Source organism: Microcebus murinus, chromosome 14 (assembly GCF_040939455.1).
Source record: "Microcebus murinus isolate Inina chromosome 14, M.murinus_Inina_mat1.0, whole genome shotgun sequence".
In the NCBI taxonomy this organism is placed as follows: domain Eukaryota; kingdom Metazoa; phylum Chordata; class Mammalia; order Primates; family Cheirogaleidae; genus Microcebus; species Microcebus murinus.
Genome location: NC_134117.1, coordinates 30425184 through 30486131, shown reverse-complemented (window position 1 = coordinate 30486131; position 60948 = coordinate 30425184). Strand labels below are relative to the sequence as shown.

The 60948-nt window shown below is 39.0% G+C and overlaps 1 protein-coding gene across 2 annotated transcripts; it reads left to right on the top strand.

Moving 5' to 3' along the window:
- The first annotated feature begins 296 nt into the window (after positions 1–296).
- On the top strand, positions 297–41224 carry CYP2C9 (cytochrome P450 family 2 subfamily C member 9). Of its 2 annotated transcripts, XM_012766410.3 has the most exons (9): positions 298–673; positions 2237–2399; positions 2574–2723; positions 10909–11069; positions 12559–12735; positions 34103–34244; positions 35988–36175; positions 38696–38837; positions 40681–41224. In XM_012766410.3, exons 1-9 carry the CDS (start codon positions 518–520, stop codon positions 40860–40862), a joined length of 1461 nt encoding a protein of 486 aa, XP_012621864.2. In that variant the 5' UTR covers positions 298–517; the 3' UTR covers positions 40863–41224. The 2 variants fall into 2 exon arrangements, with proteins under 2 accessions (XP_020136185.1, XP_012621864.2); XM_020280596.2 differs by lacking the exon at positions 38696–38837 and having other exon boundaries at positions 297–673; positions 40681–40851.
- Positions 41225–60948: the final 19724 nt, after the last annotated feature.

Genomic DNA, 60948 nt, shown 5'->3' with positions numbered 1-60948 from the left:
TGTCTTTAGACTGTTCTATGGCTAGCAGAGCATATTGACTATTTGAAACGATTTCATTATCAAGGACAAAGTCTGCTAATCTTTGATACAGCATTACAACATTTTTTATATACAAGGCATAAAATACATTGATTCCTCTCAGGGTCATAGCTTTTCATTAATCCAACACTTTAGAATTTTGAGTAACTTTTTAGAGCAAATCATTTACTTTAGTATTTCTCAATCATGGCTGCACCTTGGAGCCACTTGTTTTATTTGTTTTAACTACCAATACCTGGACTCCAACATAGTAGAATTAAGCCAGAATCTACAGGGAGGGTACTGCAGTGAAGGAGAATAAGCCTAAAGAACATTTTATTTTTATCTCTATCAATAGGCCAAATTCCACTCAAAAGACAGCATGAAGTGCAACTAACTGATTGGCCACACACTGATTTAGCAGGTAGTGTTATAAAAGCCTTGGAGTCCAAGCTCACAGTTGTCTTGGCAAGAAGAGAAGGCTGCGACGGACCCAACTATGGTTCTGGTGTTCTGTCTCTCCTGTTTGCTTTTCCTTTTCCTCTGGAGACAGACCGTTGGGAGAAAGAAGCTCCCTCCTGGCCCCACTCCTCTCCCATTTATTGGAAATATCCTGCAGGTGGATGCTAAGGACATTGGCAAATCCTTTACCAATGTAAGTATTACACTCCTCCAGTGGCTTGCAATGGGCAAGTAAACTGACCCTTATTTTTAGACAAAATATATTCCTAGTGGCACACTATCATAGTGGATCATTGTGCAGCAAAATACTTCGACGTTTCTGTTGCCTTTTCCAGTCTGTCATTGCCAGAAATAGTGAAATGGAATAATGCATTTTGTGAATAGAGAAACATTTAGGACTTTGTGGATTGAATCAAAATGATAAAGTGGCAAAAGTTTGGAGTTCTGTGTCCCTTCTTTGTTTTGTAGCCAATTGCTATGATTTTTGTATCGAGGTAAATGGTAAGGGAAGTGTGTGATTAGAGATTTCATTCAATCAGTTATCTATTCTATTGGCCATGTGTTTTGTTTTATTTATTTATTTTTTTGTTTGAGACAGAGTCTCACTCTGTTTCCTGGGCTACAGTGCTGTGGTGTAAGCCTACCTCACAGCAACCTCAAACTCCTGGGCTCAAGGGATCCTTCTGTGTCAGCCTCCCAAGTATCTGGGAATACAAGTATTCAACACAATGCCTGGTTAATTTTATCTATATATCTTTAGTTTTACAGATAATTTCTTCCTACTTTTAGTAGAGATGGGGCCTCACTCTTGCTCAGGCTGGTCTGGAACTCCTGAGCTCAAACGATCTGCTTGTCTCAGCCTCCCAGAGTGCTAGATTTACAGGCATGAACCACCATGCCTTGCCACCATGTGTTTTATTTAGAATAGTCATGAAAGTTTAACTTCTCTGAAGAATCATTTTATGCCTGCTGTCAAGGAAATATGTGTTCAGGATTAGCATAAATAAATTAAAGAAAGAAGAAACCAATGAATGCCCAATTGGTGGTGTCAGAATTCTTTTCAATTCTGCACATAGCTTCTGTTCGTGGCCAAGAATGCTGTTGGATGGAAGAAATCGTTCTTGCAGGAGATGTCACACATCCTGGGGTTGCCTCTGTGGTTTGCACCCTCTCTGTGTTAGCAATACCAGCAGGTCCCAAACTTGTGTGGGCATTAGAATCACCTGGAGTGGCTTTTTAAAGTACAGCTTTCTAATGTTCATCACATGGCTGTGTGGTCAGGATCCCCACGAGAAGACCTTCAGAGGTGATCCTGAAATAGGCAGGAGGGTATTGGTCTCAGAGTGGGCATGAGGGTGCTAAATTTGCTCAAGCATCAGGGTTTGAATAAGCAAAATTTCAAATTTTATTCTTTTTTATATTAGCTATGGAACACTGGAAATGAATTTGGAATTCTCTGAACTCAGTTTCTTTGTTTAAAACAGACCAAATAAACTTGCTGAATGTGTTGATGTGAGGATTAATTATAATCTGTGTACAAATTGGCTGGGCCAAAGCCTTGCATAGCATAGTCCATTTGTAAGTGGAAGCTGTAACAATCACCACGATATTTATTCATAAAATTCAGAAATATTTGAAGCTGTGTGTGTCATAATGAAAACAATAACAATATAATGATAACATCAGCCCAATTAGGCATAATATATATGGAACAAATAGTGACTTCTTCTGCTATTTTCCATATTTTCTTTCTTAGTTCTCAAAAGTGTACGGCCCGGTGTTCACTGTGTATCTTGGCACGAAGCCCGCTGTGGTGCTGCATGGATATGAGGCGGTGAAGGAAGCCCTGATTGATCATGGAGAGGCGTTTTCTGGAAGAGGCCATTTCCCAGTGGCTGAAAGAATTAATAAAGGGCTTGGTAGGTGGGCCTGTGCCTGAGTCAGCAGTGGTAAAGGGGGTGGGGAGGATGGCCAACAGAGTCTTAAAGAGCTCCTAGGGCAGAGCTTGGCCTCCCACATGGCTGTGGAGTGTCAGCTCCCTCCTTGCCTGGGATTTCCCTCCTAGTTTCTGTTTCTGTTTCCCATTCTGGTAGGAATCGCTTTCAGCAACGGAAATACATGGAAGGAGATCAGGCGCTTCACCCTTATGACCCTGCGGAATTTCGGGATGGGGAAGAGGAGCATTGAGGAACGTGTCCAAGAGGAGGCCCGCTGCCTTGTGGAGGAGTTGAGAAAAACTGAGGGTGGGTGACTCTACTCTGTATCATTTACCTTAGCAGACTACTATCTTCTCTAATGATGTCCTTGGACACATTTAGGGGTAGCCACATCTTTCATTATGGGTCCTTATTGTCAGCCCTGCAGTGGAAGATGTTTGAAGCGGAGAGCACAGGGAACTTGTGTGCATCTGTACTGTGTGTACAGGCATGATTACGCATACAGTATGGCCATAAAAGATCACTTAATCATGTCAGGTGTGATTTTTGAGACTTGCGCTGGTCTGTTCCCATGAGTGGAGACGACCCTGAGTTTAAAGACAGAGTATAGAAAGGATAGTACACTCCTAAGTTCAATAGAAAGAGGACTGACCCAATAAGGAACAGTGTCATCCCAGGCTTAGCATCTGTCCTTTATGTTAATCCCTAATAATATATTAAGCTTGGGGTGGCATATTCATGTCTCTTTGGGAAGTGGGTGGGAATTCTCAGAATCATGTACCCTCCCATTTTCTGTCCTTGTATGTCTGGCTCTCAAACTGTCATGGCACTAGGTGGTGTGAGTTTTACTATGTCAGTCAGGAAAAGGTCACATTTGGTCATAAGCTCCTAGCTTCTACAAATGGCCAGTCAGGAAAAGTCCCCAACCTCAAGTTCTTTTTGTTGTGCTGTCTTTTCTTTGTTTTTATTGGTCCTCATCCTTGGCCCTTGACCACATTCCCCCTATTGCCTGCCCTGCCACCCGAGTGTGTAACTACTTGCCCTGCCACCTGCATACCCTCATCCCTACCCAACAACTCCTGTTATCTCCCAAACATTGTTTTTGTTTTCAAATCACAAATCCTGAATATAAGTTTTGAGTTCATTTTCAGAATGAATTAAAGAGCAATGTTTTCTCCATATTATAAACGTGAGTTATCTATTCCAGAACATTTCACCAGAAAATACTTGGCAAATGGTGCTTATAGAAATGACCCCAGTACACCCTTATCCATTGCAAACCATATGACCTGTGCTTTTCCTGGACTGGACTATGTTTGTACAGTCAGCCTCACTGCCATGTCTGTGGGTTTCTTTCTAGGCCATGCTACAGTTCTGGCTAGCAATGGGCATATGTATAGTTTTAATTGCTTAGGTGTAACTTAGTGCAATTTTCATCAATTGTTATTTCTGTATTACCACTATACTATGTAGAAATAACAGCATCAATTATTTCTTTTTTAAATTTCAGCATATTATGGGGGTACAAATGTTTAGGTTATATAGGTTTCCTTGGCCGCTCCAATCCTCGAGAGGCAAAGTTTCAAGTGTGTCCATCAATCAGTGGTGTCCATCACACTCATTAAACATGTATATACCCATCTTCACCCCCCTCCCATCTGCCTGATGCCCAGTAAATGTTATTCCTATATGTGCACTTAGGTGTTGCATAGTGAAACCAGTTTGCTGGTGAGTACATGTGGTGCTTCTTTTTCCATTCTTGGGATACTTCATTTAGTAGAATGGATTCCGGCTCTATCCTGGAAAATAGAAGATGTGCTATATCGCCATTGTTTCTTATACCTGAATAGTATTCCATGGTATACATATACCACATTTTATTAATCCACTCAGGTACTGATGGACACTTGGGTTGTTTCCACATCTTTACAGTTGTGAATTGTGCTGCTATAAACATTCGAGTGAAGATGTCTTTTTTAGGGAATGTCTTTTGTTCTTTTGGATAGATAGCCAGTAATCGGATTGCTGGATCAAATGGTAGATCTACTTGTTTCACTTTACGATATCTCCATGTTGCTTTCCACAGAGGTTGCATTAGTGTGCAGTCATACCAGCAGTGAATGAGTGTTCCTATCTCTCCACATCTACGCCAACATTTATTGTTTTGAGACTTTTTATAAAGACCATTATCATTGGAGAAAAGGGCCATCTAATTGTGTTTTTGATTTGCATTTCCCTGATGATTTGAGATGTTGAGCAGTTTTTGATATGTTTGTTGGCCATTATTCTGTCTTCTTTTGAAAAGTTTCTGTTCATGTCCTTTGCCCAGTTTTTGATAGGTTTGTTTGATGTTTTATTGCTGATTTTCCTGAGTTCTAGATAGATTCTAGTTATCAGCCCTTTATTGGATGTGTAGCTTGTGAAAATTTTCTCCCATTCTATAGGTTGTCGGTTTGTTCTCATGACAGTTTCTTTGGCTGTGCAGAAGCTTTTTAATTTGATCAGGTCCCATTTATTTATTTATTTTTGTTGCTGTGATTGTGTTTAGGGTCTTCTTCATAAATTATTTGCCTACACCAGTGTCTAGAAGAGTATTTACAATGTTTTCCTTTAAAATTCTAATAGGGTCACATCTTAAGTCTGTTACCCAGTGTGAGTTGATTTTTTTGAGAGGTGAAAGGTGTGGATCCTGTTTCAGTCTTCTACATGTGGCTATGCAGTTTTCCCAGCACAATTTATTGAATAAAGATTATTTTCCCCAGTGTATGTTTTTGTCTGCTTTGTCAAAGACTAGACGGCTATATGAGGATGATTTTATATCCATCTGTTCTATTCCACTGTTCTTGTGCGTCTACTAAACTGTTTTGATTACTATAGTTTTGTAGTATAGTTTGAAGTCTGGTAAATTGATACCTCCCATTTTGTTTTTATTGCTTAGGATTGCTTTTGTATGCAGAATCTTCTCTGGTTCCATATGAGGAATAAATTATTTTTTCTATATTTGTGAAAAATGATGTTGGTATTTTAATAGGGATTACATTGACTCTGTAGATCACTTTGGGTAGTATAGACATTTTAACAATGTTTTTTTAGAATTTAATTTAATTTTTTTTTATTTCGGCATATTATGGGGGTACAGATTTTAAGGTTTCAATAAATGCCCATTTCCCCCCTTCCCCCAAAAGTCTGAGTCTCCATCATGACCATCCCCCAGATGGTGCACATCTCACTCATTATGTATGTATATATCCGCCACCCTCCACCCACCTACCTGCCCAATACCCTATTACTGTAGTACCTATGTGTCCACTTAGGTGCTACTCAGTTAATACCAGTTTGCTGGAGAATATATCTGGTGCTTGTTTTTCCATTCTTGGGATACTTCACTTAGTAGTATGGGTTCCAGCTCTAACCAGGAAAATATAAGATGTGCTATATCACCATTGTTTCTTAGAGCTGAATAGTACTCCATGGTATACATATACCACATTTTATTAATCCATTCTTGGATTGATGGGCACTTGGGCTGTTTCCACAGCCTTGCAATTATGAATTGTGCTGCTATAAACATTCGAGTGCAGGTGTCTTTTTTGTAGAGTGTCATTGGATCATTTGGGTAGATGCCCAGCAATGGGATTGCTGGATCAAATGGTAGATTCACTTGTATCGCTTTAAGGTATCTCCATATTGCTTTCCACAGAGGTTGAACTAGTTTGCAGTCCCACCAGCAGTGTAGGAGTAGAGAATTTTTTTTTTATTCATTTATATTTTTATTTTTTTAATATTTATTTATTTATTTATTTCGGCATATTATGGGGGTACAGATTTTAAGGTTTCATTAAATGCCCATTTCCCCCCTCCCCCAAAAGTCTGAGTCTCCATCATGACCATCCCCCAGATGGTGCACATCTCACTCATTATGTATGTATATACCCGCCCCCCTCCCCCCTCCCCCCTACCCAATACCCTATTACTGTAATACCTATGTGTCCACTTAGGTGATACTCAGTTAATACCAGTTTGCTGGAGAATATATCTGGTGCTTGTTATTCCATTCTTGGGATACTTCACTTAGTAGTATGGGTTCCAGCTCTAACCAGGAAAATATAAGATGTGCTATATCACCATTGTTTCTTAGAGCTGAATAGTACTCCATGGTATACATATACCACATTTTATTAATCCATTCTTGGATTGATGGGCACTTGGGCTGTTTCCACAGCCTTGCAATTATGAATTGTGCTGCTATAAACATTCGAGTGCAGGTGTCTTTTTTGTAGAGTGTCATTGGATCATTTGGGTAGATGCCCAGCAATGGGATTGCTGGATCAAATGGTAGATTCACTTGTAACGCTTTAAGGTATCTCCATATTGCTTTCCACAGAGGTTGAACTAGTTTGCAGTCCCACCAGCAGTGTAGGATTATAGAATTTTTTTATTTCCATTTTGATTTCTTCATTTATGAAGTAATCATTTAGTAGGAGGTTGTTTAATTTCCACGTTTTAGTGTAGAAATGTGAGTTTCTGTTAGGGTTGATTTCTACTTTTATTCCACTGTGATCTGATAAGGTACATGGTATGATTTCTATTTTTTTTAATTTCTTGAGGTTTACTTTGTGTCCTAGGATATGGTCAATCTTAGAGAATGTCCCATGAGCTGATGAGAAGAACGTATACTCAGTGGATTTTGGGTAGAATGTCCTGTAGATGTCAGTCAGACCCATTTGTTCTAAGGTTTGGTTTAAGTCCATTATTTCTTTATTAATTTTCTGTTTGGAGGATATGTCTTGTGGCGTCAGTGGGGTGTTGAAATCTCCAGTGATTATGGAGTTGCTATTAATCCATTTGCTTAGATCCAGTAAGGTTTGCTTTATGAAACTGGGTGCACCTAAGTTGGGTGCAAATACATTTAAAATTGTTATCTCTTCTTGTTGAAGTGTCCCCTTCACCATTATACAATGATCCTCTTTGTCTTTCACTACTTTTGTTGGTTTAAAAACTAAATCTTCTGAAATTAGAACTGCCACTCCAGCCTTCTTTTGGCTTCCACTTGCCTAGAATACTGATCTCTATCCTTTCACTTTTAGTCTATATGCATCCTTGCAGGTTAGATGTGTTTCCTGAAGACAGCATATACTTGGCCTGTATTTTCTTATCCATTCAGCCAGCCTATGTCTCTGGAGTGGAGAGTTTAAGCCATTTACGTTTATTGAGAGAACTGATAGGTAAGGTAAATTACTGTTCATTCTGTTGGGTTGGATGTTGTTGCTTTGATTTCTGTCTTGAGCCATTGTATTATCTGGCCATTAATCTTTGGGTTTTATTTGTTTTTATATTCGTGAGTTTTTATTATGGTGTTCCGTGTGTAACACTGTTTTGAGTACTTCTTGTAGGGCCGGTCTTGTCTTGGAGAATTCTCTGAGACTTTGCTTGTCTGAGAATGTCTTTATTTCTCCTTCATATATGAAGCTTAGTTTTGCAGGGAATAAGATTATAGGCTGGGCATTGTATTGTTTCAGAAGAGTGAGAATGGGGCCCAAGTCTCTCCTTGCTTGTAAAGTCTCATTAGAGAAGTCTGGTGTCATTCGAATTGGCTTTCCCTTGTATGTCACTTGCTTCTTTTGTCTTACAGCTCTTAGAAGGGCCTGATATTTTGGTCAGTCTCATGAGTGCATGTCATGACGTCTTCCTGTTTGCATTGAATCTCCCAGGGGTCATCTGAGCTTCTTGAACTTGTATATTGAGATTTTGAGCAAGACCTGGGAAATTTTCCTCTATTATATCTTCAAATAGCTTGTCCAACCCTTGGATGTTGTCCTCTTCCACTTCTGGTAACCCTATGACCCTCACATTAGGTTTCTTCACATAATCCCACAGCTCTTGTAGGCTTTGCTCTTTTCTCTTGTTTCTCTGCTCTATCTCTGTGATGGTTTTATTTAGTTCGAGGGTGTTATCTTCAATCTCTGAGATTCTTTCTTCTGTTTGATCTACCCTGTTCTTGAGACTTTCCACTGTATTTTGTAGTTCCCTGAATTGTTTATTCATTTCCAGGAGTTTGGTTAAACTTTTCTTCATTGTGTTTGTTTCGTTAGTGAACTTTTGTTCTAGGTCCTGGAGGCTTTTTGTGGTTTCTTTGTGTTGGTTATTGAGTTGTTGTTGCAGGTCGGTGAGTGTTCTCATGATCCACATACGAAAGTCCTCTTCTGTCATTTTGGTTGCCTGATTTGGGTTGGTGTCCATTTCTAGGGTGCTGGTGCTCCTCTTTAGGGGTGTGTTTTCAGTTTGGTTCTTCATATTTCCTGAGTTCCTTCGCTGATTTCTTCCCATGTCGATCAGTTGTTGTTTCTTTCCTTTAGGTTTTTGTTTGAGTATTCACATGCCTTGTTTAGTTTCTGAGTCATTAGGCGGTGTCTGTGGGTGAGATTCGACCACTCCCTGTATAATGAGTCAATGGGTGCCGTGATAAGGTTGTGCAGGATGCCATCCCTGTCAGTAGGTGGCGCTTGCTTGGAGCAACAGGCTATGCTGTTGTTTTTGTGTCCTGTTATCAGCTCTTGTTCTGGGTGGAGCTGGGTTGGGTAAGCCTGCCCTCAGGCACCACCAATGCTGTTAGCAGGGGTCAAAGTTCTGTTCTCTGCTTCCAGGAAAAGCTGTCAGGGTGGGGCTGGAATGGTCCCGCTCAGCCAGAAAGTCTGCGTGTGGGCATGCAGCTGTCTGAGATCCGCAGTCTGGAGCGGGCCTCGCTTCTTTACACCCTCCCCAACTCCACAGCTACTCCTGGGCCTCTGCCTGCAGGCCAGACCACACGTCAGCAGGCCTCCCCGGATTGTGATGCTGGCAGGGAGGTTCCCTGCACAGAAACGCTGCCTGGGCTTGGAGCATGGCCTCCCTTTGGTGGAAGGGTTGCCCTGTAGGACACTGATCTGCCCCTGGAGGCACACACACCTCAGTGGGCTGTTCACAAATATCCCTTCTGTGCCCCGGGCAATGCTAGACCTCGGTGCACGGGATCTAGTCTGCAGATCCGGCCTCTGGGTGGGGATACAGTTCAAACTATAGCCCCACCAGGGAGAGGATTTCTGGTCCCAATTCACCCACATGGAGCCCAAGCTGTGTCTGTATCTCTTAGCCTCTGAGTTGGCACCGTTCTCCTGGGAACACCATGCCAGCAGCACCTGGGAGGGCTGGCGGGTAGGGAGCTCACAGTCTGAGTTCCCCTGAGTCAGCTGTAGGGTCCCAAAAGGGAAGGTCCCGTTCCCTGGAGGTCCCTCCGGCTGGTGGCTGTATTGTCTCTCTGGGCATCGAGGGTAGGGTCGGCGGAGGGGAGGAGGAGGCAATATGGCACCTGCCGCGTGGCTCAGGTCTGAGCACATGGAGGTGCGTGAGGGATTTGGGAGTCTGGTGCCATGTCCACTACAGGCTCACCACTAGCTGGCGGCGGCCGTCTCTGGGCTGGTGTCCACAGGTCTCTCCACCCGCTGGGGAGCCCACCAGCAGTCCCAAATGCAGGGGAGGGGAAAGGTGATTTATCCACCTACCCTTCCTGCTGGTCTCCGGGCTGCTCCGGCAGTCTCAGCTTCCGTTCTCCTCCACAGCCTCCTCCTATGGAGTCTCCCGGGGTCTCAGGTACCCCTCTTTTCGGCCCTTGTCTGCTGTATGCTCGCCTTCTTGCTTCTTTTTTCTAATTTCTTCTAGAATCTGTCTTTTCTGCAGAGACACTCTTTCTGGTGGTGTTTCTCGTCCGCCATCTTGATTCTCCCCCGAAAATTTGTTCTTTTAAAAAAATTGGTATAAGAAAAAGATCTGCATTTAGAAATTTATCATTTTTGCTTTCCTTACCCAGGATTTAAATTTCAAATAAAAAATTCTCATTTGTTTTTTCGTGGCAAAAAAATCCATCTTATACTTATTGATTTTTTTATTAGTTTTTCTTCTCCTGTACATACCATTGATACATTCTACTTTTTACACTGTTTCTCAAAATACATGAATTCGTTATCAATTTATCTCTATTTGGTATCTCTTTATTAGTTCAATACATGATTCTTTGAGCTAGTATTATATATAAAAAGTTTCCATTTCCACACCTATTCTCTCCCTTTCTATCTCAGTGCTTTATTGTCAACAAGTTTTGCAGACAGATGTTGATTCTGCTCTGAAAACTTGAATTATTAGGTTTTCAAATAATGTCTTTTCCTTCTTTCGAAAATGACAGACACCTTGATTTTAAAGGTTATAAACAAAGGCAGTAGATAGATGACAGTTGAGTATTTGCAAAACCATTATTTAACCATCTAGGTTATATTGGCCAACTTAGGTTAAAGTCAAGGTGATGTGTTGATTGTATGCATGCTGAATTCTTTTTCACTGTTAAGGGAATTTGTATTTCAGATATTCCTTAAATATTTTAAATTACCTTTACCTATTAACAAAGACCAATTGTTTTTTATTTATATTTTAATGTATTTTAAAATTGTTTTCAATTCTTTAGCCTCATCCTGTGATCCCACTTTTATCCTGAGCTGTGCTCCTTGCAATGTGATTTGCTCCATTATTTTCCACAGTCGTTCTGATTATAAAGATGAGCATTTTCTTAAGTTGATGGAAAAAGTACATCTTAATGTCAATGCATTCAGCTCCCCATGGATGCAGGTGAGACCATGATCCTTTTCTCCTGAAAAAACCAGTTATTCTCTTTCTCTGAGGACCAAGCTGGGAAGGGCATGTTTCAATACCACTATTCTGCCAAGAAAGTGATGGACCAAAGATCTGGGAAAGATGGCTGAGCTCTTTATATTACACACAAGAGATTAATGCCTAATAATAGGGTAGGATTTCAAGCCCATTAACTTCCTATAAAGTGAGTTTTCCATTAAACCCAAGGTCCTGTTTTTATAAAGTACTTTGTTAACTGTTCAAAGTATGCCTACTCAATGAACATCCAAGCCCTTTCTGAATGCTTCTGTTACCCAAAAGGCTTGTCTGTCAGTCAATACTTCTAGACTTCTTTGTAATATTACCTGTCAGAAATGCCTAATTAGGGAGACAAAATCTTCTCAAGGAAAGAGAATCTGTAGGACCATAGAAATACTCTGCCAAAAATGTCCAGGAAACAATACTGCTTAGGGCAGTGGCGTTTGATGCCTTAGGTGGCATGCTAGCCAACAGGTAAATGGGTTAGAAATGACAATGGTTAGTTTTATGGTGTATGAACCAGAAATAACCTTGACAATTTTACCATGTGCTGAATTGGCATATCCCACACTCTGTCTAGACAATAATTGTGTGATCTTAGAGAAGTCATGTAATTGCTCTGGTGGACAGTTGACTTCAAGGTATATTTGAGCCCCCACTGCTTCTAAAAATAAAGATTCCCTTCTGAGGCTATTTGATAGAAACAAATAAAGCAGGGACTAGTTTTTGTGCTCTCAACCAAGTTGCCCAAACTCACTTAAAATGTGTTGTCTTCTACAACATGTGAATTATAGTAATTCATTCCATCTTATGTTTCAAGGTTGTGGGGAATAATTGGTATAAAAATGAAACAACAAAAAGATGCTGTTACATTATAAAAATTATGTATAAGTCTAGGAAATAATTATCATATTTGATTCCCTGGTGAATATTTTCTCCCTCGAATCTTTCCATAAGCATTGAGAATTACTATACATGCACAATAAAAATTTCTCCCTGAAGATGGACACCATATGTTCATTTTATAACTATAATTTCTAACCAGGGCTTCAATTATGGCATATGTGTTCAATTAGTATTTTTTTTTGAGACAGAGTCTCGATTTGATACCCAGACTAGAGTGAGTGTCGTGGCATCAGCCAAGCTTACAGCAACCTCAAACTCTTGGGCTCAAGCAATCCTGCTGCCTCAGCCTCCCGAGTAGATGGGACTACAGGCATGTGCCACCAAGCCCGGCTAATTTTTTTATATATATATTAGTTGGCCAATTAATTTCTTTCTATTTATAATAGAGACTGGGTCTCGCTCTTGCTCAGGCTGGTTTCGAACTCATGACCTCGAGCAATCCGCCCGCCTCAGCCTCCCAGAGAGCTGGGATTACAGGCGTGATCCACCACGCCCAGCCAATTAGTATTTTTTATTCAATAAATTATTGATTGTCTTTTAGATCTACAATAATTTCCCTGCTCTCATCGATTATTTCCCAGCGACCCTTAAAGAAGTATTTGACAATGCTGCTTTTATAAAAAGTTATGTTTTGGAGAAAGTGAAAGAACACCAAGAATCATTGGATGTTAACAACCCTCGAGACTTTATTGATTGTTTCCTGATCAAAATGGAGCAGGTAAGATGTTAACATATGGACTCCACTCTGCAGACACGTTTCCTCAAGGTTGGTGAAGAGAAATTTGCATCATAAGCCATGATCTCTCAGGTGGAGGAGAGCATGTGTTCCACTTTCCTCTGTCTCCAAAAGCTATGTGGCTCAAGGTACTTCCCCATTCTCTAGGGGCAGCCCACCCTAGGAGTCAGAATTCTGGGAATTCTGTAGCTCTCCTGTACTTCCCATGACCTTTATGGTTGTCCATGTGCATGCTGGGGAATATTTGCCTGGGATCCAGTGAAAAGGAGATACCCTGGACAGGATAGAGGCACACAATGGATGCACCAGCAGTATGGAGCCTGCCATCTGGGCTCGAGACTATGGTGGGGGAAGCAGCCCCATGTGGGCTGGCAGCTGGATAGTCTGTACTTAAGGAATTCTCAATTTGCCAATGGCAGCATTTCCTGGGCTCATCAGGGTAGGGGGGCTTGCTGACAGTTGGGAAGCCAACAGCCTGCTACAAATATGAGCAGAGGAAAGTTATAAACTCCCACCTACTCTTTATGTGGGACTACAGATTCCTTGGGGCCAAAATCTTGCTCCTTTTTGTTCTGCTCTGCAACTTCTTCCTATTGAATATTCAGTACATTCTGGCTCTCTTTCCTCATTCTACCTGGGCTATGCTTTTTCACCTGAAAGTTTTTCTTTGTTGTGAGATAATCTGAGGATTGACGTCTTTAGTCAGCCAATTTCTCTCACTCCTCCAATATATTTCTCATCTGAAGAAAAAAATTCAAACTTTAACTCAAGTTTTTGAAATAACCCAGACAGAAAAAAATAAAGGCAGATGACCAAAAAAGAATGAATGAAAATTATGTTACATATAGGATATCGTAAAGCAATTGCATATTTGAGTATTGGGTGTTCTAGAAGAGAGCCCAAACCTATTTAATGAAATAATAGATGAAAACTTTCCAAGTCTACCAATTAATGTACACATCCAGTTACAGGAAGCTCAGAGATCTCCAAATACATACAACCCCAAACATGAGGTTGTTTTGGGGTTGATAGCCATGGCGCATGATAGCCAAACTGTCAAAAGTTAAAAACAATAAGAAAATTCACCCCTGTAGGGTACCACTTTGACTTAAGCGTGGGGTGTATGAGTGCTCTTGGTAGTCAAGGCACCATTTCCTGGATGCAGGTTGTTTTTTCAATTTAGGCATCAGGGCAGTGTGACTTTTCTGAGAAGGAAAGGTATTGTTTTCCTGGAAGGCAGGGTACTGCCTTAGTTCAGGCACAGAGGGGTGTGACTGCTCTGAGTAGCCAATTTCCCTAGGTGCCTGGCATTCCCTCTGCTCTAGCACAGGGTGATGGGATGCAGCAGCAGCTTGGAAGGTTATATGGAATGGTACCACCATAGCACTGTTCCCTTGACTGCCAGGGTACCTCAAACTTTTTAAACAGGGGGCCAGTTCACTGTCCCTCAGACCATTGGAGAGTGTGCATTGTGGGCCTGGGACAAGTCAGCTGCTAAGCAGGACAGGCAGTGGCGGCAAAAACACCCGGAGGGTGTGATAAATTTCCTCAGTGGGTGACATGTGGCTTGCAGGCTGTAGTTTGAGGATGCCTGATATACCTTCAGTTAAAGTCCTGTAGGGCAGGGCACAGCATCAACTGGTAGGAGTTTTTGGAGCAGTTTCACAAAGGTTCCAAAGTGTTTACCTGGTGGGAGTACACAGTTTCTTCTCCTGTCTGGAGGTTGGAGAGAGATAGGTGGAGATACTCACCTCTGCTTGGCCCTCAAGAAAGGGGGTAACAGCTGTTTGCAGCTTCCCATGGAGATGTCAGGCCACCATATGAGGGTGGTTTGACAGTGGCTTAGCCTTAGGGATGAAGGGGATCCATGGCTGCGTATCCCTGGAGCAAGATCCCCTACAGCTTTTGTTCCAGTTCCAAGATAGTGTAACACAATAGACATGCAGAGCACAGAGAGTAGGGCAATTTCAGCTCCTTCTCTGTGGTTAGCACAGCTATGTGGACTCCAGGCAACTCCCTCAGTTGAGTTTCATGCCTGTGAAGACTGTAAGGGTCCCCAGTATTGAGGCCTGTAAGTGTTCAAAGTGTTGATGGGGGATTGCTGGGATACTCTTGCTTACCTTTTTATTGTAGGGATGTAAGTTCCTCCTGGTTTCCAGCTGATCCCACTTGAGGAATGTGGTTGTGGAGGCCTAGTGTTTCTTTCTATCCTCTATATGTTTATACTGAGTTTCAGTGTTTCTGTTATTCCTTTGATGTGCTCTTGCTGTCTCTTTTAGTTATTTTCATCAAAATGTAGTTGTATCCTCATTGTTTTGGCTATCTTTGAGAACAGGATGAATGCTAGGGGTATCTAATTAGCCATTTGGGTGACATACTGTCTGTCTTTATTCATTTATTTATTTATTCATTTTTTCCAGCATATCGTGGGGGTACAAATGTTAAGGTTACATATATTGCCCTTGTCTCCTCCATCCACCCCAAGTCAGAGCTTCAAGCATGTCCATCCCTCAGATGGTGCGCATCACACCCATTAGGTGTGTATATACCCAAACCCTCCTCCCCTCTCCCACCTGCCCTACACCTGATGAATGTTATTACTATATTTTCACTTAAGTGCTGATCAATTAAAAACAATTTGATTGTGAGTACATGTGGTGTTTGTTTTTCCGTTCTTAGGATACTTCACTTAGTAGAATGGGTTCCAGCTCTATCCAGGATAATATAAGAGGTACTATATCACCATTTTTTTTTTTTTTGTGGCTGAATAAAACTCCATGGTATTCGTATACCACATTTTATGAGTCCACTCATGTATTGATGAACAGTTGGGTTGTTTCCACATCTTTGCAATTGTGAATTGTGCTTCTATAAATATTCAAGTGCAGATGTCTTTCTTAAGAATATCTTTTATTCTTTTCGGTAGATGCTCAGTAATGGAATTGCTGGGTCCAATGGTGGTTCTACTAGTATGTCTTTGAGCTATCTCCATATTGTTTTTACCAGTAGTTGTACTAGTATGCAGTGCCACCAACAATGTATGAGTGTTCCTCTCTCTCCACAACCATGTCTACATTTATTGTGCTAGGACCCTTTGAGGAGGCCATTCTCACTAGAGATAAGTGATATCTCATTCTGGTTTTAATTTGCATTTCTCTGATGATTAGAGATGTTGAGCATTTTTTTCATGTTTGTTAGCCATTATTCTATCTTCTCTTGAAAAGTTTCTGTTCATGACCTTAAGCAACTTTTGGATATGGTTGTTTGATTTTTTTCTTGCTGATTTTCATGAGTTCTATATATATAGATTCTAGTTTTCAGCCTGTTATTGGATTCTAACATGTAAATATTTTCTCCCATTCTGAAGGTTGTCTGTTTGCTCTTGTGACAGCTTCTTTGGCTGTGCAGAGGCTTTTTAATTTGATCAGGTCCCATTTATTTATTTTTGTTGTTGCTATGATTGCTTTTGGGGTCTTCTTTACAAATTCTTTGCCTATGCTGATGTCTATAAGAGTTTTTCCAACATATTCTTCTAGAACCCTTGTATTTTCACACCTGAGGTTTAACTCTGTTATCCACCATGAGTTGATTTTTGTGAGAGTGAACAGTGTGGATCCTGTTTCAGTCTTAACATGTGGCTATCCAGTTTTCCTAGCACCATTCATTGAATAAGGATTCTTTTCTTCAGTGTATGTTTTTGTCCGCTTTGTCAAAGAGTAGATGGCTATATGAGGATGGTTTTATATCTGGGTTCTCAGTTCTATTATATTGGTCTATGTCTTTGTTCTTGTGCCATAACCATGCTGTTTTAGTTACTATAGACTTGTAGTATAGTTAAAAGTCTGGTAAATTGATGCCTCCCAATTTGTTCTTTTTGCTTAAGGTTGCTTTTGCTCTACGGGGTCTTCTCTTGTTCTACACAAAGTGTAGAATTTTTTCCTCTGTATCTGTAAAAAATGATATTGATATTTTAATAGGAATTGCATTGAATCTGTAGATGACTTTGGGTAGTATAGCCATTTTATAATGTTGATTCTGCTGACCAGTCAGCATGATATAGTGTTCCACCATTTTACACCCTCTGCTATTTCCTTCTGTCTTGTTTCATAGTTCTCCCTATAGAGGTCTTTTACCTTCTTAGTTAAACATATCCCTAGATACTTTATTTACTTTGTTACTATTATGAAAGATATTGAGTCTTTGATTTGTTTCTCAGTTTGACTGTTGGTTGCATATAGGAATGCTACTGATTTCTGTAATTGATTTTGTAACCTGAGACTTTGCTGAATTTGTTTATTAATTCCAGTAGTTCCATGGCAGAATCTTTGGGGTTTTCTCAATATAAGATCATATTGCCAGCAAAGAGCAATAATTTGTACTCTTTGGCCCCCATTTGGATGCCCTTGATTGGCTTCTCTTGTCTGATTGCTTTGGTTAGGACCTCCAGCACTATGTTGAATAGAAGTGGTGGTAGAGGAAAACCTTGTCTGATTCTGGTTCTAAGTGGGCATACTTTCAATTTTTCCCCATTCAGTATGATGTTGGCTCTGGGTTTGTTGTATATGGCTTGTATAATTTTTAGGTAAGTCCTGTGTATGCCTATTTTGTTTAGCATTCTTACCTTAAAATGGTGTTGAATTTGGTCGAATGCTTTCTGTGTGTCTATTGAGAGGATCATATGGTCTTTGTTTTTGTTTCTATTTATATGGTTATTTACATTTATAGACTTGCATATGTTGAACTATCCCTGCATCTCTGGGATGAGCCCACTTGGTAGAGATAGATTATTTTTTTGATAAGTACCTGAATTTCATTTGCTAGGATTTTTTTGAGAATTTTTGCATCTATATTCATAAGGGATATTGGGCTGTAGTTTCCTTTTTTTGTTGTGTCTTTTCTTGGTTTTGGTATCAGGGTGATGTTAGTTTCATAATATGTGTTGGGGAAGATTCCTTCCTTCTCAATGCTGTGGAATAATTTGTACAGGATATGCACCAATTCTTTTTGGTAGATTCTTATTTGTAGGTGTGGTAAAATTTGAAGAAACAAGTAATGCAACCCACTAATACCAAAAAAAAAGAATCTGACAGAAAATATTCCTGAAAAAGCACAGCATTTGGACTTACAGGATAAGGCCTTTAAATTAAATGTTTTAAACATCCTGAGAGAGTTGGAGGAAAACAGTACGAAGAACTAACAAAAAATAAGAGAAAAATGCACAAAAATATATGGAATATCAATGATGAGAAAGAAATTACTGAAAGGAACTTAATAGAAATTCTAGTGCTAAAACACAATAGTTGAAAGAAAACCAAAATTCACCAGAGAGTTTTAATAGCATGTTTGAGCAAGGAGAAGAAAGAAACAGAAAACACAAAGTAGGACAACAGATATTTCCCTGAGTAGCAGTAGGGGAAAGAAATGAAGAAAGTTGAAGAGAACTAAGGAACCTATGGAATTCTATTACTAAAAAGTTTAACAATGTACACATTATGCTAGTCCCAGAAAGAGAAGAGAGAGAAAAAGTTCCCAGAAATAATGGCTGAAAATGTTCCAAATTGGATGAAAGGCACAAATATACACACCCAGGTAACTCAATAACTTTAAAAAGTATAAAAACGAGTTGCAGAGAAAATGGCAGAGTAGGGGTGCCCTCCTGGCTCTCTGCTCCCAGAGCGAAAAGTGAAGAAAGAGGATAGCCACACTCGAGCCATCTGCACTTCAACGGGACCAGCTTCACAAGCCTGCAGACATCCAATAGGAAACGGAGGGATAAGACCATTTACAGCCTAAAGCAAAGGTGAACCGATCATTCTTCTGCAAAACTTGGGGATTCGGAGGCACACAACAGGGAGGGAGCAAGGCGTGGTTTAAGCCGCTGCCAGCTGGCAGTGGCGCCAGCCCTACCCGGTGCAGAGAAACACCCCCTCCTACACTGAGCTCCACTTCCACGTAGGCTGGGAGGTGCCTGAAGTTGGTGAGAAGTGGCAGCGCAGGACTAAGCCATGTGGAGAGGAGACTAGAGCAGGGAACATGCTGAGTTCTCCAGAGCACACAGCTGCCACACACAGCTGCTGCAGTTTAAGGTGGGGGAGGGTCTGAGCGCAGCAACCACTCTCCGCACAGCAGGAACCAGAGCCCACTCAGGCATCTCCCTGCAGAAAACTCCCAGGTCAAGGTTAAGGGGAGTTTACACAGAAGGAGGCTTTGACTTTGGATATAGAGGAGGTTTGGGATAGCACTGGGAGGTCAGAGTGCGCAAGGTTGGACTCCTTGATCCATTATGACCCCCCTCCCTCTGCCCCTCAGCACCACTCCCGCCCCCGCATTCCGGCGCTGACTTGGCATTCCAGCACTGACTTGGGCTCGGGGTTTGGAGGGGAGGTGCAGAGAGAGCGCTGGTATGCGCCCCTGCTCCACCAATTGGACCGTCACTTGTTGCACAAGTGGCACTGACTCTGTGCTCAGAGAGTGGAGCCTGCCTGGACAGGGCAGTACTACAGGGGAGATGTCCCTGGCGGATTTAAGGTAGAGAAACATTGCCTTCTACACTCTCCTGCATCCCAGAGCCCCGCCCTGGGCTCCAAAGTCTCTGTCCCAGCCTTGGGGGCGGAGCTGAGATAGGAACTGTTCTCATTCCTGTGGTTTATATCCACCTGTGTAATTAAGGAGACAAAAGACAGGGATTGATGTGTCTCATTGCCTGCCTGCCTGCTTCTGGTCAGTCTCTCCCTGCACAGATCTCCTGCGCGCTGTGCCCAGAGTGTGGAGCCCGCCTGGGCAGAGCTTGGTCTTGTAGGAGGCTGCCTTTAGTGGTTATAAGGCAGAGATATTTTATGACCCCCACATCCGGGGATTTGGGGCTAGGCCTTTGGCTCCAAAGTTTGTATCCCCGCCTTGGGGGCGGAGCCAAAATAGAAACTGCTCCCATTCCTGCCGCTTATCTCCACCTGTGGAATTAAAGAGACAGAACACGGGGCCTGTTGGGTCTAGCTTCAGGACAATCTCTCACTGCACAGGTCTCCCGCGCTTTGTGTCCAGAGTGCGGAGCCCACCTGGGCAGGGCCTATTCTCGAAGGAGGCTGCCCTTAGTGGCTATAAGGCAGAGAGACTTTACGTCCAGCACCATCCCGTGTCTTGTGGCTGAGCCTTTGGCTCCAAAGTCTCTGTCCCCACCTTGGGGGTGGAGCTGAGATAGGAACTATTCTCATTCCTGCCGCTTATCTCCACTTGTGTAATTAAGGAGACAGAAGACAGGGATTGGTGGGTCCCATTGCCTGCCTGCCTGCTTTTGGTCAGTCTCTCCCTGCACAGGTCTCTTGCGCTCTGTGTCCAGAGTGCGGAGCCCACTTGGGAAGGGCTGAGCCTCGTGGGAGACTGCCCTTATTGGCTATAAGGCAGAGAGACTTTACGTCCACCATGCTCCATTGTCTTGGGGCTGAGGCTTTGGCTCCAAAGTCTCTGTCCCCGGATTGGGGGCAGAGCTGAGATAGGAACTGTTCCCATTCCTACCGCTTATCTCCACCAGTGTAATTAAAGAGACAGAAGAAGGGGATCTGGGTTTGGCTACAGGCCTGCCGGCTTCAGGCCAGTCTCTGACTGCACAGGTCTCCTGCGCTCGGTGTCCAGGCCCTGGAGATTGCCTGGGCAGGGCCTAGCCTAGTAGAAGGCTGCCTTTGGTGAATACAAGACAGAGAGATGTTATGACCCACACACTTTGGTGACTTGGGGCTGGGCCTTTGGCTCCAAAGTTTCTAGCCCCGTTTTGTGGGTGGAGCTGAGATAGGATCTGCTCCTGTTCCTGCTATCTATCTCCACCTGTGTAATTAAGGAGGCAGAAGACGGGAGGCCACCGGAGCAGCCCAGAGACCAGCGGGAAGGGTAGGGTAATTGGCTGTTTCCCCTCCACTACATCTCGGACTGCTGGCTTCCCAGCGGGTAGAGAGACCTGCAGACACCAGACCACTGATAACTGCCGCCAGTGAGCAACACCACCTACTGGCTCAGAAACTAAACAAGATGTGTGAATAGCCAAATGAAAACCAAAAGGAAAGAAATAACAACTGAGTGAAATGGGAAGAAATCAGCAAAGGAACTCCAGAAATATGAAGAAACAAATGGAAAACACACCCCCAAAGAGGAGCACCAGCCCCTTAGAAACAGACAACAACCAAACCTGGCAACCAAAATGACAGAAGAGGAATTTCGAATGTCAATCATAAGAACACTCACCCACCTAAAGAACAACTCAATAACCAACAAAGAAAACACAAAAAGCCTCCAGGATATGGAACAAAGGTTCACTAAAGAGATCGACACAGTGAAAAAAACTTTAGCTGAATTCCTGGAGATGAAGAACCAACTAAGGGAATTACAAAATACTGTGGAAAGTCTCAAGAACAGGGTAGATCAAACAGAAGAAAGAATCTCAGAGATTGAAGATAACACCTTCCAATTAAATAAATCAGTCAGGGAGATAGAGCAGAGAAACAAGAGAAAAGAGAAAAGCCTACAAGAGATGTGGGATTATGTGGAGAAACCTAATGTGAGGGTCATAGGGTAACCAGAAGTGGAAGAAGACAACACTCAAGTGTTGGACAAGCTTTTTAAAGATATAATAGAGGAAAATTTCCCAGGCCTTGCTCAAAATCTCGATATAGAGTTCAAGAAGCCCAGAGGACCCATGGGAGATTCAATGCAAACAGGAAGACATCACATCATGCAGTCATCAGACTGACCAAAATATCAACTAAAGAGGCCCTTCTAAGAGCTGTAAGACGACAGAAGCAAGTAACATACAAGGGAGAGCCAATTCGAATAACAGCAGATTCTCTAATGAGACTTTAGAAGCAAGGAGAGACTGGGGCCACATTTTCACACTTCTGAAACAAAACAATGCCCAGCCTAGAATCTTATTCCCTGCAAAACTAAGCTTCGTATATGAAGGAGAAATAAAGACATTCTCAAACAAGCAAAGTCTAGAGAAATCACCAAGACAAGACCAGCCCTACAAGAAGTACTCAAAACAGTGTTACACACGGAACACCATAATAGAAACTCATGAATATAAAAATAACCAAAACCCAAAGATTAAAGGCCAGATATCACTATGGCTCAAGAGAGAAATCAAAGCAACAACATCCAACCCAACAGAATGAACAGTAATCTACCTTACCTATCAGTTCTCTCAATAAACGTGAATGGCTTAAACTCTCCACTCAAGAGACATAGGCTGGCTGAATGGATAAGAAAATACAGGCCAAGTATATACTGTCTTCAGGAAATACATCTAACCTGCAAGGATGCATATAGGCTAAAAGTAAAAGGGTGGAGATCAGTATTCCAGGCAAGTGGAAGCCAAAAGAAGGCTGGAGTGGCAGTTCTAATTTCAGATGATTTAGTTTTTAAACCAACAAAAGTAGTGAAAGACAAAGAGGGTCATTATATAATGGTGAAGGGGATACTTCAAGAAGAAGAAATAACAATATTAAATATATATGCACCCAACTAAGGTGCACCCAGATTCATAAAGCAAACCTTACTGGATCTAAACAAATTGATTAATAGCAATACTATAATCACCGGAGATTTCAACACCCCACTGACGGCACGAGACATGATCCTAAATCATAAAATTAACCAAGAAATAATAAACTTAAACAAAATTATAGAAGAATTGGGACTGACTGTCATTTACAGAACATTCTACCCAAAATCCACTGAATATACGTTCTTCTCATCAGCTCATGGGACATTCTCTAAGATTGACCATATCCTAGGACACAAAGTAAACCTAAAGAAATTTAAAAAAATAGAAATCATACCATGTATCTTCTCAGATCACAGTGGAATAAAAGTAGAAATTAACCCTAAGAGAAACTCACATTTCTACACAAAAACGTGGAAATTAAACAACCTCCTACTGAATGATTACTTCATAAATGAAGAAATCAAGATGGAAATAAAAAATTCTATGAACAAAATGACAGTGGAGAGACAAGTTATCAAATCCTCTGGCACACAGGTAAAGCAGTTTTGAGAAGAAAGTTTATCTCCATAAATGCCTATAACCAAAAGTCAAAAAGATCACAAATAGACAATCTAATGAAATGACTCAAAGAGCTGGAAAAAGAAGAACAGGCCAGCCCCAAACCCAGCAGAAGAAGTGAAATCAACAAGATCAAATCAGAACTAAACGAAATTGAAAACAGGGAAGCTATTCAGAGATTAACAAAACAAAAAGTTGGTTCTTTGAAAAAATAAACAAAATTGACACGCCACTGGCTAGGCTAATGAGAAGCAGAAAACAGAAATCTCTAATAAGCTCCATCAGGAACAAAAAAGGAGATATCACAACTGATCCCAAAGAGATACAAGATATAATTTATGAATACTACAAAAATCTTTATGCACACAAACTGGAAAATGTGGAGGAAATGGACAAATTTCTAGAAACACACAGCCTGCCTAGGCTCAATCAGGAAGAAATAGATTCCCTGAACAGACCAATCTCAACAGCTGAAATAGAAACAGCAATTAAAAATCTCCCTAAAAAGAAAAGTCCTGGTCCAGATGGCTTCACACCCGAATTCTACCACACTTACAAAGAAGAACTAGTACCTATCTTGCAGAAACTATTCCACAACATCGAGAATAATGGAAACATCCTCGACACCTTTTATGAAGCGAATATTACTGATACCAAAACCAGGAAAGGATGCAACAAAAAAAGAAAACTACAGACCAATATCCCTAATGAATATAGATGCAAAAATTTTCAACAAAATCTTAGCTAACCAAATTCAGACACTTATCAAAATAATAATCCATCACGACCAAGTTGGTTTCATCCCAGGGATGCAGGGATGGATCAACATATGTAAATCTATAAATGCAATTCACCACATAAACAGAAGCAAAAGCAAAGACCACATGATTCTTTCAATAGATGCAGAAAAAGCTTTTGACAAAATTCAACACCCTTTCATGATACGAACACTTCAGAAAATAGGCATAGAAGGGACATACCTAAAAATGATACAAGCCATATATGACAGACCCATAGCCAACATCATACTGAATGGGGAAAAACTGAAAGCATTCCCACTTAGAACTGGAACCAGACAAGGCTGCCCACTATCTCCACTTCTATTCAACATACTGCTGGTAGTTCTGGCTACATCAATCAGACAGGAAAGTGGAATTAAAGGGCCAAATAGGGCAGAAGAGATCAAACTTTCGCTGTTTGCTGATGATATGATATTATATTTAGAAAACCCCAAAGATTCAACCAAGAAACTCCTGGAACTGATCAGTGAATTTAGTAAATTCTCAGGATACAAAATCAATACACAGAAATCAGCGGCATTCGTATATGCCAACAACAATATAATTGAGAACCAAATCAAAGACTCAATTCCCTTCACAATAGCAACAAAGAAATTTAAGTATCTAGGAATATACTTAACCAAGGACGTAAAAGACCTCTACAGGGAGAACTATGAAACACTGAGGAAGGAAATAACAGAGGATGTAAACAGATGGAAATCCATTCCATGCACATGTATCGGCAGACTCAACATCATTAAAATGTCTGTACTACCCAAACTGATCTACAGATTCAATGCAATACCTATTAAAATCCCATCAGCATTCTTCACAGATATAGAAAAAATAATTTTATGCTTTGTATGGAACCAAAGAAGACCCCGAATATCAACAGCAATTCTAGGCAACAAAAACAAAATGGGAGGTATTAATATGCCAGATATCAATCTATACTACAAAGCTGTAGTAATTAAAACAATCTCGTATTGGCACAAAAATAAGAATATTGACCAGTGGAACAGATGTGAGAATCCTGATATAAAACCATCCTCACATAGCCATCGAATCTTTGACAAAGCAGACAAAAACATACGCTGGGGAAAAGAATCCCTTTTCAATATATGGTGCTGGGAAAACTGGATAGCCACTTGTAGAAGGCTAAAACAGGACCCACACCTTTCACCTCTCACAAAAACCAACTCACGCTGGATAACAGACTTAAACCTAAGGTATGAAACTATTAGAATTCTAGAGAAAAATGTTGGAAACACTCTCCTAGACATTGGCCTGGGCAAAGAGTTTATGAAGAAGTCCCCAAAGGCAATCAAAGCAGCAACAAAAATAAATAAATGGGACATGATGAAACTAAAAAGCTTCTGCACAGCCAAAGAAAGTCATGAAAGTAAACAGACAACCTACAGAATGGGAGAAAACTTTTGCATCCTACATATCTGATAAAGGGCTGATAACTCGAATATACTTAGAACTTATGAAAATCAGAAAAAATCAAATAACCCTATTAAAAAGTGAGCAAAGGACTTGAACAGAAACTTTTCTAAAGAAGACAGAAGAATGGCCAGCAAACACATGAAAAAATGCTCAACATCTCTAATCATCTGGGAAATGCAAATCAAAACTACAATGAGATATCACTTAACTCCAGTGAGAATGGCCTTTATCAAAAAGTCTCCAAATAACAAATGCTGGCGTGGATGTGGAGAGAAAGGAACACTCCTACACTGCTGGTGGGACTGAAGACTAGTTCAACCTCTGTGGAAATCAATATGGAGATACCTTAAAGCGTTACAAATGAATCTACCATTTGATCCAGCAATCCTATTGCTGGGCATCTACCCAAAAGATCCAATGACACTCTACAAAAAAGACACCTGTACTTGAATGTTTATAGCACCACAATTCATAATTACAAGCAAGGCTGTGGAAACAGCCCAAGTGCCCATCAATCCAAGAGTGGATTAATAAAATGTGGTATATGTATACCATGGAGTACTATTCAGCTCTAAGAAACAATGGTGATATAGCACATCTTATATTTTCCTGGTTAGAGCTGGAACCCATACTATTAAGTGAAGTTCCCCAAGAATGGAAAAACAAGCACCACATATACTCACCAGCAACCTGGTATTAACTGAATAGCACCTAAGTGAACACATAGGTACTACAGTAATAGGGTATTGGGGAGGGGGGTGGCGAGAGGGGGGCGGGCGTATACATACATAATGAGTGACATGTGCACCATCTAAGGGATGGTCATGCTGGAAACTCAGACTTGTGGTGGGAGGGGGGAAAGGGCATTTAGTGAAACCTTAAAACCTGTACCCCTATAATATGCCGAAATAAAAATAAAAAATAAAGAAAAAATAAACAAAAGAGAAAAAACAGTTGTCTATACTAGGAATATAAAGAACATATTTACATATGCGACAGATCCAAACTCAGTATTTTTTATAAAGATCATTAAATACTGGGTCATTTGTTAGTAATTTAAAAATTTTCCAGAAAGAAATCTATATAGAACTAGGTAGAGATGGAATGATTGTCAAAATTATGTCTATTAATAGCCTAAAATATATTGAATGAAAAATTGCTTCCTGATACATTTTCTAAGAATAAAATAAAGTCTTATTTCATGGAAATGCATTTAAGAAACACATAACAATGTAGCTTTCATGAATTTGATTTTTAAAGATGACAGACTTATTTTGCTCATACATTTTAGACATTCAAATGATTTTGCACAGAACTACTAAGTTAACACAAAAATTTAAATTTCATATGATAAAGGGTAATAGAATCCTGAGGAAAAGCATCATAAATCTTGGTTATAACTGAAAAAATGGTACTAAAATATATTGATTCTATTCTTTTTCTTGAGGAAATTTAATCTCTTCATGTGATATAATCATATATTGCCTGAACATGAGATGTTTAAAACTAATTCTGCTCCATACAAAGCATAATGAATTAATCTGGCATCTTTCTTATGTTAGAAATAAAAGGAAACTTTTAAAGACTAAAATGAAATGATAATTGAGAAAAAAAACTACATATATTTTACTTTGAGAGATTAATTCTTTACACAGAAACAATTTTCTTGGGGGACTAATGCTTAGTTTTATGTTTGCTTGCATAATTTTTCTGCCTATCACTCTTTTATACGCAATTATAAAAATTGGTAAATCTAAAGGAAAACTGTTTTTACTGATATGTTTTTGGAAACTAAAAAAAAAAAATAGCCCAGTGGTTCTCAAAATTTTGTTCCCATAACCAATAGCAGCAACAGCAGTACTTAGGAAGTTTAGAAATGCAAATTTTCATGCCCACCCACACCTATGAATCAGAAATTCTGGATATGTGTCTCAGCAGCCGGTGTTTTAATAAGCTCTTGAGATAGTACTGATGCACACTAAAGCTTGAGAACTACTGATTTAGACTGTTCCCTTGGATACAGGGGTTAGGAGCCTGTGGCTTCAAGGCCACATGTGGCCCTCCAGATCCCCAAGTGGGGCCCATTGACTCAATTCAAATTTTACAGAACAAATCATTCATCAGAAGGATTTTAAAAGAACTTCTGTGAAGTCTGGATTCAGTCAAATAGCCACACTCTAGGATTTAGAGGGCCACCCTCATTAGAGGCTTTTAATAAACTTTAATTACTCTTATGTGTAGCTGATAATAGGAATATAAATTTCCCATTTCAAACATTATTTTTCCATTCAGCCTAATTTATAATTCTTTGACATTTTGATTCTTGATATTTATGAATGTGCCAAGGAACTTGAGTAGGTAGTCGCTAACTTAAAAAATGGTTTCTAAGTAATTCCTTATCAGTACACTGCAGGTAACTCATACTCAATGATAAATTTATGACTGTCTCACATTTTCAAGCATTAGGAGGAGGAGATATAGTACAATTTTAATCAGATCCTATCCTATGTGCTTTAAACAACAACCCATTACTTCCATCTTAGAAGATTTGACAAGCATTTTCAAAATGGTTATGTAAGGGCTTGCTTTTTAATAGGTACTAAGAGAAGTAAAAATCGCTTTCTCTTGTTAATCTAGTTACCACCATATATTCACATATTGCTTATCTAGTCATGCCTAACAGATACATACAAGGCCATACCTACACACATGCATATACATACTACTCCCTCACCCAAACGGTTTCAACCCAGGACTGTAAGTACTGCTGTCCCTAGCTAGAATTAGTAGTATTTTTTTTTGGGGGGGGGTCCTTTAGAAACAATTTTGTCAATTGTTCTATGGTAGTGACATGAAACACTATTCTTTAGGTACCAATATAGGTTAATCAGGCTTTGTCAACTGCCTTAGGGATCCCATAAGCTAATATAACATTTTTTCTCAAAGAAGAAAAAGGTCTAAATGCTAACTTTGCCAATAAATAATTCTCTATTCATGGACCTCTATTTTCTAACCCAATATTGCCCAGTAGAGACATAAGGTGAGCCACATATGTAATTTCAAATGTTCAGTAGCTACATTAAGGAAGTATAAAGAAACTGATAAAATAAATGATAGTATTAATAGTATGATATTTACTCCAATACATCTGAAATATTAACAAGTTAAAATATTATCAATATAAAATTATTAATGAGAAATTTTACTTTTTTGTTAGTATTAAATATCTGAAATCTAGAATGGAGTTTACACTTAGATCTCTTTTTTTTTTTTTTTTTTTTTGAGACAGAGTCTCGCTTTGTTGCCCAGGCTAGAGTGAGTGCCGTGGTGTCAGCCTAGCTCACAGCAACCTCAAACTCCTGGGCTCAAGCAATCCTTCTGTCTCAGCCTCCCGAGTAGCTGGGACTACAGGCATGCGCCACCATGCCCGGCTAATTTTTTCTATATATATTAGTTGGCCAATTAGTTTCTTTCTATTTATAGTAGAGACAGGGTCTCGCTCTTGCTCAGGCTGGTTTCGAACTCCTGACCTTGAGCAATCCGCCCGCCTCGGCCTCCCAGAGAGCTAGGATTACAGGCGTGAGCCACCACGCCCGGCCTACACTTAGATCTCTTAATTCAGACTAGTACCGTACTGTAGCTAGAAGCTATTATATTGAACATCACAGTTTTGGACTCAGAGGCAAGTTGATCTTCCTAAGACATGAGAAAAAGTTAAAGACCAATTTAACATACCCATTCACCAAACTAAACTCTCTCCTATAAAAATCTATACATTTCTGGCTCCTTTCCTTTCATATCAAAGTAGAGGAGGACTTTAGAGTATATATTATTGTTATTATGATTTGGGCTTCAAGTATTAAATTACTAAAGGAGTGGTTTTTTGCTATATTTCTTTTTTTATTTTTATTTTTTATTTCGGCATATTATGGGGGTACAGATTTTAAGGTTTCAATAAATGCCTTTTCCCCCCTCCCCCCACAAGTCTGATTCTCCAGCATGACCATCCCTCGGTATAGTTCTTTAATTTTAAGGTAGATGCACATATGCCGAAATTTGTTTTAGAAGGTTCCATACTAAGTAGAGAGCCTAAATGTCATTTTTAGTATTTTCACAGCTTTAGACAATATAATAGTTATGTAAATCTTTCTAAATTGCACAAAGAAAGCAATGGAAATGATCTTAAGCCATTCAGATTGTAGTGACTGTTTACAATTGGGCTCACATTAAAAGAGGGATAATTAAATGGAATTTTGCTGAGTTGTACTGGGAATGATAATGTTAATATCCATGAATAAACATGTCTTGGCTACAAAAAATAGTGTAAAACCAAAAATATTCATATCAATACATAATTTAATGACATTGTCCTAAGCCAAAGACAAGGAGAAAGTGTTGAAATCAGCAGGCGAGAATGACTTATCACATAGAAAGAATCTCAACAAAAGTAACAGCTGATTTTTCTGCAGAATTTATGGAGCAGAGAAATCAATGAAATAACATACTTAGAAGTGCTGACAGGAGAGGTTTTCGGAAAAATGGTGAGGTAGAGGTGACCTTCTGGCTTTCTGCTCCCAGAGAAGGAGGTGAAGAACTCAGATGGCTACACATGAGTGGATCACTCCCCATTAAGAACAGCACTGTGAAACTGTGGAGAGACAAGGTGGGACACACAATACAGGGGGAAAAAGGTGAATGGGAGATATGATACAGCTAATGAGTGTGAGATAAACAATAGAGAATAGAGTATGAGGTCCATACCACCCCGGCCAGCTTGTGGAGTAGGATCTGACCCACAAGAGAATGCCTGACATCTCCACTGACCTCCACATCCACTCACACAGGGACATGTCTGAAGTTGGTGCAAAGTTGTGGCATGAGAAGGTGGGCTCTGTGGAAAGGGTAGACTAAGCAGGAAATATATTGAACTCCCTGGTGCTCTGTGCTAGGACTTCACTGGGCAGGGAGGGACTGGGTCTGAGTGATCGCTTCCTGTGACTGCATGAGGGAGTTTGGAGACAGGTACCTCGCCTCTGGTGGTCAGTGGTTCTGGGTATGAGTGATCGCTTCCTGTGACTGTATGGGGGAGTTTGGAGACAGGCACCTTGCCTCTGGTGGTCAGAGGTTCTAGAACAAAGGAGGTGAACACTGAAAAGGGGGCTATGCCCCTGGAAACCATTGATGATTGGGCTGGCTTGGCATAGGACAGAAAGAGGAAGACTTTCTGAGGGACAGGCATGAGATTGGAGGACTATGACACACAAGAGACATCTGACATCCTGTTGATTCAGCTCACTAATGTGGCCTTTGCCAACTCCTGAGCCATCATCCTTGGTCCTGGCTCTCTGCAGATGGGTGGCTGCCATTTTGGGGGTCCACAACCCACACACTGAAGCATATTATGGTTTGTGGCAGCACATATCCACCAGCCCGGGACTTTCCCCCAAGGCTTGGTGGGCTCCATCCTTGGAGGGGCTGAGGACTGAGTATAACTTCTTGCTCTGTGTGGCTGCTGTGAATCTGTGGGACATCCACGACCTATTGATTTGGCTAGCTGGGCCTGTGTTGGTGGGTGAATCTTGAGTGCTTCCCTTCAACATTAGTTTCCCAGTTGTGGGAGGCCGCAATTTGTCGGATCCCCAGACTCTGGGGCATTTGGTGGTCAGGCAACATGCAGTGACTTTCCTGCTGGGTATGGCAGGCTCCACCTTTAGAAGTGGGGAGAAGTGACAAAAGCCACTTTCTCTGTGTGACTGGTGTGAATCTGCGGGGCTTTTGCACTGTACAATAATTGATGGACCATTGATTGTGCCTGCTGGACCAGTGTATGTCAGCTAATAACTACTTAACTCTAGGGCTTGCTTGCCATGTCCAGCTGCTTCCAACAGTTGGGATGTAGACAGGGGAGGAGAATCATGGTCAGAGAACTTAGCACTTCCACCAATTGACTCCTCCCATTAGAAAAAGTCTTCCAAGCATGGTGAAAGAGCCCTGAATAACATATTAGTGTCTTCCCCTAGCAGTAGGTTAAGCAACCACAGAAACACACACACACAGGCTTGCAGGCATCAGCTGATATCTGTCTTGTATTTTTGCCCACTTTAATGGTGAATTGGGCCCTAGGAACACTTGTGAGTGGCAAGACACTTCCTAAAGATCAGGGCATTCTATTCCACATTGGGGAGACAAGAGACTAACATAAAGGCATTAGATTACCCCAGTAACTGGCTCCTTCATGCAGTCTACAACCAATGACAGAGAGGGTAACCCCATACCTTAACACAGTGCCCTCTATCTCAAGCTATTAGAGGGAAGTGGAGTCATACACACAAGTGTAATCCACCTCCTGGGAGTTAAGCTGGGTGGCCAAACTCACTAATCTCCATTAGCAAGAGGTGAAGACAACAGGTCAGTCACAACCCAACTTGCTAAAATTCCTCTAAGGCAATACAAGCTAGCACTTCCCACCACTCTCGAAGGACGTTCCTTGGGGCCTTGAAGTTAGGTGCACAAACCAGTCCTTGCACTCCTAGTTCTCAACCAAGTAGCCTGATGAGAAAGAACCAGCGAAAGAATGCAGGAAACATGAAAGTTCAGAGAGAAATGTCACCCCCAAAAGAAATCATTAGGCCCTCAAAAACAGATACTAATTTAAATCCAATCATTGAAATGATGGAGGAAGGCTTCTGAATATGGATTGTAAGAAAACTCAATGGAATCGAAGAGAAAAGCGAAACTCAATACAAAGAAGCCACAAGAACAATAGAGAAAATGAATAAAAATTCTCTATACAAATCAAAATATTACAAAAGAACCAAACAGATATTCTAGAAATGAAAGATGCATTTGAGGAACTTCAAAACACAGTGGAAAGCATTAAGAATAGAATGGATCACATACAGGAAAGAATATCAGAGCTTGAAGATAACACCTATGTGCCAAACAAATCAGATGAAGAAAAAGAACACAGAAGCAAGAGAGAAAAACAAAACATACAAGAATTGTAGGGATTATGTAAAGAAAACAAATATAATCATTATAGGCATCCAGAGGGAGAAGAAGAACATACATAAGGCCTGGCAAATCTATTTTTTTTTAATATTGGAGGAAAATATGCCTTGCTTGGCTAGAAATCTAGATATCTAGATACAAAAAGCACACAGAACTCCTGGAGGACTCAACATGAAAAGGCAGTCACCACATCACAAAATCATTAGAGTGGCCAAAGTGAATATGAAAGAGGCAATCTTTTAAGTGGTAAGATAAAAACAGCAGATAACCTACAAAGAAAAAACCTCTCAGATGAACTGTAGACTTCTCAACTGAAACCCTACAAGCCAGAAGGGACTGGGGACCCATCCTCAATCTTCTAAAACTGAATAATGGCCAACCTAGAATTCCAGAAAAACTAAAATTCATCTATGAGGGAGAAATAAAGACTGTCACAGACAAGCAATCACTGATGGAATTTATGAAGAACAGACCTGCCCTGCAGGAAGTACTCAGACCTACATTGTATGCTGAAAGCACAATGGACACTCACCAAAGTAAAATCACTCAGGAGTTAAAGTACAGAACCTGGATTCCACAATGACTCAAGAGGTAAAAGAAAGCAATAAGAATTTATCCAACAATATGAACAGAAATCTACTCCATATATCAATCCTCTCAGTAAATGTGAATGGCTTGAATTGTTCTCTGAAGAGAAATAGACCGGTTGAATGGATAAAAAATTATAAGGCAAGTACAGTTGTTGAAAGGGTCTAGTGCTTTTTCATGTGTTGATTTCAAAATAGTAGACATGGCACAGGTCACCTAGACACTATAAAATCATTAATAATTTAACGCTAGTCTAGGAACTGGTTAGAAAATAATATATTTTTAATCTGTCCTGATGTTAGTTAAAATTTTTTAAAAAGAAAATAATGTATTTTGTACATTAAAGATTTCCTGTACTCAATATTTGAAACTACCTCCTTGTTGTCAATTCTGTGTCACATCATCTCCACAGCCCTGAACCAAACTTACTGTTCCTTATCAATTGGTTTCTCTTCTAACTTCCAATTCACAAGAACTCCATTCAACTAGTCTCCTAGCCTCAGCACGTGCATTACTCTTACTCTATTTTCTATGCTGTACAGGCAGTTAATGCCTCAACTGTCTGTCTCCATGATTGTAGTGTCTTTTTGATTTGAATCTATTTATTCCTGTTTCATTTCCTTAGATCAGGTTGTGTCTTGCTTCCCATCTGGATTACAATAGTGCTGGCCTTATCTTGTCATTGTTAACCCATTCTTTTTTCCTACAATTCTTTCTATGCTTTGCTGTCATATTAGGTTTTATACAAAGTCAACTTCATAATAGGTCTGCAGACAATAATAAGTCCATGTCAATTTCTGACAGAAGAGAATTGGAGACTATTGATTCAAGCTTATAACTTTTTAATGATATAAGTCTATTTACCTATTTCTATTAATTTAGATTGTATTTGTCAACAAATAAGGGAAAATCTAGGTAATAATTAAACAAACAGTGGGAATATATTAACTCAAATACACAGCGTCTCATGGTGGGGCAATATAGGGATGATATAGTAGTCCCAAAGCATTACAGAGTTGAATATCTTCCTTTTCCCCTCCATTATATTTCATTTATTCATTATATTTCATATATCATTATATTTCATTTTCATGATTAAATAATCATGTCCCAAGATGAGGTCTACTCTACTTCCTCCTTCACATTTGTGTTTCAGTAAGAAGGAGGAAATAGAAGTGGCAGTAGCAGGTTTCTGTGAATATCATTTTGGCAAAAAATATGTTGCCTAACTCAGCTAAATGCAAAGAGTTTAATGAATGGAATTTTAGGGCACGTATGGAATAGGGGGCAAGAAATAAAGTTTGGATCAAGTGATCTATACCCTGTGCTATGGCATATAGTAGTTTTCTCTAATATTATACTTTCTACTTTATGTGTTGGATAACTTTATAATAATATGAGTTATTATGGATTCACTGTAATTAAATATGCTAGCATATGAATTTGTCAGATTATTGCATTAAATCATTCCTAGGAAAAGAATCATCAACAATCAGAGTTTACTTTTGAAGCCTTAGTAGCCACTGTATTTGATTTGTTTGGAGCTGGGACAGAGACAACAAGCACAACCTTGAGGTATGCTCTCCTGCTCCTGCTGAAGCATCCAGAAGTCACAGGTATGACCACAGATGATGAGCAATGTGAATTTCAGTAATGATGTTGGGAGGATGCTGCTGGTGTCCTCCCTCCTGTTTCCCTTAAACACCTGCATTATTTAAAGTTCTGTGCCAACAGCTGTGGTATGTCCAAATTTAATGATGTGATTAAAATGGGATATCTTTGCACAATAGGAAAGGATGACTGAGAGAAGTAAAGGCACCCTGGCAATAGGAAGAGCAAGAGAGCTCTGGTATAGTATCTGGATTTCCCAGTGAATGATTTATGCCAGACAGAGTGAACACAAATTGACTTAGGATTGTACTTTGATTTTATTATGAAAAAGAAACTTTTTGAACAGTAGGTGTATTTTTGATGATACCTTTTCTCATTATTAAAATTCCATGTTCTAATACTAAATTAGGCAAAATGGAAACTCTCTTTACTGAATCATACTTAGAAATCCTAGAAATTTAATGAGGCTGCCTGAGATAATTTCCAATCTGGAAAGTATTCTAAAAAGTTAGATTTGTAAGAAAGGTGTTTCCATTTAGGCAAAAGATATACCCAAAGGAAGTTTCTTATTCCGGAAGTCTAATCCATAAAACTGGTGTTTGACGATATAAAAAATGTTTTGAGGAGTGGGTCAATAATTTTGTCTTTTAAATAACTTTACTTTAGAAATTTACCTTTTATGCAATAGATACTTTTTTCCTATTCAAGATCCCACTGAAATGACAATAGTTTAATTATAAATGAAAATCAGTGATTTTAAATTGGGAAGAATGGAGTATAGCCAAAAGAGAAGTGATTGATAGTCTGAGGTTTCCCAATAATTAGGAAATTATTACTGGGTGTTTGAAACATCTACTCAAGAATCTGGAAATAATTCTAACTAGGGAAATAAAAAATTATGAATTCAAGTAAAAAGACACAGTTAAGTCCAAGAAAATACCAAAAATCAAATGTAAAATCATAGCTATCTTACCAGGGATGAATATTTATGTATTTAGAATGATGTAATTACTGAATACTAATATAACCAGAAATTATGGTCCAAATATATTCTTGATAGTGGATTGAGAGAAGTGTGTGTTTGTGTATCTATTCGATAGTATGTCCAAATATGAGGTGGAGATGCAGATTAAAATTTTCATAGCCCATAATGAGAAATTATTAAATATTATCTACAAATAGATAAGAAATAGGACCAGTCTGTATTTAGAAAAATGGATATATCTTTCAGAAGAAGTTGCTAGAATGTTCAAATAAGCCACATTTGTGAAGTGGGAAGTTGAAGAGATTACCATTGTACATGGTACAGACACACACATGCACAGAGATACAAAAATACAGATAAAAGTGAATATGTATAAATCTTTTAGTAGAATTTAATTTTTTTATAACCTCATATTGTTTTCATATGAAATTAATATTTGATCCCTGTTTTTACTCTTGCAAGACAGTAATTTCATGACTTAATTATATGCTTACTTTGTATATCAAATATTTTATCATTTCTGTTTGTAGTACTTATCATGTATGTCAATACATGTACATGCGAGATTTATTTTAACGCGTAGCTTATGGTGCAATTATATGCATTTGTATTATAACAATTGTCTAAGTCTATAGGTACTTCTAGCTCTATAATTTAAGTTTAAAATGACATTGGGGTACTTTCATAATGCTTCATGTAGCCCTCGTACAATAAATGTGCCATTTTTCTTCTTTTCCATCACTTCTTACTTGTGTCTTATCAGCTAAAGTTCAGGAAGAGATTGACCATGTGATTGGTAGACACAGGAGCCCCTGCATGCAGGACAGGAGCCACATGCCCTACACGGATGCTGTGATACATGAGGTCCAGAGATACCTGGACCTTGTCCCCACCGACCTCCCCCATGCAGTGACCTGTGACATTAAATTCAGAAACTACCTTATCCCCAAGGTAAGCTTGTTATTTTACACTGTACCTCAGTATTCTTGAAATTCCCAAATCCACAGTATGGTTCCAATCATCTAACATCTCAAGGTGACAGAAATGCAAAACTCATGTGTGGCAGCTTGATGGACTTTGTGAAACTTCTAGTTTAGGGCTATAAAGCTTTAGAACAGGTCTTGGTTCCTAGAAGCTTATGTCTTCCAAATTTGTTCTGCTTTTTCAAGATTATTTTGGCTACTCTTAGGTGTACACATTTCCAAGTACATTTTATAATATCAGTTTGTCAATGACCTTAACACTGTGCTGGGCCTTCTATCAGGGTGATATCCAATCTATAGATCAATTTGGAAAAAATTGGTATCTTGTCACATTGAATCTTTCAATTCATGAATTTGATTATACTCCCAATTTATTTGGGCTTTCTTTTATTTGCTCAGTAATTTTTTATTTTTAGTGTAGTGGTTTGCAAATCTTTTGTTAGGTTTTTGCTAGATAATGAATATTTTTGTTGCTATGAATTTATAAAATGCCTTTTCCATTTCTTTATACCTACTATATGGAAATATAATTAGTTTTATCATTCTTATGCTATGAATCTAACAACTTTTCTAAATTGACTGATCATAGCTAATAATTTGACTATAGATTCATGGGGAATTTCCAGGTACAATTATTTATCTATCTGGAATAATATTTGTTTTATTTCTTATTAATTTCTCTTTATTGAATTATTGCACTGGCTAGGATTTCCAGGATGGTGTCGAACAGAATTAGTGACAGTGGGGTTCCTTGTTTCATGTCTCACATGCAAGAAAGGGTAGAGAGTTAACATCTCACTATTGAGAATGATGATTTAAGTAGATTTAGGTACATATTCTTTATCACATTTGGAAAGTTTGCTCTTTGTTCAAATATTTTACATGAATTTTTGTCAGAAATTTGTTTCTAATTTTATCAAATTGATTCTCTGCCTCTATTGGCATGATTGCATATATTGGCCTCACCCTCCTTTCTAAATATATACAAGTCTACACATAGCTGTGTTTATGTTTCTAAGATATTTTATATGTGTTGTTACTTCCACAAAATTTTCTTGTCAGATTTCTGATGCCAAGATAATGCTGGTCTCATGAAATTAGATGAAAAAGTTTCCTAAATATGGGTCTCTTTTTGTTGCCTTCCATCTCACACTTTTCTTCTTAGTTGATCACTTAGTGACCACTTAGTTGTATCTTTGAAATAACTAACAACTTTTGGTTGAATACCAGAGATTATAAATGAATACCAGAGAGTTGCAAATTGAAAAATACAGAGTGTCAGAGATGTTTAACTCCTTCTAGAAAGGATTCATTCCTCTCCCATAGGCAGTCATAATGATGTAAGACGTCTTGCCCTGATTCAGGGTTGGACATGAAGTGAACACAGTTAAAAATTAACTGTAGCTGTTAGCTTACCTCTCTGATGTTTTCCCATCTCTGGAATCTTGAGACCAATTTTTGTCTTAGTGGCTCTAAAGTGTTTTTGAACTCATGGTTTCCATATTCATCCAGATATTCTAGTTGCTATGCTACAAGATACTCTAATTCCATTGAAGCCAGGTCATATTATTATTAAAATTAAAAATAGTATCACCAAACATTGTATTAATATTTTCAAGTGGAAAATATCAATGACATTTATAAAACTGCAAATATTTAAGCCATTATTGATTATGCTAAGTTCCTCGGTAATAAGGTGGTACCTAACAGATATCTCTATTGCAGAGATTCTGCTTTTTATGTGTAATTAATAAAAATCTATAGCATTGCACTTTAAGACTGTTTACAAGTCCTGCTTCCCAAATCACCCACCCAAAACTTTTGGCTTTAAGTGATTATCGTTCCCTGAACCGATGATCCTGACCTAAATTCTTACAAAGTGATGATTTTTCTAATTTCATGATCCTTTCTGTGTTTCTAAGCTAGAATTAATCTGTAATGAATATCTTCCACATATTTTTAATTAAGACAAACAAACTGCATGGTATGATGAACACAAGTTTTATAGTTGTTACTGTACTTGTTGTTACCATCCCAGATGATGTTTTTTAAACTAGATTATATGTTTGATTACAAATGCCCTCTGAACAGGTACTACAGACATTTAAACTGCCAACAGAGACTTCCACTTTAAGCCATACTCTACAGATGAGATGTGTGAAATTGAAATGATGAAATAGAGCAGCAAGTGGGGACAGAAACTGAGGTCTAAGATTGATTATAAAGTGAATGAATTCAGAAAGTTTTGTGTCAAAGTTCTGAGGTACTCATTATTTCAGATGTGATTGGAGGCCACTTTAGCAAGATCACTGGCACTAGCCTTAAACTTATGTCTTTCATTGCTGAGTCTGTCTGCCTGGAAATGTTGCTGCTATTTTGGACCAGCATTGCCTCATATTTGGATGAAAGAATTAACTAGGTGATCACTATTGTTTCTTCCATTCCACGACTTCTTCATACTTAGGTTTATTTATGTTTGTGGTTCCAGGGCACAACCGTATTACCATTCCTAACATCCGTGCTGCATGACAGCAAGGAATTCTCCAACCCAGAAATATTTGACCCAGGCCACTTTCTAGATGAGAGTGGCAACTTTAAGAAAAGTGACTACTTCATGCCTTTCTCAGCAGGTAACAGAAATTCCTTTACATAATACTTCTGAGAACACAATTACTTTTGGGGATCAGTTGCAAGTTGCATGGTGCCTCTTCTGGAAGCCTGTCGAATTAGTTGTTTCTTGTACATGATTGAAGCACCACTCCCAATGCCATGTAGTTCCCCTCTCATGATACTTCCTTGCTATTAGGCCAGATTAGAGGAATTTTGGAGAGTTGGCTCATTTTTTCCAAATTGAGAAAGTATAGGTTGTTTGAATTCTGCCACTAGATGCATAACTGATGAACCCTAGAGCTCTTCCTAGAACTTAAAACTCATTCATTCTTTCATCTGCCACCATAAGAAAGTCATCTAACTCTAAAGCTTCACTGAATGTCTTCTATGTGGTGTTTCTCATCCCCCAAGCTGAGCTCTGAGGATACAAGTATCCTCAGACACAGAAAGGAGTCTTAAGAGTTCACACCCAAGGTAAGGAAGCAGATGAGTAAATATGATCATTATAATTCAGTATGTTTGGGGCTGTGAGACAGAAATGCACAGGCTGCATTTGTGGAGGACACAGAGAGGATGCCTGTCCTTGCTCTCTCATATGCCACATGAGACATAAAATGGAGTAAGCAACCTTTTAATAACAGAAATGACATTTGAGCTGCCTCAAAGGAGGCAGAAAATAGAATGAAAAAAATATTGCAGGGCATTTTTAAGGAGGTAATCAACTACAGGAATGGGACATTTGCTCTAAATCAATGATGTCTCTGCCTAACAATCACGGAGTCAGGAAAACATTAGGAATGTGGCTGGATACTCTGCAATGATTCTAGAGCATTCCACTCTTCATCTAGTCATGATCAGATATCTTGGATATTGGATCTACACATGCAGTGTGTGTGCTTGGTCTCTGGACATGGAACCCCCATCTACATTCTTGCCCTCTGATGTCTGTCTGTTTTGTATCTGGCATTGTAGATACGGACACAACAAGGAAAGTGCCCTGAGGCCTCCCTTCATAATTCATATTTTAGTGCAGTCAAAAATAAACAGAGATGTGTGAGTCCAGGTGATTCATACCGTTTTCATCCCTTTGTGATGCCCTAACAAAATTCCCAAGACTGGGTAATTTATAAATAACGGAAATTTATTACTCACTGTTCTGGAGGCAGGGAAGTCCAAGATCCACACCAGAAAGACTGGTGTGTGCTTAGGGCCTATTCCTCTGGATCATGCCCTCTTTGTGTATTCACATGATGGAAGGACAGAAAGAGCGAGAGGGGGAGAAATAATTTCCTTGCATCTGTTTACACGGTCATTAGTCCGATGATTGCAGAGCCTGAGCAGTTTATTGATCTTAGAAAGGCTGTACCTATTAATACTGTTGCATTGGGATTAAATGTCAACATATGCATTTGGGGGAGAAACATTCAGAACATAACACATGCTTCAGTTGAAGCATGGCTTGAGCTGAGAATAGAAGCTGTGAAGAGTGGAAAGAAAGATCATGGAGATGTCAGACTAGAAACAGGAAACACAGGAATGTGGATGTGGTTTCTTGGAAAATGTAAATGGAAACTCAAAACATCAGTTTTCATATGAGAATACTCAATAGGGTGCTTGGCATGGAGCTGATACTTAATAAATATTAATATTTGTTAAATGAAGGGTGCCCTTAAGATCAGATGTTACGTGGACAACAAGAGTGTCCACTTTTTGTCCATTTGTCTATCCAATCATCCTTCCATCCAGCCAACCATTCTTCAAATAGTTACTATGTATTCCATTTATTCTAATCACAAGCACAGTGTTTGTCTCAGTCACTGCTACACACAAGGAGTAACTACCCTCTCTGCTTGTTATTTTTAGGAAAACGGACATGTGTGGGAGAGGGACTGGCCCGCATGGAACTATTTTTATTCCTGACCTCAATTTTACAGAACTTTAACCTGAAATCTCTGGTTGACCCAAAGGACCTTGATATCACCCTAGTTGCAAAAGGATTTACTTCTGTGCCACCCTTGTACCAGCTCTGCTTTGTTCCTGTCTGAAGAAGGTCAAGCAGTCTGGCTGCTGAAGGGATGCTGTCTGCAGCTCCCTCTTCTCTGAGACATCATGTACCTCCTTCCCGCGATCAGCCATGCCTTTGCTGACCTGTGCTCTCACATCTTCCCATTCCCTCAAGCCCAGTGGACATCATTCCTCTTTTTAGGAGAATTTCTTGAGTTTCACTGCACAAACATGCCTACTATTCCTCGTATTCTGTAACTCTTGTATTAATTGCCACATATGCCAATCCTTACCTAATATTCAGTTATTAATGTTATCACAGTAAAACAGAATATGATTAGTGTATGATAATTCAGATTTATTTTTTCTGAACATTCTAAATAAAAATTATTATTATTTGTTGGGTCAGTTCTCAGACTTTCCTTCTTTTATGCATAAAGCAAGTAAAAAATAAATGAAAACAGGGTCCCAGGAGGCCATGCTGGTCCTCAAAATGATAAGCACGGAAGGGAATAAAGGGGAAGAGTGTAGGGAAGCTCTCTTGGCTGAGTACCACCTAGAGTTACTCAAGGTTTGGATTTGAATGAGAATGTATGTCCAGAAGCAGCTCCAAGCTGTTGAAATATTGGGAAGATCAGTGATAAGGAGGAATGAACAATATGTACTAGTATTTATGTACCTGCTTTGGTGTTGCTGTAGCATTACTATAAAGTGGCATTACTTTATCTTAAATAAAGATTGGATTATTTTTATTACTTCTAGTTTCCAACTTAGTTTGGACACATATGCTTTCATATTGATACCCATGTGTTCTGAGAGTTAATCTTCTCTCCCCAAACACAAACAAAATCCCTGTGAAGAATTACTACGTTCTTTTGCACTTTAACGTAAGTGTGATGGTAATTTGATGGTGTGCTCCTGAAATCATTACCCTCATGTTGATGCAGAAAATTTGGGGTGCTGGGTCACAGCCACTTGCCACCTCCCCGCTGCTCCACAACCGGCTGGCTGGAGGCCGAGGCGGGTGCGTGCTGCTGGGGCCCAGCCTCCCAAGCAGACACTCGCTGTCAGGGCAGTGCTCCCTGCTCTGTCGCCTGCTCCCATCCTCCAGCCGCACTGCTCGCATGATCCTGATGGGTACTTTTTGAATTCCACTGTTGCCAATTGGATGTTGCAGCTTGTTGGTGATTGAATATTAAAGCTTGCTGTTGATTGGATGCTTTTTGAGTCCTACCAAAGGTATAAAAACAGGAGGAGAACAAGGAAGGGGAGGTCAGAAGTCAGAAGAGTGCCAAAAGAGCTGATGGAATACAGGCTATTCTCCGATTCTCCATGTGCCACTCATTTTTATCCCAGTCAACAGCTGTTAGACACTGGCTGTTGGCCTGCCAGAAAAATGTCATCTCCAAAGCATAGTAAACTGAATATTTTATCACGTTGAATTATATTCATCTTTTTTTCCATATCTTCTGCTTGAAGTGTGTGATACAAGAATTGATATCACTCATTACCCATCTCCCAGTTCAGATGTCAGAAGAGGCACCTAAACTTTGGAATATATTTTATTTAATTTTTTTATCTGTGGGTACAAATATTGTTAGGGTTACATATCTTGCCCCTGCCCCCCCTCCTCACCCCACTCTGCCAGAGCTTCAAGCGTGTCCAGTCTCCAAGTGGTGCACCCTGCACCCACCATGAAAGTGCCGTACCTTTCCCCTTCTCCCCCTTTCCACCTGTTCACCTCCCATTAACAAAAATTTTTTTTTTAGACATTTTGGTTACAGTGTGTTTCTTTGCCTCTCCCTAAAAAGGGATAGAGGTAATCCTTTGCCCCCTACAATGCTCATCACATCCTTAAGATGTGATGTGGGTTCCCCCCCCCCCGCCAGATCCCCGTTGAGCACTACAATTTTTTGAGCACCATAGGTTTAGTCTGTTAGTACCTATTTGGTGGCGAGTAGATGTGTAGCCCATTTTCTAGGTCTTGGGTCGTCTTGCTTTGTATTACAGGCTTAAACTTAATCCAAGATAGCATAAACGGTGCTAGTTCATTATCATTTCTTAGGATTGAGTAATATTCCATTGTGAGTATATACCACATTTTAGTTATCCATTCATGAATTGATGGGCACTTGGGTAGTTTCCATGACTGTGCAATAGTGAATTGTGCTGCTATAAACATTCGGGTGCAGATGTCTTTATAATAGAGTGACTTATGTTCTTTTGGATAGATGCCCAACAATGCTATTGCTGGGTCGAATGGTATTTCTATATTTAGTTGTTTGAGATATCTCCAAATTCTTTTCCACAAAGGTTGCACTAATTTGCAGTTCCAACAGCAGTGTAAGAGTGTTCCTGTCTCTCTGCATCCTCGCCAGCATTTGTTGTTTTGGGATTTCTTGATACAGGCCATGCTTACTGGGGTTAGGTGGTATCTCATTGTGGTTTTGATTTGCATTTCTCTAATGATTAGAGATGTTGAACATTTTTTTATATGTTTGCAGGCCATTATTCTGTCTTCTTTGGAAAATTTCTGTTCATTTCCATTGCCCATTTCTTGATGGGGTTGTTTGATTTTTTTCTTGTTTATTCTTTTAAGTTCTAGATAGATTCTTGTTATTAGACCTTTATCGGAAGTGTAGAGAGCGAATATTTTCTCCCACTCTGTGGGTTGTCTATTTGCTCTAATGATCGTTTCCTTGGCAGTGCAGAAACTTTTTAATTTGATCAGATCCCATTTGTTTATTTTTGCTGTGGCAGTGATTGCCTTGGGGATCTTCCTCATAAATTCTTTGCTTAGACCAATATCTAATAAGGTTTTCCCAACATCTTCTTCGAGGATTCTTAAAGTTTCATGTCTTAGTTTTAGGTCTGTTATCCATCTTGAGTGAATTTTTGTGAGGGTTGAGAGGTTGGGGTCCTGATTTGCTCTTCTGCATATTGCTAACCGGTTTTCCCAGCACCATTTACTGAAGAGAGAATCTTTTCCCCATAGTATATTTTTGTCTGCTTTATCAAAGATTAGGTTACTGTATACAGATGGTTTGATCTCTGGAATCTCAGATCTATTCCAGATGTCGATGTTTCTGTTCTTGTGCCAGTAACAGGCAGATGTTACTATTATTGCCTTATAGTACAGCTTGAAGTCAGGAAGACTGATCCCTCCCAGTTTGTTCTTTTTACTTAAGATTTCTTTGGCTATCTGTGGTTTTCTCTGGTTCCATACAAAGCGAAGGATTATTTTTTCTAGATCTGTAAAGAATGCTGGTGGTATTTTGATGGGAATTGCATTGATTCTGTAGATCACCTTAGGTAATATTGACATTTTAACAATATTGATTCTTCTAAGCCATGAGCATGGTAGATTTTTCCATCTGTTTAAATCATCTGCAATTTCTTTTATCAGTGTTTCATAGTTCTCCTTGTATAAATCTTTCGTATCTCTCATTATATATACTCCTAGGTATTTAATTTTCTTTGGAGCTATAGTAAAGGGTATTGGGTTTTTGATTTGAATTTCTGCTTGATGGTTTTTGGCATATATGAATGCTTCTGATTTGTGTATATTGATTTTATACCCTGAAACTTTACCAAATTCATCTATCAGATCTAGAAGTCTCTTGGATGAGTCCATGAGGTTTTCTAGATATAATATCATATCATCAGGAAGAGTGAGAGTTTGATCTCATCTGACCCAACTTGGATGCCCTTAATACCCCTGTCATGCCTGATTGCTATAGCTAAGACTTCAAGCACTATGTTGAATAGGAGGGGAGAAAGTGGGCATCCTTGTCTAGTTCTGGTTCGAAGGGGGAATGATTTCAATTTTTCCCCATTTAGAATGATGTTAGCCATTGGTTTATCATAAATGGATTTGATAAATTTAAGGTATGGGCCATCTATGCCTATTTTGTTAAGGGTTTTTTTATCATAAAGGTATGTTGGACTTTATCAAATGTTTTTTCTGCATCTATTGACAGAATCATATGGTCTTTGTTCTTGACTTTATTTATAAAGTGGATTTCATTTATAGACTTGTGTATGTTGGACCAGCCTTGCATGCCAGAATAAACACCACTTGGTCATGGTGAATTATTTTTTTGATGTGCTGCTGAATTCTATTTGCTAAAATTTTGTTTATGATTTTTGCATCTATAGTCATGAGGGATATTGGTCTGTAATTTTCTTTTTTTGTTGCATCATTTCCTGGCTTTGGTATCAAGGTGATATTAGCTTCATAGAATGAGTTAGGAAGGATACCATCCTTCTCAATGGTGTGGAATAGTTTCTGTAGTATAGGTATGAGTTCATCCTTGAATGTTTGGTAGAACTCTGGGGTGTAGCCATCTGGCCCAGGACTTTTCCCTTTGGGGAGGTTTTTAATTACTGCTTCAATTTCTGAGCTTGTGATTGGTCTGTTCAGGAACTCATTTTCCTCCTGGGTGAACTTAGGGAGGTTGTGTGATTCCAGGAATCTGTCAATTTCATCTTCATTCTGTAGTTTTTTGGCATATAGATTTCTATAGTAGTCAAACATAATGTTTTGTATTTCTGTGGAGTTTGTTGTGATCTCTCCTTTTTCATTTCTTATTGAGGTTATTAGAGTCCTTTCCCTTTTGAGTTCTTGTCAGCCTAGCCAGATGGCTGTCAATTTTGTTGATCTTTTCAAAAAACCAGCTTCTGGTTTTGTTGATCTTCCATATAATTCTCTTATTCTCCATTTCATTTAGTTGAGCTTTGATCTTAGATATTTCTTTTCTTCTGCTAGGATTGGAATTGGTTTGCTGTTTTTTTTTCCCAATTCCTTGAGTCTATTCCTTAGGTTGTTGGTGTCTAATCTTTCTGTTTTTTGGATGTGAGCATTTATTGCTATTAGTTTTCCTCTCAGATATGCTTTTGCTGTATCCCAAAGGATTTAGTAAGATGTGGCTCCATTGTCATTTTGTTCTAAGAAATTCTTGATTTCTCTCTGAATTTCTTCCTTGACCCAATAGTCATTTAACAGTAGGTTGTTTAGTTTCCATGACTTAGTGATGTGGTGTGTATTTCTGTTAGAATTGAACTCTAATTTTATACCACTATGGTCAGAGAAGACACAAGGTATTATTTTTATTTTCTTGAATTTTTTGAGATCTGCTTTGCGGCCTAGTATGTGATCAATTTTTGAGAAGGATCCATGGGCTGCTGAGAAGAATGTAAATTCAACTTTATTTGGGTGAAATGTTCTGTATAGATCTGTGAGACCTTTTGGTTCAATATCTTTGCTTAGGTCCCTTATTTCTTTACTTAATTTCTGTTTTGAGGATCTATCTAGTTCATTTAGTGGTGTATTGAAGTCCCCTGCTACTATGGCAGTATTGTTTAGGGTGGTATTTAGCTCCTACAAGGTTTGCTTTATGTAATTGGGTGCTCCTGCATTGGGAGAATAAATATTAAGAATTGTTAAGTCTTCTTGTTGGATCTTTCGTTTCACCATTATGAAGTAGCCTTCTTTATCCTTTTTAACTTTTGTTAATTTAAAACTAATGTTGTCTGTGAATAATATAGCACCCCCTGCTTTCTTTTGACTTCCGTTTGCTTGGATGATAGTTTTCCATCCCTTGATCTTCAGCAGGGAGGCATCTTTATGGTTTGGGTGTGTTTCCTGTAAACAGCAAATACTAGGCTTGTGGAATTTTATCCACTTTGCCAGCCTATGTCTCTTCAGAGGACAGTTTAAACCATTTACGTTTATTGAGAGGATTGAAATTGGACGAAGATGTCCATTCATATTGATGGGTGAAGTCCTATTGCTTTGTCTTAATCCTTGAGCCATCATGAAGTTTGAGATCTAGACTTTAATTCTTTGAGGATTTCATTTTGAAATCCTATTGCCCTGTTCACTATGGAAGGCAGGTCTGAGAATTTCCTGTAGTGCTGGTCTGGTCTTTGCATATTCCTTCAGAGATTGCTTCTCTGAGAAGGATTTTATTTCACCCTCATAGATGAAACTTAATTTTGCTGGATAAAGAATTCTAGGTTGGGCTTTGTTCTGTTTTAGAAGATTAAGGATAGGCACACACTCTCTCCTGGCTTGTAAGGTTTCAGATGAGAAGTTTGCGGTTAGTCTGATAGGCTTTCCTTTGTAGGTTATTTGTTGTTTACGCCTTGCTGTACAGAGGATTGCTTCTTTCACATTTACTTTGGTCAGCTTAATAACCACATGACAAGGCTATTGCCTATTTGCACTGTGTCTCACAGGAGTTTTGTGCTCTTCTTGAATTTGGATATCCAGTTTTCTAGCTAGGCCCAGCATATTTTCCTCCACTATGCCATAGAATAAGTTTTCCAACCCTTGTGAATGTTCCTCTTCCCCTTCTGGAATGCCAATCATTCTGAGGTTTGACTTTTTTACATAATCCCATACTTCCTGTAAGCTTTGATTTTGTCTCTTGTTTCTGTGCACCCTTTCTTCCTCTGATTTGTTTAGCGTGTAGGTATAATCTTCAAGCTCTGAGATTCTTTCCTCAGCATGATCTATCCTGTTTTTGAGGCTTTCCACTGTGTTATGGAGTTCCTTGAATGTTTCTTTCATTGCTAGAATTTCTGCTTGGTTTCTCTGAATTACTTCTATATCTTTGGAGAATTTTTCATTCATTTCTTGGATTGTTCTTGTGGTTTCTCTATGTTGGGATTCTATTTTCTCTTTGATTCCATTGAGCTTTCTAACAATCCATATTCGGAATTTTTCCTCAGTTAGTTTAATCATATCATGTAAGTTGGTGTCCATTGGTGGAGAATGAGTATTTTCTTTTGGAGGTGACTTTTCTCTCTGATATTTCATAGTTCCTGATGTTTTTCACTGATTCTTCCTCATCTGGATACTTTGTTGAGGACCAGAGGTGCTGGAAGTCGATTATAAGCTGTGTACATGGGTTCCAAAGGAATGATCCTTGGAAGACCTGGGGAGGATGTGTTCTGGTCATGTATCGTCTCTCCCAAGGGTTCTTTGAGTCCTCAGGAATAGCAGCCTCCTTCGCTTCTCTGCCTTGCTAAGACAGGCTCTACTCTCTGGGCACAGAATGCCAACCACTGAGTGCAGCAAGATACCACTGAGGTTCAAACTTGTGAGCTAGCTGCCACTATCTCAACTTTCCACCCTTATAAATTCAGCTTTCAAGGCCACCTGCCTGGTTAGGGCAGAGGGGAAGACTGAGTTTACTACCAGGGCAGCTCTCCATAGTGTTTTCATGCTAAGGAGTGGCTCAGTGGAGCTGGGAAGCAGCTGCTGGGTTCGGACCCTTTCCCACTTGCTTCTGCTTCAGCCGAGCAGTGGGAGCTCAACAAGTTGCCTTCTCCAGAGGCCCGAACAGATCAGCCAGTTTAGGGTAGAAGAGGAGCCAGAGAAACGCTTGAGTGCTGCCCCCTGCAGCGTCTCCAAGCTCCGGGGCAGTGTGGCAGTGCTAGGAAGTGGCTGCAGGGTTTGGACCCTTTCTTCTCCTGCTGTTGGTTCAATGGGGTTCTGGTGGTTCAGAGAGGTAGGTTCCTTCTCCAGCCACTTGAAGAGTTTGTCTGGTTTAGGGTAGTAGGGATGACTGGCAAACTCCTCCAGCACAGTCCTCCACAGCTTCTCCAAGCCACAGGGGTAGGGTAGCAGGGCAGGGGAGTGTGCACAGAGCTGGGCCCTTCTCCCTACCCACTACTGCTTCAGCGGTGCTGTGGGCTCGATAGGCTGCCCTCTCCTGAAGCAGGAACAGTTCAGCTGGTTTGGGGCAGTGGGAAAGCAAGGAGAACATCTCCCATGCGGTTCTGCATGGAGTCTCCAAGCCACGGGGGGCTGGGCGGCGGGGCTAAGGAGTGGGTGCTGGGTTCAGACCCCTCCTGCACTCCCCTCTGCTTCAGTGGGGTGCTGTGTAGAATTCAAAATGCTGCCTGCTTCAGACTCCCCTCCAAACCGCTCATCTGCCCATGTTGCTACCTCCCATCAACTTCAGGCAGTTTCCTGCCTGCGTGGGCATGGGGACCAGTGGGGAAGGTATCGTCTCCCTGTGTGGGGGAGAAGAGATGCCTCCTCTGGCAAGCATGTGGGGTGGCTGACGCGTGGGCGCACTCCCTCCCCACTATATTTCCAACTGCCTGGATTTTGAGAAAGAATTTTGGTTCACCTTTAATTGTTGTCCACGATTTCCATATCCCAGTGTCTCTTTGCAGTCCTGTGAATCTGCTCCAGAGTAGGTGCAGATGGCCTGCATGTGGTCGTCTGTCCTCTTCACCCCTCATCCCAAGAGCCGAGAGTCAAGAGGTCAACCCTATTCTCCCATTTTTCCCCCACTTCCTTTCTTTTTTTTTTTTTTCATCTGGAATACATTTTAAAGACAACATATAGGTAAAGACATACATACACATCTATACATACATGTGGACATAAGTGTAAATAATGAAGTAAATAATACAACTTTTGATATATGAAACGCTATGATATTACTGTGAATAAATTTTAAACCATGAATGTAGTACCTTAAATTCACATATATTCATTCATGCAGTAGGAAAAGTAGGGTTAGGAATGTTTCAATCAAGAAAGCTAAATATAAGTGACACATATTTTAATTATCAAGTTGGTGCACTAAGGGATAAGAACAGAAGAGAGATAGGAAAATGAATGAGTTTATTTTTAGGTTGGGATTACAGAGAAAAAATATTTTTCCCCAAAAGAATATTTGAAATTTGTAATCTTAAATCCAAGTTTCATTTGGAAGTGACTTTGTTTGAAAAGGACAATTGCAAAATAATAAAAGAAGATATTTCTTTGTAAATGGTTTTACTAATTATTTTTTAGAAATCTTGAAAAGTTACAGATCCAGATTTTTCAATACTTTAAATCATAAAGGTTTACCATAAAGCCTTTTCCAGGCTATGTGAAGCTTTCTGAGAAAGAAAATACTACAGTCTGAGTTTAAATCTCTACTTTAGTTTCCAGTCTATAAGACTGGCCAGGCACAGTGGCTCATGCCTGTAATCCTAGCACTCTGGGTGGCCGAGTCAGGTGGATCGCTCAAGGTCAGGAGTTCAAAATCAGCCTGAGCAAGAGTGAGACCCCATCTCTACTAAAAATAGAAAGAAATTAATTGGTCAACTAAAAATACATAGAAAAAATTAGCTGGGCATGGTGGCACATGCCTGTAGTCCCAGCTACTCGGGAGGCTGAAGCAGAAGGATCACTTGAGCCCAGGAATTTGAGATTGCTGTGAGCTAGGTTGACACCATGATACTCTAGACGGGGCAACAGAGTGAGACTCTGCCTCAAAAAAAAAAAGAAAGAAAGAAACAACTATTATATGAAACCATAATTACTGTCTTGCTTGAAACAACTAAAAACTACAAAATATGTGAAACAATTTTCACACACTGGATTTCAGCCAGCACAGGACAGTGACCACAAAGAGAAGAAACAAACTAGCTGAGACTCATAATTGCCCTAGCTTGCAGACTACAGAGAGTTTGTCAGTTTCATGCAGGGAAGGGATTCTCTGATGAATCTGGTGGTTTTACTGAATTGAGGAAATCAAGAGGCTGGGAATGTTGGGAGGTCTAGGCAGCTGGAATTCACAGGGAAGATTATAGAAGAGCAGAGGAATTGCACAAAGAGAATTCTGAGTTTTTTCAGAGACTTCCCTCACATCTTCAGCCTAGTATCAATGGGCTTACGTGTGTGAGGAAATTATCTGAGGTCAAGGATATAACCCCCTGGAAGGAGCAGAAGGAACAATGCCAGAGGCTCACACAATGTCAGTGATACTCCCTGTCATCCAGCATGAAAAACCTCCTAATGCACAGGTAGAGTACTCAGAAGCATATTGTCTCAGCAGTAGAGCAAAATAAACCTAAGCTAACAGCTACTCTAGTACCCCCAATAAACTTAAACACAATTTGTGGAAGGATGAAACATTTTCAAGTAGCTTAACTACACCTCGAAGCACACACAGAAATACAAGAACATACAAATATTCTGCAGCCTTGACCTAAAATTGCAATAGTTTGCATCCAAAGAAAAATTACCACGTATGCAAGCAAGGGGAAAATATGACCAGTAATGAGGGGAAAAAAGTAATCGATAAAAGCAAACCTACAAATTACACAGAGAACTGAATTCATGAAAAGAAAAATATTAATAAAACAGAATACCTAGATTCCACATGTTTAGGAAGGCAGATAAAAAGGAATATATAAAAAAGGCAGAGATTGAAAATCTAAATGATAGGGCAAGAAGAGAGTGAAACATTCTTATACGATGTTAAGTGAAGAAGGGAATTTTTACAAAGCTAAATGTATTTAAAATTCATTTTTTTGTTCATACACATATTCATAAAAGTAATTAAAAGAAAACAGCTATATTAAAATGTTAACCATTATTATCTCTTAGTATTAAGTTATCAGTGAATTTTTTTCTTCTTTAAAAATGTTAATCTATAGTAAATGCATATTCTATTTATATGGAAAAGAAACTTAGGTGAAAAAATATTGACTCAGGACACTAGGCTTTACTTTTAGCCCATGCAACATCCTAGAAGCCTAATGGCACAGCATCAGTCCTGCAAAACGAGTTCCACTTGCATTCCCTCTTGCAAAGTAGCCCTTTCAAGGAATCATGCATGACTATGTGGTTACAATTTTGGCTCTGAAAAGATCTGAAGAAGTTGAACTCTGCAAAATATCTACTGTCCTCCTCTTCATAGGTTAAAAACATGTGTTCCTTGTGTTTTTAGCAATTCAAACCTTACCTGACTCAGATAAAATGATCTCATTAGAATTGATAGTCATTTAAATGTTTCAAAAAATTACTGGAGACCAACATTGTTAAAGGGATGAGAAAAAGGCCGGGCGCGGTGGCTCACGCCTGTAATCCTAGCTCTCTGGGAGGCCGAGGCGGGCGGATTGCTCAAGGTCAGGAGTTCAAAACCAGCCTGAGCAAGAGCGAGACCCTGTCTCTACTATAAATAGAAAGAAATTAATTGGCCAACTGATATGTATATAAAAAAAATTAGCCGGGCATGGTGGCGCATGCCTGTAGTCCCAGCTACTCGGGAGGCTGAGGCAGAAGGATCGCTCTAGCCCAGGAGTGTGAGGTTGCTGTGAGCTAGGCTGACACCACGGCACTCACTCTAGCCTGGACAACAAAGCGAGACTCTGTCTCAAAAAAAAAAAAAAAAGGGATGAGAAAAGATTGCCAAAAATATTATCCTTCATTATTTTAAACTCCTCTTCAAATCTCTGGGTTTTCCTTGAGCTCAATCATCAATGATCCTCTTCCTCCTTTCAAATGCCACAAGGTCATAACATGAGACTGCAGAATTTGCTTCCTTTTCTCTCTACTACTAAGAAAGAATTTTGATCAAGGAAAAGAATACAAAATAATTTCTCCAAAATAAGGAATTATAAGAGGTAAATCCATGCAAGGGAAAATTTTATTCACATATAAATGGGAATGCCATTATCCCATCCTCATCATCCTTAGTCTCAATGATTTCTCCGGGCATGCTCTGGTATCTCTTTCTTTAATCCTTACCCTTCAATCTCACATGTGGACATGTACACAAACATACACATACACACATACATCACAGACCAGAGAAATAATCATATAGACACACATATATTCAAAAACTCTTGTGTTAACATTTATGTGTCTTTTCAGTTATTGATTCATTCAAATGTCATGTCAGTTGTATGCAGGATTATCATATACACATTACAGATGTGTATACACATTACCTCAGTATGGAGATAGTAGCAGAGTATAGAGAGTAGGCCTGAGTTGAGAAAAGAGGTCTCAAATGAGAGGAAACCAGCCAAAGAACACTGGTAACATGAAAAATAAAATAAAACAGACCAACACTCCCAAGGGTTCACAATGTAGCTACAGAAATGAACTCCAACTACAAAGAAATTGTTGAAATAACAGAAATGGAATTCAAAAAATGCATGGCAAATAAGATGAATGGAATTGAAAAGAAAGTTAAAAACTAACAAAAAGAAGCCCCACAAATATTTATGGAAATTAACGAAAATGTTACTAACTAAAGAACTAGACAAAATTAGGAAAGTTATAAAAGAACTTAAAGAAATGAAAGAGTCATTTGGGGATTTTCAAAACATAACAGAAAGTTTCAGTAACAGAATAAACCAAGAAGATAAAAGAATCTCAGAGGTTGATGACAAGATGTTGTCCTAACCCAATCATTTAAAGAGGCAGAGAAGAGAAAAACAAAGGCGGAGCAATCCCTTAGAGAGATGTGGTACTATGCAAAGTGAACAAATATACAAATTATAAGTATCCCAGAGGGAGAAGAAGAAAGCACTAAAAACATGGAAAATCTATTTGAGGGAATTATGGATGAATATTTCCATAGTTTCAAGAGAGATCTAGACATCCAGATACAAGACGGTTATTGAATTCCAGGAAGATTCATAGCAAATAGGACATCTCCAAGACAGATAGTAATCAACTTGGCTAAAGTCAAAATGAAAGAGAAAATTCTACAAGCAGCTAGATGTAAGCAACAACTGGCCTAAAAGGGGAAATCCATCAGAATCACAACAGATTTCTCAATGGAAACCTGACAAGCCAGAAGGGAGTGGATCCCCATCTTTAGTCTTCTTAAATATAGCAAATTCCAGCCTAGAATTTTGTATCCTAAAAAACTGAGTTTCACATTGGATGGAGAAATTAAGTCTTTCCCTGACAAGCAAACATTGAGAAAACTTATGATAACTAGACCTGCCATGCAGGAAGTACTCAGATCTGCATTACACATGGATTATCACAATAGACACCCACCAGTGTAAAATCACCCAAAAGCTAAACCTCAAAGCCTATGTATGATAATGGCTCAAGAGGTAAAACAAAGCAATAAAGTTCTAGACAACAGTATGAACAGAAATTTACTCCACTTATCAATTCTTTCAATAAATGTGAACAGCTTGAACTTCCCACTGAAAAGAAATAGGGGGGATGAATTGATTAAAAAAATACAAGCCAAGTATCTGCTGTCTCCAAGAAATGCACCTAGCCAACAAGGAAGGACTCATTCAGACTCAAGGTAAACGATGGAAAACAATATTACATGCAAATGGAAACCAAAAGAAAGCTGCTGTAGCCATTCTCATATCTGATAACATAGATTTCAAATCAAAAAAAGTGAAGAAATACAAAGATGGGCCGGGCGCTGTGGCTCACGCCTGTAATCCTAGCTCTTGGGAGGCCGAGGCGGGCGGATTGCTCAAGGTCAGGAGTTCAAAACCAGCCTGAGCAAGAGCGAGACCCCGTCTCTACTATAAATAGAAAGAAATTAATTGGCCAACTGATATATATATAAAAAAAAAAAAAAATTAGCCGGGCATGGTGGCGCATGCCTGTAGTCCCAGCTACCCGGGAGGCTGAGGCAGAAGGATCACTCGAGCCCAGGAGTTTGAGGTTGCTGTGAGCTAGGCTGACACCACGGCACTCACTCTAGCCTGGGCAACAAAAGCGAGACTCTGTCTCAAAAAAAAAAAAACCAAAGATGGTGATTATATAATGATGAAGGGAAAAATTCAACAAGAAGACACAACAATCCTAAATATTTGTGTGCTTAATATAGGTGGGCTCAGATTTACAAAGCATACCCTACTTAATCTAAACAAAATGGAAAACAGCAACATAATAATAGCCAGGGATTTCAAAACCCCACTGACAGAATGGGATAGATCCTCTAATCAGAAAATAAACAAAGAAACAATGAACTTAAATAGGACTTGAGAATAAATGGGTTTAACAAACATTCTACCCCCAAACTACAAATATATGCTCTTCTCATCAGCTCATGGAATGTTCTGTAGGATTGATCACATCCTAGGTCAGAAAACATGCCTCAACAAATTTAATAGAAATTATACCATCTATCTTCTCAGACCACAGTGGAATAAAATTAGAAATTCCAATAGAAATGTTCAACTATACACAAAGTCATGGAAATTAAACAATATCCTGCTGAACAATTATTGGGTCAAAGAGGAAACTGTGATGGAAATGAAAAGATTCTTGAAACATGACAAAGGGGGCACAAGTTACCAAAATCTGTGGGATTTTGCAAAAGCAATCATAAGAGAAAAATTCATAGCTATACATGCCTACCTCCAAAAGACAGAAAGATCACAAATCGACAATCTAATGAATCGTTTCAAGGAATTGGCAAAGGAAGTGCAAACTAATCCAAAACCCAGCAGAAGAATAGAAATAACTAAGGTCAGAGAAGAACTAAATGAAATCACTAACAAAAGAGTTATAAAGAAGAGTAGTAAAACAAAGAGTTGGTTCTTTGAAAAGATGAACAAAATCCACAGGCCTCTCAACAGATTAACTAGAAACAGAAAAGAAAGGTCTCTAATAAGCTCAATCAGAAATTAAAAAGAAGACATTACAACTGGCACCACAGAAATACAAAACATCATCTCTGAATACTATAAAAACTTCTAAGTACATAATCTCAAAAATGTTGAGAAAATGGACAAATTCTTGGAAACGCACAAACTCCCAAGGCTCAATCAGGATGAAACAGAACTCCTGAACAGACCAACATCAAGTACAAAATTGAAGCAGTAATAGAAAATCTCCCAACAACAAAAACAGCCCTGGACCAGATGGTTTCACAGCCAAATTTTACCAGACTTACAAAGAAGAACTTGTACCTATATTATTGTAGAAATTATTTCATAACATCAAGAAGGCAGAAATCCTCCCCAATTCATTCTGTGAAGCCACTATCACTTTGATACCAAAGTCAGGAAAGGACACAACAACAACAACAAAAAAGAAAACTACAGACCGATTCCCCTTATGAATATAGATGCACAAATTCTCTACAAAATTCTAGCAAACCGATTTTAGCTGCACATAAAAAAAAAAATAATCCACCATGACCACTAGGGCTTCATCCTAGAGATGCAAGTATGGTTGAAAATATGAAAATCTATAAAAGTGATCAACCACATAAATAGAAGCAAACATGAGGACCACAGGATCCTCTGAATAGATGCAGAAAAACATTTGACATAATCCCATACCCTTTTATAGTTACAACTGTTAAAAAATAGGCATAGCTGGAACATACCTCAATGTTATAAAAGCAATACACAGCAAACCCACAGCCAACATCATACTGAAAGTAGAAAAATTTAGAGCATTCCCACTTAGAATTGGAACCAGACAAGTTTGCCCACTGTCGCCACTTCTGTTCAACATAGTGCTGGAAGACCTAGCCAGAGCAGTCAGGCAAGAGAAGAAAATCAAAGGTATCCAAATGGGAAAAGAAGAGGTCAAACTATCTCTCTTTGCTAATGATATGATTTTATATCTAGAAAACCCCAAAGATTCTGCCATGAGATTTACTAGAATTGATAAACAAAGTCAGCAAAGTCTTAGGTTACAAAGTCAGTGTACACAAATCAGTAGCATTCATACATGTCAATAACAGCCAAACTTAGAACCAAATCAAGATTCAATACCCTTCACATAGTCATATGGTAATTCTCCCTTTAAGATTTTGTGGAAGCACTACACTATTTTTCATAGTGGTTGTATGATTATGCATTCCCACAAGAAGCGCACAAGTTTTCTGATTTCTCCACATTCTCATCAACACTTATTTGCTGAATTTCTGAAACAACCATCCTAATGGGTAGAAGGTGGTGTCTTATTGTCGTTTTGATTTATATTACCCTAATGATTAGTATTGATGTGCACATTTTCAAGTGCTTAAGCCTCTCTTTATCTTCTTTGGTGAAGTGTTCATTGTAGCACTTTGTGTATTTTTAACGAGTTTTTGTTCTTTTTGTTGTTATATAGTTCTGGAAATACTTTATATATTTTGGACATTAACTCTTAAAATATATCTGTTTCCAAATATTTTCTGCTATTCTGTGGGTTGTCCTTAAACTCTTTTGATAGTGTCCTTGGATGTGCAAAGTTAATTTTGATGAAGACCAATATATCTATCTTTTCTTTCATTGCCTATGCTTTTGGTGTCATATTCAAGAAATCATTGCCAAATCCAATGTCAAGAAGATTTTCTACAAGTAGTAAATTATAATGCAGCAAGTCAGTCCAATATTCCTAGGTATAATATTTTCTATGAGCCATTCAGCCACCAGAATCATTTGAAATATCAAAATCCTCTTCCCTCATCTAAGGTTTTCTAAACCACCAATTAAAGAGAAACTAGAAAATAATTTTGGAGCTTGGTTAAGTGTAAGTTAGTTTAAAGACTACATCAGTGCTGGGTCTTGAGTGGTAAAGATGCTGTAGATTAAAGACAGTATTTGCAAGGAAATTTATAGCACTGAATGTATATGAAGAAACTTCCTTTCATAAAAAAGGAAAATGATATAAAATCAGTAATCTAAGTATCCACATTAGGAAACTGGAAAATGAAGAGCTAATTCATTTCTAAGTAAGCAGAAGAAAAGAAATCATAAAAATTAGAGCATAAATCAATGCAATTGGAAATCAGACATTACAAAATAAAAAGACTGCTGTTTCCCAAAGATTTGATAACAAATTAAATTTTTTTCATTTGTCAGCAAAGAAGGTTAATGGAGGGTAATGTAGGTTTAATTTGTACTTTTTATTGTTATTTTCAAAGTTTAATAGCTATTTCCATTTATCATATGTAACTAGTCTTAGCAAATCACTTACCCATGTTTCTATAACCTTAGACGTTTACCTGGCAACTAGGCATATTGTTTAGTAAACACCAGCACTTCTTTAATAGTATATGTAATAAGAATCCAATATTTTAAAGAATGACTTTTAAATCCACATGTATATGTTTGTATATAATATATCCTATATTTTAATTTATACCTATGTACACATACATGCATAGAAATATACACACAATTATATGTATGTGTTAAAATACTAATGCATGCCAAGTATAAATGGCTTTCTCTAGAAGAGCTTGGAAAAGGTTAATAGGTTATATTATTTCTCATCTTACTTCAAAATGGGAAAAAGGGGAAAGATGAGAAGAATTTGTCACATGCATGTTCACTTGCTGATGCTGTAAATGTGCTATGAGACTCATTTTGCACCAAAACATCAAATTACTATCACAAATATATTATGTGTAGAACATAGATACAGAAACTAGAATAATAATACAATCTGGTGAGGCTTTCCAGAGATGTTGTTCTTGTCTGGGGAGAGAATCATTACACTCAGAACACATGAGTAGCAATTTGAAACCATATATTCATAGTCGATTCTGAGGTGCATAGAAAGTGAAAAGAGCATTCCAGATCTTTACTTGGTATTTACAGTAACTCTCAAGCAGAACAGGAATTCCAACACTTAATGTCTATTCCTAACTGTCACTGATCCTATTAATATAAAATTTAGACCTGCCCCTAGACACAGGTTCTCTCTTTCAAATGCAAAAATCCAGCAATTCTTGGAGACACGCCTCCAAAAGGGCTTCCCTGCCCTCTTCCACTTTGTCCCTTATCATTATGAAGACCAGCATGGCCTCTGTGGACTCTTCTTTTCTTCAATTTCTTACTTGTATCATGCACAAAAGAAGGAAAGTCTGCAATCTGATTCAGCAATTAATAACACTTTTTATTTAAAACATGCACTAGAGAAATGGCTGTGAATTATCATACATTAATCATTTTACTGTGTTTTCTAGTGATAACATATTAACAACTCAATATTAGGTAAGTATTGTCACATGTGGCAGTAAATACTGTGTTACAGGATATGAGGAAGAGCAGATATAGATACAGTTGTGTGCAAAATTCCAGAAACTTTTCTTAATGGACATTGGACGTTCACTGCATCTTAAGGGAATGGGGAGATGTGAGACAACAGGTCAGGGAAGACATCTCTACAAATAGCAAGGAGGCAGAGGATGTCATGCATAAGAGAGAGGGGGAAAACAGCCACAGAATGTATATTACTTGACATTCATCACACAGGAATGAAGCTGATCTTGTACAAGGGTGGCAAAGAAATAGGCGCAGCAGAAGTTGAAATGACATTGAGCTTCTTTGGATCAATCAAAGATTTCAGGTTAAAGTTTTGTAAAATGCTGGTCAGGAACAAAAACAGTGCAATATGGGCCAGTCCCACACCCACACAAATCCGTTTTACTGAAAGTAATAAATACCGGGGGAGTTACTACTTATGTGCAACTGTGACTGTAACAGGTACTATGTTTGTGACTGTCACACTTTGATAAATGTTTGGATGGAAGAATGAATTGATGGATGAATGGAAAGAAGACTGGATAGACAAGTGAACACAGAAAGGCACACTTGCCATCCACCTAACATCTGATCTTAAAAAAGACCCTTCATTCAACAAATATTTGGTAAATATTAGCACCATACGAAGAAATTCATTAAGTATTCCCACATTATAACAGCTCCCTTGATGTTTTGACTTTATTTTTTTAATTTTTTTATTTCAGTATATTATGGGGGTACATATTTTAAGGTTTCAAATAATGCCCTTGTCCCTCCTCCCCCTACAAGTCTGAGCCCCAAGCATGATGATCCCCCAGGTGGTGCATCACTATGTATGCATATACCCGTCCCCTACCCCATCCACCTGCCCAATACCCAATCAATGTAGTTCCTATGTGCACTTAGGTGCTGCTCAGTTAATACCAGTTTGCTGGTGAGTATATGTGGTGCTTGTTTTTCCATTCTTGGGATACTTCACTTAGCAGAATGGGTTCTAGCTCTATCCAGGAAAATACAAGAGGTGCTATATCACCATTGTTTCTTATAGCTGAATAGTACTCTATGGTATGTATATGCCACATTTTATCACTCCACTCATGTATTGATGGGCACTTGGGTTGTTTCCATATCTTTGCAATTGGAAATTGTGCTGCTATAAACATTTGAGTGCAGATGTCTTTTTTATAGAATGTCTTTTTGGGTAGATGCCCAGTAATTGGATTGCTGGATCAAATGGTAGATCTACTTGTATTGCTTTAAGGTATCTCCATATTGCTTTCCACAGAGGTTGAACTAGTTTGCAGTCCCACCAGCAGCATAGGATTGTTCCTATCTCTCTGCATCCATGCCAACACTTATTGTTTTGGGACTTTTTGACAAAGGCTGATATGACTGGAGATAAGTGATATCTCATTGTGGTTTTGATTTGCGTTTCCCTGATGTTTAGAGATTTTGAGCATTTTTTCATGTTTGTTGACCATTAGTGTGTTTTCTTTTGAAAAGTTTCTGTTCATGTCCTTTACCCATTTTTTGATGGGGTTGTTTCATTTTTTTCTTGCTGATTTTCCTGAGTTCTAAATAGATTCTAGTTATCAGCCCTTTATCAGATGTGTAGCTTGTGAAAATTTTCTCCCATTCTGTGGGTTGTCTGTTTGCTCTCATAACAGTGTAGTTGGCTGTGAAGAAGTTTTTTATCCTTTCCTCCACTGACCATTTATTTCTCAGTGATATGGACTTTTGGAAATATTTTTAAATGTTACAAACATTGATATAGTTAGCTTAGTTCTTTGTCAGTCTTTAATTTATCAGTTGCCAAAAATGGACTCATGGTTAAGAGGAAATATGTACTAATAAAGATCATGAGCTCTGTGGTCATGTGCTCTGCATTTGAATCTTCTCTCTCACTCTCACTACTTACAGGACCTTGAATCAGTTTCTCGATTTCTCCTAGTTTAGTTCCTTCCTGTGCCAGTTGAGGATATTAATACTATCTAATTCATAAGGTCAACAAGTACTAAATAAATCAATGCAAATAAAGCTCTTAAAAGAAAAAATAAATAAAATGACATCTTGTAATGTGAAAACAAGAAGTACAGTAACAATAAAATGATTGAGTGTTTATCATTGACAAGCAGGTTTTTTGTCTTGTTATAAACTCATGGGGGAGATATTCATAAGGGATTGATCCTAACTTAATACCACAGAAGAGATGATGAAATTAGAAAAATCCTCACTCTGTGACTATTCAGGTCAGGAGGATCAATTAAAGTTCCAATAGTTGGGTGTTTGAGTTGGAAAGCAAGATTTACACAAAACCTTAAAGTACCGTGACATGGATATTTATTAATTATACATAACCTACAT

Coding starts and splice junctions, on each gene's coding strand:
- CYP2C9 (XM_012766410.3), top strand. CDS start 518: ATGGTTCTGGTGTTCTGTCTCTCCTGTTTGCTTTTCCTTTTCCTCTGG. Junction 11,070..12,558: donor TCAGCTCCCCATGGATGCAG/GTGAGACCATGA, acceptor ATTGTCTTTTAG/ATCTACAATAATTTCCCTGC. Junction 34,245..35,987: donor GAAGCATCCAGAAGTCACAG/GTATGACCACAG, acceptor GTGTCTTATCAG/CTAAAGTTCAGGAAGAGATT.